This window comes from Coregonus lavaretus, assembly GCF_964263955.1.
Source record: "Coregonus lavaretus genome assembly, chromosome: 6".
In the NCBI taxonomy this organism is placed as follows: domain Eukaryota; kingdom Metazoa; phylum Chordata; class Actinopteri; order Salmoniformes; family Salmonidae; genus Coregonus; species Coregonus lavaretus.
Window position 1 is genome coordinate 37,533,779 of NC_139993.1, and position 60,948 is coordinate 37,594,726.

Sequence of the window (60,948 nt, forward strand, 5' to 3'; positions counted from 1 at the left end):
GTACAAACAATAGTACGCAAGTATAAACACCATGGGACCACGCAGCTGTCATACTGCTCAGGAAGGAGTCGCGTTCTGTCTCCAAGAGATGAACGTACGTTGGTGTGAAAAGTGCAAATCAATCCCAGAACAACAGCAAAGGACCTTGTGAAGATGCTGGAGGAAACAGGTACAAAAGTATCTATATCCACAGTAAAATGAGTCCTATATCGACATAACCTGAAAGGCCGCTCAGCAAGGAAGAAGCCACTGCTCCAAAACCACCATAAAAAAGCCAGACTACGGTTTGCAACTGCACATGGGGACATAGATCGTACTTATTGGAGAAATGTCCTCTGGTCTGATGAAACAAAAATATAACTGTTTGGCCATAATGACCATCGTTATGTTTGGAGGAAAAAGGGGGTCGCTTGCAAGCCGAAGAACACCATCCCAACCGTGAAGCACGGGGGTGGCAGCATCATGCTGTGGGGGTGCTTTGCTGCAGGAGGGACTGGTGCACTTCACAAAATAGATGGCATCATGAGGAAGGAAAATTATGTGGATATATTGAAGCAACATCTCAAGACATCAGTCAGGAAGTTAAAGATTTGTCGCAAATGGGTTCAATGTTTGCCTTTTCGACTGGGTTCAATGTTTGCCTTTTATTCAGTGTGTGATTTAGTTAACAGTAAGCAGATGCCTGGACTTTGTGGTGTTGAGTAAAGCTTAAACCATGTATTTAGATCGTAGGTAGGTAGTTTATTTGGGTGGTTGTTGTAGGTTTCCGTGGGCAATTATTGTAGGTAAGTATTGTTTACGTATTGTTTAAGTATTGTTACGGCGAAGCACGAGGCTAGCTAGCTAGCGGGTAGCTACTGGTAACGTTTATTGGTTATTATCTGTTTAGTGCAATGGTGGAGAGTGGTTTCCAATGTTAATGTGCTAGCTAATGTACTAGCTAGCTAGCCAACGTTTAATTTTTTTGCTGCGTTATGAAAGGAACTTGACACGGACATGAATGATCTGTTTTGTGTGTTAACACACTCTCGGTATGCTAGCTAGCTAGCGGGTAGCTACTGGTAACGTTTATTGGTAATTATCTGTTTAGTGCTACGGTGGAGAGTTGTTTCCAATGTTAATGTGCTAGCTAACCAACGCTTAATTTTTGCTGCGTTACGAAAGAAACTAGACACGGACATGAATTATCTGTTTAGTGTGTTAACACACTCTTGGTGGTTTGTTGTAACCAAGTATTGGTGCTAAACTGTGTGTTATTGGATGCTAGCATGCTAGTTAGCTATGGCGTCATAGCTAGGCATCGTGGGCTGTTGTGGTTAGTTACTGTGGGTTGGCATTGTTGTTCGGCGGTGCCGGGGGTAGCACGAAGCTAGCTAGCTAGCCGTTCTTCAAACAAGGTCAACACAGTGGCCATTGCTAGCTAGCCAACAGACACGGACACGAATTATCTGCTTAGTGTGTTAACACACTATTGGTGGTTTGTTGTGACCAAGTGTTGGCGCTAAACTGTGTGTTTTTGGATGCAAGTGTTGGTGCTAAACTGTGTTTTTTTGGATGCTAGCATGCTAGTTAGCTATGGTGTCATAGTTAGCTAGCTGAATAAAGTGGGTTGAGTCTATTCCTTTAAACATTGAACCGCTGTGGTTCACAACAATTCTGATTTCTAAAGGTGGAAGTTGGTAGAGTTTTTGTTCGGGTGGTTCAGTGAAACAATTATAGTTGTTAGAAGTAGAAGTTTTTGGTGAGGGAGGCCCTGCTCTCTACTGTCCCAGATGTTTAGTTCATTTCATTCCGATCTCCTCTGCATTATTGTAGCCATTTGCTACAGCCTGTCAACTATGCCTCTGCCTATCCCTGTTCTCTCCTCTCTGCACAGGCTACACAAACGCCCCACACCGCGTGGCTGCTGCCTCTCTAACCTGGTGGTCCCTGCACGCACCCCACACCTGGAGTTCCAGGTCTCAGGCAGCCTCTTGAACTGCCGTTCTGCTGCCAACAAAGCTGACTTCATCCCAGCCTATGCTAATCTCCAGTCCCTCGACTTCCTGGCGCTGACGGAAACATGGATTACCACTGAAAACACTGCTACTCCTACTGCTCTCTCCTCGTCTGACCATGTGTTCTCGCATACCCCGAGAGCATCTAGTCAGAGGGGTGGTGGCACAGGAATCCTCATCTCTCCCAAGTGGACATTCTCAATTTTTCCCCTAACCCATCTGTCTATCTCCTCATTTGAATTCCATGCTGTCACAGTCACTAGCCCATTTAAGCTTAATATCCTTGTCATCTATCGCCCTCCAGGTTCCCTTGGAGAGTTCATCAATGAGCTTGACGCCTTGATAAGTTCCTTTCCTGAGGATGGCTCACCCCTCACAGTTTTGGGGGATTTCAACCTCCCTATGTCGACATTTGACTCATTTCTCTCTGCCTCCTTCTTTCCACTTCTCTCCTCTTTTGACCTCACCCTCTCACCGTCCCCCCCTACTCACAAGGCAGGCAATACGCTTGACCTCATCTTTACTAGATGCTGCTCTTCTACTAATCTCACTGCAACTCCCCTCCATGTCTCCGACCACTACTTTGTTTCCTTTTCTCTCTCGCTCTCCTCCCACACTACTCACTCTGCCCCTACACAGATGGTAATGCGCCGCCGCAACCTTCGCTCTCTCTCTCCCACTACTCTCTCCTCTTCCATCCTATCATCTCTTCCCTCTGCTCAATCCTTCTCCCTCCAATCTCCTGATTCTGCCTCCTCAACCCTCCTCTCCTCCCTTTCTGCATCCTTTGACTCTCTGTGTCCCCTATCCTCCCGGCCGGCTCGGTCCTCCCCTCCAGCTCCGTGGCTTGATGACTCATTGCGAGCTCATAGAACAGAGCTCCGGGCAGCGGAGCGGAAATGGAAGAAAACTAAACTCCCTGCCGACCTGGCATCTTTTCACTCCCTCCTCTCTACATTTTCTTCATCTGTTTCTGCTGCTAAGGCCACTTTCTACCACTCTAAATTCCAAGCATCTGCCTCTAACCCTAGGAAGCTCTTTGCCACATTTTCCTCCCTCCTGAATCCTCCCCCCCCCGCCCCCCCCTCCTCTCTCTCTGTGGATGACTTCGTCAACCACTTTGAAAAGAAGGTTGACGACATTCGATCCTCGTTTGTTAAGTCTAATGACACTGCTGGTCCTACTCACACTGCCCTACCCTATGCTTTGACTTCTTTCTCCCCTCTCTCTCCAGATAAAATCCTGCGACTTGTGACTGCAGGCCGCCCAACAACCTGCCCGCTTGACCCCATCCCCTCCTCTCTTCTCCAGACCATCTCCGGTGACCTTCTCCCCTACCTCACCTCGCTGATCAACTCATCCTTGACCGCTGGCCATGTCCCTTCCGTCTTCAAGAGAGCGAGAGTTGCTCCCCTTCTCAAGAAACCAACACTCGATCCCACTGATGTCAACAACTACAGACCAGTATCCCTTCTTTCTTTTCTTTCCAAAACTATTGAGCGTGCCGTCTTTAGCCAACTCTCTTGCTATCTCTCTCAGAATGACCTTCTTGATCCAAACCAGTCAGGTTTCAGGACTGGTCATTCAACTGAGACTGCTCTTCTCTGTGTCACGGAGGCTCTCCGCACTGCTAAAGCTAACTCTCTCTCCTCTGCTCTTGTCCTTCTAGACCTGTCTGCTGCCTTTGATACTGTGAACCATCAGATCCTCCTCTCCACCCTCTCCGAGCTGGGCATCTCCGGCGCGGCTCACTCCTGGATTGCGTCCTACCTGACCGGTCGCTCCTACCAAGTGGCGTGGCGAGAAGCTGTCTCCGCACCACGTGCTCTCACCACTGGTGTCCCCCAGGGCTCAGTTCTAGGCCCTCTCCTTTTCTCCCTATACACCAAGTCACTTGGCTCTGTCATATCCTCACATGGCCTCTCCTATCATTGCTACGCTGACGATACACAACTAATCTTCTCCTTTCCCCCTTCTGATAACCAGGTGGCGAATCGCATCTCTGCATGTCTGGCAGACATATCAGTATGGATGACGGATCACCACCTCAAGCTGAACCCTGGCAAGACGGAGCTGCTCTTCCTCCCGGGGAAGGACTGCCCGTTCCATGATCTCGCCATCACGGTTGACAACTCCGCTGTGTCCTCCTCCCAGAGTGCGAAGAGCCTAGGCGTGACCCTGGACAACACCCTGTCGTTCTCCGCCAACATCAAGGCGGTGACCCGCTCCTGCAGGTTCATGCTCTACAACATTCGGAGAGTACGACCCTGCCTTACACAGGAAGCGGCACAGGTCCTAATCCAGGCACTTGTCATCTCCCGTCTGGACTACTGCAACTCGCTGTTGGCTGGCCTCCCTGCCTGTGCCATTAAACCCCTACAACTCATCCAGAATGCCGCAGCCCGTCTGGTGTTCAACCTTCCCAAGTTCTCTCACGTCACCCCCCTCCTCCGCACACTCCACTGGCTTCCAGTTGAAGCTCGCATCCGCTACAAGACCATGGTGCTTGCCTATGGAGCAGTGAGGGGAACGGCACCTCTGTACCTTCGGGCTCTGATCAGTCCCTACACCCAAACGAGGGCATTGCGTTCATCCACCTCTGGCCTGCTGGCTCCCCTTCCTCTGCGGAAGCATAGTTCCCGCTCAGCCCAGTCAAAACTGTTCGCTGCTCTGGCACCCCAATGGTGGAACAAGCTCCCTCACGACGCCAGGACAGCGGAGTCACTCACCACCTTCCGGAGACATTTGAAACCCCACCTCTTTAAGGAATACCTGGGATAGGATAAAGTAATCCTTCTACCCCCCCCCCCCCAAAAAAATTGTAAAGTGGTTATCCCACTGGCTATAGGGTGAACGCACCAATTGGTGAGTCGCTCTGGATAAGAGCGTCTGCTAAATGACGTAAATGTGCCCTTGAGCAAGGCACTTAACCCTAATTGCTCCTGTAAGTCGCTCTGGATAAGAGCGTCTGCTAAATGACTAAAATGTAAATGTAAATGTTCTAAATGGTCAATGACCCCAAACATACTTCCAAATTTGTGGCAAAATGGCTTAAGGACAATAAAGTCAAGTTATTGGAGTGGCCATCACAAAGCCCTGACCTCAATCCAATAGAACATTTGTGGGCAGAACTGAGAAAGCGTGTGCGAGCAAGGAGGCCTACAAACCTGACTCAGTTACACCAGCTCTGTCAGGAGGAATGGGCCAAAATTCACCCAACTTATTGTGGGAAGCTTGTAGAAGGCTACCCGAAATGTTTGACCCAAGTTAAACAATTTAAAGGCAATGCTACCAAATACTAATTGAGTGTATGTAAACTTCTGACCCACTGGGAATGTGATGAAATAAATAAAAGCTTAAATAAATCCTTCTCTCTACTATTATTCTGACATTTCACATTCTTAAAATAAAGTGGTGATCCTAACTGACCTAAGACAGGGAATGTTTACTAGGATTAAATGTCAGGAATTGTGAAAAACTGAGTTTAAATGTATTTGGCTAAGGTGTATGTAAACTTCCGACTTCAACTGTACATATTTCTTCTCCAAATGGAAACACACATTTCTGTTACCTACCCTTCCCCACATTCTATTTAAACATGTTCTCGATATCATCAAAGCAGAACGGAGGAAAGGCGATACAGTACATTCAAAAAGGAGGTGAAAGATATAGAAAGAGAAACAAAATATGAATGTGGGGTGGATGGATGGATGGTGGTGGGGTATGGAGAGGGGGAAGGGGGTGTTGAGAGAGGGAACCAGAGAGACATCTACATCATTTGGCCAAATGACACCATCTGGTGGATAGCTGGGACATCATGTTCACACTCACACAGCGAGAAGAGGAGGGGAGGGGTCGATGTGTAATGTTGGCTAGAGAAAAGGACTCATATGAGAAGATTGTGGTCAAAATATACCTGTATAGTGGCCTTTTTGTTTTGTATTGAATTGTTATAAGCATGTGCTGCCATTTTACATTGAATTCCCTTCAGTGTGGATGTTTCCCTGTGAGAGTAAATGTCAGACTGACATTGAGCGGGCAGTAGCAGCAGGAGCAGCAGTGTGAGGCTCTGTGGGTAGGACCAGCCAGTGATTCCCTCAGGACTGGAGCACTGTGACTGCATGTTCCATAGCTGTCAGCAGCCATTGACTCAGCACTACACACTCACTGACTCACACACACACTGCACACATACACAGTACTCAGGCGCAAATACAAATACACACTGTACACACGCCATGCACACGCACACGCACACACACACACACACACACTCTATGACTGCAGAATGACACCCCTTGCCACAGTAGTGACCTCCATCCTCACACATCAGACCCCAAAGCCCTCACACACACACACTCACACATGGAGACACACACCATACACAGGACACATTCTCCACCCCAGAATGAGACTAAACCTACCCAGACTATGACAATGAGGTATCATCTCGGTAGCTGTAGACATATGGTACTTTCAGGAGGCTTATGGGCTTTGTTGAAGACTCTGCACATAAAACTTTACAAATATAATTAAATCAAATCAAATTAAACACACTACGCTCTTTATTACATCCTGCTCAATCTCTCCGTTTCCAACTGCCTCCCAGCTGTACCTCTCCCCTCTCTGTGACCCTCACATGCCTCCCTCTCCCTCTCTCCCCATCCCTCTCATTCTCTCCCTCACACTCTCTCTCCCTCTCTCCCTCCCCACCCCTCTCTCTCTCTTCCTCCCTCCCTCCATCTCGCTCTCCCTCTCTCCCTCCCCACCCCTCTCTCTCTCTCTCTCTCTCTTCCTCCCTCCCTCCATCTCTCTCTCCCTCCCCAACCCTCTCTCTCTCTTCCTCCCTCCCTCCATCTCTCTCTCCCTCCCCACCCCTCTCTCTCTCTCTTCCTCCCTCCCTCCATCTCACTCTCCCTCTCTCCCTCCCCACCCCTCTCTCTCTCTCTCTTCCTCCCTCCCTCCATCTCTCTCTCTCTTTCTCTCTCTTTCCCCATCCTCTGCCCTGTTTCTGACCTCACAGTGTGGCGTCTCTGTGCTGCACCTGACTTCCTGGCCGTCTGTCTCACAAATCTCCAATAGAGCTTCTTATGGCTTCTACACATGCAGCAGAGGCTTGGACAGGAAATTAAACATGACTACACTACCTGTACACATGAGACCCTAACTGCTGCTGTGCAGTCCACTGTGGATAAACTGGAGCTATAGTAGTGCATGGCTCTAGTCGCACCTGTCTTCACTGTCCTAAATCACGCTGTTACCTAGGACCAGTTTAAAAACGTATCAAATAAATTATTCCTTCCTTCTTTCATTCCTTCCATCCTTCCTTGATTGGCCCTAACAGATCATTACTAATCAGTTATTACATAAAGGAAGGGAGTGAGGAAAGATGCACTTTAAACTATTGGAAGTAGGCCCTAGTGTTCAGTCTAGCTTGGATAAGATGGTTCCTTCTACTGGGGGAGATAATCAATCAATCAAATGTATTTATAAGCCCTTTTTACAATCAGCAGTTGTCACAAAGTGCATATACAGAAACCCAGCGTAAAACCCCAAAGATCAAGCAATGCAGATGTAGAAGCACGGTGGCTAGGATAAACTCCCTAGAAAGTCAGGAACCTAGAAAGAAACCTTGAGAGGAACCAGGCTTTGAGGGGTGGCCAGTCCTCTTCTGGCAGTGCCGGGTGGAGATTTTAAGAGTAAATGGCCATTAAGGTCAGATCGTTCTTCAAGATGTTCAAACATTCATAGATGACCAGCAGGTTCAAATTATAATCACAGTGGTTATAAAGGGTGCAACAGGTTAGCACCAGAGGACTAAATGTCAGTTGGCTTGTCATAGCCGAGCATTCAGAGGTCGAGACAGCAAGTGCGGTAGAGACAGAGATCGAGAGAGAGAGAGAGAGAGAGAGAGAGAGGGTCGAAACAGCAGGTCCGGGACAAGGTAGCACTTTCGGTGAACAGTTCAGGGTTCCATAGCCGCAGGCAGAACAGCAGACACTGGATCAGCAGCACGACCAGGTGGACTGGGGACGGCCAGGAGTTGTCAGGCCAGCTAGTCCTGAGGCATGGAGAGGAGAATTCACACCACCAAAGAGATCAACAGACCACTAACTTACTACCCTGAGACATGGCCGAGTATAGCCCACGAAGCTCTCTCCCACCGCACGAGCCCGAGGGGGAGCAAAACTGGACAGGAAGATCAAGTCAGTGACTCAACCCATTCAAGTCGAGTATAGCGAAAAAAGCATGACGTGATGCACCCCTCCTAGGGACGGCATGGGAGAACGCGAACAAGCCAGTGACTCAGCCCCCGTAATAGGGTCTGAGGCAGAGAATCCCAATGGAGAGAGGGGAGTCGGCCAGGCAGAGACAGCAAGGGTGGCTCGTCACTCCAGTGCCTTGCTGTTCACCTACACTCAATCAAGAGATGAGTCTTCAGTAAAGACTTAAAAGTTGAGACCGTGTCTCTCACATGGATCAACAGACCGTTCCATAAAAATGGAGCTCTACAGGAGAAATGCTTTTTCTCTGTATACAAATTAACAACAGACTTTCAGCATGCTTATAGAGAAGGGCACTCAACATGTACTGCACTGACACAAATGACTGATGATTGGTTGAAAGAAATTGATAATAAGAAGATTGTGGGAGCTGTACTGTTAGATTTCAGTACAGCCTTTGATATTATTGACCATAACCTGTTGTTGAAAAAACATATGTGTTATGGCTTTTCAACCTCTGCCATATCGTGGATTCAGAGCTATCTATCTAATAGAAAGAGTTTTCTTTAATGGAACCTTCTCTAATGTCAAACATGTAAAGAGTGGTGTACCGCAGGGCAGCTCTCTAGGCCCTCTACTCTTTTCTATTTTGACCAATGACCTGCCACTGGCATTAAACAAAGCATGTGTGTCCATGTATGATGATGATTCAACCATATACGCATCAGCAACCACAGCTAATGAAGTCACTCAAACCCTTAACAAAGAGTTGCAGTCTGTTTTGGAATGTGCTAGTAACCGAAAGGTCGCTGGTTCTAATCCCCGAGCCGACTAGGTGAAAAATCTGTCGATGTGCCCTTAAGCAAGGCACTTAACCCTAATTTCTCCTGTAAGTCTGCTAAATGACTAAAATGTAAATGAATGGGTGGCCAGTAATAAACTGGTCCTGAACATCTCTAAAACTAAGAGCATTGTATTTGGTACAAATCATTCCCTAAGTTCTAGACCTCAGCTGAATCTGGTAATGAATGGTGTGGCTGTTGAACAAGTTGAGACTAAATTACTTGCCGTTATCTTAGGATTGTAAACTGTCATGATTCAAAACATATAGATTCAATGGTTGCAAAGATGGGGAGAGGTCTGTCCGTAATAAAGAGATGCTCTGCTTTTTTGACACCACACTCCAAAAAGCAAGTTCTGCAGGCTCTAGTTTTGTCTTATCTTGATTATTGTCCAGTCGTGTGGTCGAGTGCTGCAAGGAAAGACCTAGTTAAGCTGGCCCAGAACAGCTGGCCCAGAACAGAGCGGCACGTCTTGCTCTTCATTGTAATCAGAGGGCTGATATAAATACTATGCATGCCAGTCTCTCTTGGCTAAGAGTTGAGGAGAGACTGACTGCATCACTTCTTTTTATAAGAAACATTAATGTGTTGAAAATCCCAAATTGTTTGCATAGTCAACTTACACACAGCTCTGACACACACACTTACCCCATCAGACATGCCATCAAGGGGTCTTTTCACAGTCCCCAAATCCAGAACAAATTCAAGAAAGCGTACAGTATTATATAGAGCCATTAATGCATGGAACTCCCTTCCATCTCATGTTGCTCAAATAAACAGAAAACCTGGTTTCAAAAAAACAGATAAAGCAACACCTCACGGCACAACGCCTCACACCTATTTGACCTAGATAGTTTGTGTGTATGTATTAATATGTAGGCTACGTGTGCCTTTAAATTTTTTTTGATGTAGTTCTGTCCTTGAGCTGTTCTTGTCTATTAATGTTCTGTATTATGTCATGTTTCATGTTTTGTGTGGACCCCAGGAAGAGTAGCTGCTGCTTTTGCAACAGCTAATGGGGATCCTAATAAAATAACAAAAAACACAAAATAACAGCTGTTTGCTTCAAAATTTTAAGAACAATAAGGAGGCCTGCGTCTTGTGACCGTAGTGTACGTGTAGGTACATTATGTACGGCAGGACCAAATCGGAGAGATAGGTAGGAGCAAGTCCATGTAATGCTTTGTAGGTTAACAGTAAAACCTTGAAATCAGCCATAGCTCTAACAGGAAGAGAGTAAAGAGGCTAGCACTGGAGTATTTTTGATAAAATGTTTTGGTTCTAGTCAAGATTCTAGCAATCATATTTAGCACTAGCTGAAGTTTATTTAGTGCCTTATCCGGGTAGCCGGAGAGTAGAGCATTGCAGTAGTCTAATCTTGAAGTGACAAAAGCATGGATGTTACAAAGATGGAAAAAAGCTGCTCATTAAATATTTTTTATATGTTTGTCAAAAGAGAGATCAGGGTCCAGAGTAATGCCGAGGTCCTTCACAGTTTTATTTGAGACGACTGTTCAACCCTCGAGATTTATTGTCAGATCCGACAGCAGAGCTCTTTATTTCTTGGGACCTAGAACTAGCATCTCTGTTTTGTCAGTTTTTTAGTTAAAAGTAAAACATTTGCCGTCATCCACTTCCAAGTAATATTCAGTGTAAACTTGTAAAGCCTTTGGGAGAAATGCATAATTTCTGCAAGATCATTTACAATATTTATCATTTTCTCTAAAATCATTATAACTTACAGGCTAGCCTCATGGCAGGATATGATAAATTACTTTTCTCAGCTCATTGTCAGATTATTCAGGATGTGGAGAACACTAGTTCTCATAGTGTTGCAATGAGATGATTGACACAGTAGGAAAGAGCGCTATGAGAAGTCTAGAGTAGTGTGTAAAGAGAGAGAGAGTATGCGTGCGTTAGTGTGTGTACACTGGCTTTCTAATCACACCCCATCAGAACCACAGAGGGTTTTATTGGGAAACACCAATCAGCAGACAGACTGACAGACAGGGTCACAGGCCTCAGTCTGAGTGAGCGAACCGCACTGGCATTGCGAACAGACCACGGTATGACCACACACCACTCGCCCAGAGACCACAGCTCAGAGGCAGGCCAGAGCACGGCCCTCTGGGAGTGGAGAGGAGAGAAGAGGGAGGGCAAACTGGGACAACACACATACTACTATACAGTACTAACAGACTGACTGAAAGGAGGGGATTCAACTAGAAAAGCCTGTCTGTAAGTGTTTACAACAATAATAACCCTATCATTATCATGTCATTGACACACTGTTGCTTACTATCTGGGACAAGGGAGCATTAGAGGTAGAGTGAGTGAGAGAAGAATGTGAGATAAAGAGATAGTGAGGAAAGGGCACTATTGTACTTGTAGCCTGATGTTTTCCCCTACCTCAGAGTCATGATAGATGGAGGTTGTAAAGGGATGAATAAGAGATGATGCAAGTGTGCGCACGCAAACACACACACACAATCATACATAGTAACATCCACACACAGAGGAGAGTGCTCGCTACATGAATTTGGCTTTCAGCAAGGGGGAGTCTACACTGCACCAGCAGTGTGTGTGAATGTTAGTCAGTGTGTAAGTTTTGCACCACTGTGTGTGTGTGTATGTGTGACTGTACTGTGAGTATGCTTCTGTGTGAGTGTGTGTGCAAGCATATATGCGTGTGCCTGTATGTGTGTGTGTCTATGAGAGCAGGTGGTGGAGAGGAGGGGTGTGTGTAAGGGCGGGGCAAGGTGGAATGCTAGCTAGCTGTGTGTGTTGTAGCTGTTACTGGGATTGGAAGTTACAGGCAGGAAGCCCCACAGACAGCTGGATAACAGCCCAATACCACACTGGGGGAGGGCTTTACACTGAACACCATTAGTACGGTCTCTACTTTCTCTCTCACATTCCCTCTCTCCTTCCCTCCTTTCTTATCTCACTAGCACTGGAGGGAGAGGAGGAGGATGATTCATAAAGAGAGGGGGAAGAGAGAGAGAAGGGAGAAGGAGAGGGATAGAGGGTGGAAGAGTGAGATGGGGAGGGAGGGATAAAAAAACAGGAGAGATTGGGAGGAGGGGGGAGACAGGGAAATGAGAGAGGAAGGTGTTGAGCAAGAGAACAGAGATACAGAGAGATGATGAGAGGGAATTATAGAGGAGGATATGAGAGAGAGAGGAGCTAGAGCAGGAAGGGCAGTGAAGGAAAGAAAGGATAGGCAGAGAAAAAAAAGGGGAGATGTTGTTTGTATCTCACATGACTCTATTAAACTTTTAATAGTCCCCATTTCTCCAACTAGGTTTCCTGCTACTGTATCACAAAAACAGCTGCTGCAAATCCCACAGCAGACCACCGATGAGACACATTGCCCTTTCACACACACACGGACGGACATATACACGCTGACGTAAAGGACAGAGTAGCGAGGGAGTGAGAGGAGGATATGCAGAGGAAGACCAGATTAGAAAAGACGCAGACAGACATGGGTTCCCATGGTGGGTCTATGAGAGCGTCTGCATCAGACTGAGCTGCTGTGTCAACATGGACTCCTCCAGCTGGGCTGGGCCATTCAATACATCACTCACACTGAGACTGGAGATGAAGACAGACACACAGAAATGAGATAGAAAAAAGAAGAGCGAGAGATTGGCAGGGAGAAAACAAGGGTTGAAGTGTGACTGTGTGTGTAGAAGACGAGAAAGACAGAGAAAGAAATGAAGATTAAGATAAATAGCGAGGCGTTTGCAGGAAAACTAAGAGGGTGAGGCTACCACAGACGTAAGAGAGACAACAAAAGAGAGGGAGTCAGTGAGGAATGACAAGAGGAGGGATGGAGGAGAGGGGGAGGATGGAGGAGAGGCAGAGATTGACAGGCTCCGTTCCCTGGGACACATGAATAAACCAGCACAGCATGTATCGCCTCTGAGAGAGAGGTATGAGAGACAGAGGGAAGGAGAGGGAGAGTAAGAGAGAGGAGACAGCGGGAAAGAGGTGAGAGAGAAAGGAGACAGAGAGGGAGAGATAGAGGAAGAAAGAGAGCGTCTCCATAATCAAGCAATAAAGTAGAGCAGGAGTGAGGGAGTGATGGGGGAAGCAGCGATGGCTTTGAATGAGTCAATCATGATTAATCAAGACGCTTCTCGCTCTCCATTCAGACGCTCCACTCTATCTCCTCTGCTCAGTAAATGCACACGGTTAATTAACCAACATTCGTTTCAAGTTTTATTAGTCGTATGTACGGGATACACATGGAATACACTGTCCAATGAAATGCTTACTTGCAGGTTCCTTCTTGACAATGCAACAATAAGAAATAATAAGATAGGAATATGAAGTAAATGGCTCAGTAGAATAGAATACATTTTTAGCATAAGTATAGTACAGGAAGCCACAATCTATAGTCCAATATTTACAGACGTTTTGGGCAAGTGTTTAAATTGTGCAGTATTTAGCAAGCATAAATCATTACAATATGCTAATGTTTTCTTGGGCCTACAGTGTGTGGTGGCTTTGGTGTAGCTAATAACCATTCGAGTGAAATCAATGATTTTCTCAGCTTTTCCATACAATGTGTTGTGTCGCAGAGAAAAAAAATCCCCACCACATCAATGTTTCTCCAAGGAGTCTGTATCCTGACACAGAAAATAGGGCACTTTCATATTTATTTAAATGCTGGGCTCAGATCCAGAGCAGTCCATGGGGTGAGACAGAGCAGAATGGGAAGGAGAGGAGGAAGAGGGCTGGAACCACACACACACACAAAATAACCAATAGGAAGAGGGTGTGTGTAACCGCCCGTTTGTGCGTAACACTGCATATCTGTGTGTGTAATGAGAATTAACTGTGAATGCGGTGACACAAGTTGTGTATTTGATTGATAGATGGAATAACTACACGAGGGTTGTGCGGAGGTGCCAACTGGGGCATGTCCCAATGTCTCCAATGTTATAACAATAAACAGAACATGTGTTGGAGAACAGCTAACACTAAATCAGGAACGCTATAGAGCAGACATCCCATTCTTCAAATATTCCATGCATCTGTGACAGAGGAGTACATTGAGGAATACCAAACCTCAGAGCAATTATTCAGGCCAGTGTAGAAATGACACAGGATGTTTTGAAATCAACACTTCCGCCTTGTGGAGTTACAATGAACTACAAGGACCTCAAAGCTCCACAGGCATTGACATTGTCCATATTATACTTTAGTTAGATGCTACTGTACATCACTAGGCTGAGTATTAGTCATGTGAATGTCATACTTCATATAGTAGTAATACTGAAAACATGCTTGAGCTCCACTGCATTTTCACCATGGCCTCTTGGGAGTAGTAGATACATAATGACAAACACGCACGGCTGATTTGATTGACTTTATTTGTAAGGCACCAGAAGTACTTCCTTACTGCAGAACATTTCAGTTATGTATAGTAAATGTTTGTTACTTTTTATATTTCACCTTGTTTAAATGAAGCTATGATTTCATGACATTTTTTATTTTTTTGCCAAAGTACACACTTTAGGTTTTACATTATACACAAAATAAGTATTTAAAAAAATGACCTTTACAAAGCTCAAAATGCTTACAATGCTTCACGCTTCGGGGAAAGGGCAAGCGATGGGTCAGGTATAGGTCAAAGTAGGAAGGTATAGGTCAAAGTACTGCAGTTCCTCTAGTGTCACATCAGTACTGTAGGACATAGCACAGGAACCATCCAGGACAGACAGAAGATGCAGCCATATACACGTAAAGCTTTATATGTATAACTGTATACATAAATTGGTCCTCCACTACTAAACAAATACATCGTTAATTTGTATCAGAATTTAACAGCTTTTTGCTCTCATTCTATTTTATAGCGATAATATTCAAACAAGTGCATTGATCACAGAGAATGTGGACCAAACTTTTTTTTTACATTTCTTCGCTAATAGAAAGGAATATAGAGTTCCCCAAGAGACATGCGTTTGTGTGCATCTAGCTACTCACACGCGTTGCATATCACTACTGTTTATGCGATAGGAGTAAGTTGTGCTCACAAGCAGTATTCGACTTAGAGCCACACGTCAATCCCAGATTCACCTCTGACTGACCAACGTTCAAATCTAATATTACAGAGGTTTATGAATGCATTCACATACGGATATGGAACCATCTCAGAGTTATCTAGGAAATTTACACAGATCTATATACCCTCACAGTGTAACCACCAAAAACAGAAAGGAGAATGTATATTAATATAAGGGAAATACAAAAACATACAGTACATCACATGCTGTATCACAGGCTGGGATCAAAACAATAGTCAGACAATAACACCAATTCCCTCCCAATGAATCTTACAGTAAAACCACCACAGTCACCATCACACACATCTTCTATAGCTCTAGGGCTGCCTTGACATTCAACCCAAGGTTCTAGACCTTAGTCCTAGCCTGAACCAGTACCTGGGTAATGATGAATATGACGAGATCGCCTCCGACGACCAGGATTCTTCAACTCAAAGTCCCATTAACCAGCTCTGCAAACGTTGTAAAAAATATGTTTGGTACTCACCAAAATAAGGAGTTTCGCGGAGCAACTATTGTCATTACTGATGATACACACAGTATGTACTTCCAAAAACAGCCTGGTCTCAGACTAGAAGTAACATAGTAAACGTAAATCCAGGACACTCAAATTAGTATGATGTTATGTTTGGTATGGTTACATAACACAGAATGTTACTTAAGGCAAAAGGAGGGAGGGTGGTGGTCGGGGTGGATGGGTGGGCGTATAAAGCGAACATCTAGCAACCCAAAAGGTTGCGCATTCGAATCTCATCACGGACAACTTAGCATTTTAGCAACTACTTTTTAGCTACTTTGCATGTTAGCTAACCCTTCTCCTATCCTTAAGCCTTTAACGTAACTCCCAACCTTAACCCTAACCCCTAGCCTAGCTAAAGTTAGCCACCTAGCCAACATTAGCAACAACAAATTGAATTCTTAACGTAAGTTTTGCAATTCATAACCTATCATATGAATTGCAATAAGTAACATATCATACGAAATGGATGAAGGACACCCACAAATGAATACATACCATACGAAACGTAACATATCATATTAAATGGAGTGCCATATTTAGGTGAGTACCGAACGTATTTTGAGCTGGTTAATCACCACATCACCAACAAAATAACATGGTCCAAGCACACCAAGACAGCCGTGAAGAGGGCACGACAAAAACCTATTCCCCCTAACGAGACTGAAAAGATTTGGCATGGGTCCTCAGATCCTCAAAAGGTTCTACAGCTGCACCATCGAGAGCATCCTGACTGGTTGCATCACTGCCTGGTATGGCAACTGCTCGGCCTCCGACCGCATGGCACTACAGAGGGTAGTGCGTACGGCCCAGTACATCACTGGGGCCAAGCTTCCTGCCATCCAGGACCTCTATACCAGGCGGTGTCAGAGGAAGGCCCTAAAAATTGTCAAAGACTCCAGCCACCCTAGTCATAGACTGTTCGCTCTGCTACCGCACGGCAAGCGGTACCGGAGCGCCAAGTCTAGGTCCAAGAGGCTTCTAAACAGCTTCTACCCCCAAGCCATAAGACTCCTGAACATCTAATCAAATGGCTACCCAGACTATTTGCATTGCCCTCCCCCCTCTTTTACGCTGCTGCTACTCTTGTTTATTATCTATGCATAGTCACTTTAATAACTCTACCTACATGTACATATTACCTCAATTACCTCGACTAACCGGTGCCCCCGCACATTGACTCGGTACCGGTACCCCCTGTATATAGCCTCGCTATTGTTATTTTTACTACTGCTCTTTAATTATTTGTTACTTTTATTTCATATTCTTTTATTGTGTTTTTTTGCGTGTTTTTTGGGGGTATTCTTTCTTAAAACCACATTGTTGGTTAAGGGCTTGTAAGTAAGCATTTCACTGTAAGGTCTACACCTGTTGATTTGATTTAATGGGACTTTGAATTGCAGGATCCTGGGCGTCAGAGGAGATCTCATCATATTCATATCATTTTTCTTCAAGCCCAGATACTGCTTCAGTTCTAGCCTACAGCGGCACTCACAGGTCCAGCTAATATCGCATCAAGCTGTCGTTTCTTGCTCTTTGTTTCTCCAATAGGTTGTGAGAAACATGTTTGGGTTTAAAAATATATAAAAAATAAACATAAATGCACATCAAACGGTGGCTATTTGTGCTTTATCTACTCAAAGAACTGATCAAAAACATTACATTAACTATTCATTGGCCATGGACAATAGATACAAATCTGTGAGTGCTGTATATGTATTGTATACAAGAGAAAGCTCAATCATGTATAATTGTTTCTTATACAGAGATTCATCTTTAAGTAAAAAGATAGTCTGGGCAGAGTGGACATTTTGCACATTATGTTCAATGCTGCTGCCTACCAATAAGGGTTGACAGAGATGTCAACCCGTTTCCTAAAATAGACCGGAGGACTCCTGTTCAAAGAGGTGACTCAGTGGACATCAGAGCTGCTTTCTAAAACCCTTACTGCCCTCTAGTATTGGAGGCAACTACTCTCCCCTACTGCATCACCGCCAAACATAATATTAGTGCACTTTACAGAAAGGAGAGAAAAGATTTGCAGGTCTTTTCTACCTTCCACAATGCTATCATCACTGCGATCTGGACATTCGGACAGTTATTATAGTACTGATAGCATGCCTTTCATGGAAGCTGCTGTGTGTGGATATGTCTAAAGTAGCTCAGTGGGTTAGACCGGGTTCTTTGTGGAATTTGTCATAGTGGGTGGATTTGTTTGGAGGACTGATAGCACAGACTTGAAGAGAAACAGCATGAAAGTAGCTCTAAGAAGGTGTTTTTAGTTTCCCATATACCATTTTTATTATACATATCTCTACTTATCAAGAGGTCTTTTTTCAATACGTCCTGTTTTCTTAAAACTACTAAAAGCAGCACTAGTTTGACTATGTAAGAGCACAGCTTTACATGGCATTAAGACAGGAATGCTTCTTTCCCACCTATAGCCATCAGGGACTGGAGTTACCTAGTTACACTATTCCCCAAGAAGACAGACGTCTTTCAACTACACTCCTTCACCTTGGGGACGAATACTAACCTGAAAATCGAAGTGCGCCCAATTCAAAGTGCGCCTAACTATCAATGCAGGATTTTCAAGTTAGGATGCAGACGTTCATAGACCTGTTTCGCTGTAGCTCACCTAAGAGTCTCTTTACGATGGAGAAACGAAGTTGTGTGAGTTACCACACACACCAACCGATCGAATCAAGTTGACACAACAGAGGCTAGAGAGCTGTGTGATGCGAGACTGTCTGTTGGATCTCTTCTGGTTTGTTATTCCAATTATACTATGTGACATTCAGGGTCCCAGATGGGCCCTGGTTAAAAAGAGAGGAAGGAGACGCTCAGCGAGGGTGGCGTGCAAACAAATATCCACTTACGAGAGAGAGAGAACACAAATGAGCAAAATCGAGGAGGGGAGAGGAGGGAGGAGCGATTAAAGGAGAAGTTTCCTTTTTATTTTACAACCAAATCTCTATTTTTGATGTAAATGGCATGTTATAGTAGGGTCCAGACAGCTTTGTGATTTCAAGTTTGAGAAACTTACCCCAAACAGCAAATCAATTCTTTGTCCTCATTGTATTTTTAGAAATGGCAAAGCCCACAGTATAGTGATGCAGGTCTTTAGATGTTGTACACATGAAATTGTGTCATTCCGAACTTTATCCGGAATGTTATATTCCCTTTTGCGTGACTCAAGTAGTTTGCCCTATCCAGCTGTTCCATTTCCCGTGTAGCTTGCTGCATGTAACTGCCAAAATAAAGGAAACCCCCAACAAAGCGTCTAATTGGGCGTTGGGCCACCACGGCCACTAGAACAGCTTCAATGCGCCTTGGCATAGATTCTACAAGTGTCTGGAACTTCCTGTATGGAAGCACCCCATGCTTTCAAAATACTTTGTATCCCTCATTTACTCAAGTGTTTCCTTTCTTTTGTCAGTTACATGTGAATGGATGGCGAGTCGCAACAAAATGGAATATAACGTTGCGGATAAAGTTAGGAATGACAATTTCATGTGTACAACATCTAAAGACCAGCATCACCATACTAAAATCTTTGTTTCTCGAAAAATGTGAAATCACAAAAAAGGTGTCTGAACCCTTCTATAACATGCTATTTACATCAAAAACAGAGATTTGGTTGTAAAAAAGGAAACTTCTGCTTTACAAGAGGGAGAGTAAAGAGTGAACATGTGGTCAGAATGGAAGGAAAAGGGACAGGTGGTGGTCCGTGACAAGAGTACACAATTAACAAAAAGAAGTCAAGCTCAAATCACAAACGAAAACAATATCTGAAGACATTGTAAAAAAAAATATCAACACTGTACACAAATCTGAAGCAGTTGGAATGACGGCAAAAGCATCAGATAGGAGGAGAGAGCGAGAGAGAAGGAATAGAGTATAATTCAAAACCAAGCATGGCAAATATAAGTAGGACGATTAGAGAGAAGGGTGCAGGGGAGAGGAGGGAGGCTGGCATGGATACATAGCAGGTATACAGGACCAACAGGACCACAGCCCTCCGATGCTGCTGATATGCGGTGGAGGGAGAAAGAGAGGGAGCCCTAGTCGGACTTGTCCCCGTCCTCCTCACGGTGGTTGTCGGCTCCCTCGCGGGACGCCTTCTCTTCCTTGGCCAGCTGGGCCTGCGAGGCAAGGATGGAGGAGAGGGAGAAGAGGCCTGAGGAGGAGGTGACGGCTGGCAGTGTTGACTGGCTCAGGCCCAGGGGCATGGGGGTCATGGGCAGGGCCAGACCCTGGAGCTGGGACAGCTGGTGAGCCTGGAGCTGCTGCTGCGGACAACACACACACAGCTCAAACACAGGGGAGGTACAGAAGGGTGCATATGGCTCTCACACGCACGCACACACACGAGTATATGATATACATATATGTACACACATATTATACATAAACCACAGGAGGCTGATGAGGGGAGGACGGCTCATAATAATGGCTGGAATGGCGTGAATGGAATGGTATCAAACACATGGAAACCACATGTTTGATACCATTCCAATGATTCCGTTCCAGCCATTACTAAGAGCCCATCCTCCCAATTAAGGTACCACCGGCCACCTGTGACATATACATATATACACACTGAGTGTACAACATTAGGAAAACTTGCTCTTTCCATGACCGACTGACCAAGTGAATCCAGGTGAACGCTATGATCCCTTATTGATGTCACCTGTTAAATCCACTTCAAATCAGTGTAGATGAAGGGGAGGAGACAGGTTAAATAATAATGTTTAAGCCTTGAGACAATTGGAGACATGGATTATGTATGTGTGCCATTCAGAGGGTGAATGAGCAAGAAAAAATATTAAAGTGCCTTTGAACGGAGTATGGTAGTAGGTGCCAGGCGCACCGGTTTTAATGTGTCAAGAACTGCAACGCTGCTGGGTTTCACGCTGAACAGTTTCCTGTGTGTATAAAGAATGCTCCACCACCCAAAGGACATTCAGCCAACTTGACACAAGCTTTCGACACCTTGTACAGTCCACTACCTGACGAATTGAGGCTGTTGAGGGCAAAAGGGGGTGCAACTCAATATTAGGAAGGTGTTCCTAATGTTTTGTACACTCAGTGTAATACACACACACACACACAAAGATCATTTATCATCATCTTCAATACCTAAAGCACTAGACCAAGCTATAGAAAAACCCAGAACAGCAGATGTATCATAATAGAGTGATAGATAGCGCTGTTAAATAGTGATAGAGCAGCAGTAACCCCACAGAGGAGGGGCTGGAGGGAGCAGCCTACCCGGATGATGGAGTTCATCTCTGGAGGGGTGACCTGCTTGGCCCTCTCGATGGCCCCCAGGACCTGCTGCTGGTGCTGGGGGACAAACACACACACACAGAGGGGGTTAGATGGATCAATACTACCAACACTGACCCTGTGCTCCTCACCCATTCAGTTATTCAGCCAGCTACCACTAACAGAACACAGGGCTCTGATGGAGAATCAATGATCTACTCCCATGTTTGAATGGGTCAGGGTCAACTCGTCATGGACACAAATGAGCACATCTTATCTGGATCACAGCAGAGCGCTCTGGACCCTTTCATTACAGGGCTCTCAATGATGAATGGAGGGAGGACAGAGAAAAATATAATACAGGAAGGGAGGGAGGGAGGAGAGAGAAGTCAAATGAGAATGATCTCATTCCAGGCTAAGGGTGCCACGTGGGGTTGGGTTAGGGGTTAGAGGGTGGTCTTACCTCCTGGGACAGATAAGGGAGGACTTGGGCACAGATCCCGTTTAATCTCTTCACAATCTCAGCCTGAGGAGATAAAACACATCAACCCTTTGCTTCATTTAACAACCCTCAGTCTCACATCAACACAGACCCAAAGCACCCAAAGGGCACTTCACAACAAGCACACACACATTCAGAATGTAGGATCTTAATTTGATCACTTTTTTTTTGCTGAGAATTTTCCTGCACTGCAGGAAATGCAGACGAGCTTCATGATTTACATAAATTCACTGAAAATCCACGGTTATATTAACAGTATTGCACTTTTCAAGTAGCCTACTTTTGGCCAGCTAATAGCCTAACCACCAATCAAGCAACATGCAGGATTATTTTGCTGTGACAATGTAGGTAAAATTAAGATCCCACATCTGTACACGCACACACATTACATCTTGTTCGGGCAGTGATTATCATAACCAATTCAGATATGCAAAGCAGTATTAACTGTGTTACTTTCTAATTCAACGTGATATCTGAGAAGAGACCTCATCACACTCATTACTATGCACCGCAGCTCCAGATGAACCATTACACTCTTATCACTATCATGCACACCGACATCTCTCGCTCTCTCCTCTAAACATTTATTTTGTGTCTCCTCTCTTCTTTCTATACGCACACAAGTTCAAATCGCACACACACACACACACAAATAAGAAGAGATGCCGAATGTTTTGTCAGGCGGGAGCACAATTCATCTAGGCTAACCGGAGAGAGGGCTCGCAACTGGCAGGGACAAAAAAAAAAAAAAACTGAGAGAAAGAAGAAATAACAATTTTAATATCTCCCTGGCACAATCCCTGACTAAACTGTCTGGAGCTCCTCAGCTGAAGAGAACAGAGAGAAGAACGCGAGGGAGGAGAGAGAAAGCGAGGGAGAGTGGGAGGAGGAAGAGAGCAGGCTGAACACAAAACCCAGATGTGAATTCTCCTCGACATTCAGTTCTACACATCCCCTTCAATTTCAACTCTCTAATGCTGCCGCAGTTCATCTGCACCCACTCACACACAAAGGCACACAAAGCACGCACGCACACACACACACAAACGGGCTAACAAAACTGTGGATACACACACACAGGCAAACATAAGTGGGGATACACACACGCAGCTCCCCTCTCTCTCGCCTCTGAATTTCGAAATATTTCATCCCCGTCAAATAAAGGAGTAGGGGTGATGAATTGTGCTCATGAGGCAGAGTGGGGGCTGTGTATGCGCTTGTGAGTGTGTGTGTGCGAGCGAGTTCGTGACTCAATTTTTCACTGTGTGTTCCGTGCTGCCGGTGTGGCTATCAGGGAGAAGCCGTCAATCTTTTAGGGTGGCCACCACCGCCAGACGAGGTTGCAGATAAGGCCGGGTCCACAGAGGCCCACCGCTCTCCCCCGCAGCCTGCCCATAAATTACCCCCCCAGCAACACCCACTGATCTATGGGCACTGGGCACCAGATGAGCCCCTTAAGACAGTAGTACGCTACTCTTCCACTGACCATGTAGGAATATACCTAGATTAGAGCTTTCACCTGTGCAGTACTGTACTGCTCCTTCCATTAGAACAATCCCTCATGCGAGTAAAACTGATCGGGTGAAATTATGAAGCAAGTGGACGGAGAAATACAGCTTTCCTCTATCCAATCAGGGCAGCAGGATCAAGGTACAGCCCGCCCTTCTCTTTATAGCCAGTTGAGTTATTTAGACCACCTAGAACCCTCAAACTCAACTCTGGACCTTGAAGCCAGTTCCACTGCATTTTTTCATTGTTCCCATCTAATCAGGGACTGATTTAGACCTGGGACACCAGGTGTGTGCAATTAACTATCAAGTAGAACAGAAAACCAGCAGGCTCCGGACCTCGTAGGGTCAGAGTTGAGTACCCCTGACCTAGAACCTTGCACATGACTGATTGACATGAGAAAGATGCGTGCTGGCACCTGAAAGTAACTTTTTTCCCCCGATCACGGATAATTACAAAAAAATACTTGGATCATAATCGTACTCCGGAAACTGCCCATATCCGTTACGATTCTTGTTTTGTCCGACTACTCGGCACACCCCTAATGAGAAGAACAGATTCCCATCTCAGATATCACTGCTGAAGAAGGGGTTCCTATTAACGTAGAGGGGGAGACTTACCTGCTTGTGCATTTCGATGTTCAGCCCATAGGACATCTCATAGTACTGTAAAGCAGAAGGAAGATGAGGCGTTATTATATACAGTATAATAAATGGAAGGAGGGAAATCACATCATGTCCTGTAGACAGATTGTCTATATGTATTTCTGACTGTACCACAGAGCAGTCTACAGCAGCCATCTCCTGGGTGTCATGTATCATGTCATTACACCAGCTAAAACCCTTCACACACACATCCTGGTATAGGTGTCCTTCTGTGTGTCACTGTGAGAAGACAAGGGATGGTGCGTGTGTGTTAATGAGCGGGCCAGTGGCTCTGCATTAGCCCTGTTAAATCACCCGCTCTGTCTGTGAGGGCATGGGCTCCAGCGCTCTAAAACAAACACACACACACACGAGAGAGAGGGAGAGCAAGCCTTCCGCCCCAAACGGCATGTCCCTAAAGCAATTACGGTGCTGGGGAAATGGAGGTGCTTGCGTTAGCAGGCGGCGAAGCGGGGGAACCCGATAGGCAATTAGGGGAGGGGGAGCCAGGCTGGGCTGGGGCTACACACACACTGACCCGCTGATGGATACGAGTGCAGCACAGATTAGATGAGATTAAGCCAGTCAACGGATCAATTAGAGACAGAATATCAGACAGCTACACAGGCCTGGCCAGAGACAATGAGATTAGCTAGAGGTGGAGAGTATGGGTCGGGGGGAGGAGGGGAGGAAGAGGGGGAGGATGACATAACGACACCAGAGACAAAAAGACCACAGATGAGATGAGGAGGAATCATAAGAGGGAGGAGAGAGTGAACAAGGACATGGAAATACACAGAGAAGAGGGGGAGGGAGGAGAAAGCGATAGATGGGAACAGGGCTACAGAGAGGAGGGGGTAGAATAGAGTAGAGACATGAGACAAAGGTAAAGGAGAGAAATCATATGTTCAATATCGCTGTATACTTTAGCAATACTGCTATATGTTGTAGTTGCAAGACTAAAATGGTGCCAAATTCAATTACGCGTTGCAAAACTATCCTATAATAAAAGGTGAAAATATGTTTTGTAGAGATTTCATATCATTTCAGTGTTTAACATCCCCCTGCCTGTACAGTAGGTGGTATGAATGTGATTCCATGTGACTGGACCAATGGGCCCTGGGGCAGACTTTGACAGAGCAGGGTCACTCACTCCACACGGTCACAGCACAGAAACACACACAGACTCTCACCATGATATAATGACGCTGCATCTCAGACTTCTCACTTGCCAGCTTGTCACACTCCAGCTTCAAACTGCGGAGAAAGGAGAGAAAAACAGAACATCTTTTTAGTCTACAGGAAGCATCTCTTCAGAGAGCCAGGAAATGACTTCATCCTTCCCTCAGCAGATCTAACATGGTGTCAATCCACCAAAGGATCCCAAATAAACCCCAATAAAAGGCCAATATATGCACCCAGAGTGCTTTAAAATGTCCTGCCTATAAATAGTGGCTGGTTGGTGGATGTGCAGCTCTGTGACGCGTCGCCGACAGCCATTAGCTGTAATCATGTCAGCGTGCTCGCTGCAGATGTCACAGGTGGTGAAAGGACAAAGGAGGCCAAGTCACACCACTTGTCACAAACTTGGCTACCATATTGGAATGGTTCCGGTGTTGACGTCCCCCCTGGAAAGTATTCTGATCAATACTGATACACGGAGGGAGAAAGAAAGGTTTATATCAGACAAGGGTCTATAATGGTGTATTTACATTAAGATAGTCTTTGGGCTCTGGATCTGTGCCGTCAGTGTCACTGTGAATGACGGCTCAATTAGGCAGAGCGTTAGCTGTGGCGAATTCTCATCATTGGTCCTAAATGGGAAACTGCTGCTCATAGCCACCACTGATTCTGTCACTTACACTGAAAAATTGTGGATGCAAATGGAATCATAAAAGTGGCGCTGTTAACCCAGCCCAAAGTGAAAAAGGTTAAAAGAATAAACCACCTCATTACAATTCAAGAGCAGTCCTCAGATTCCCTGACCAAACAAGTGCTCAGGGGGCGCATTTCATTCAGACAGCTCTCTCCATCCGGCCCTCCATCTCTACTCCTCTTTCGCCTGCAGTCTCCACTTAGCCGAATCGCTTTTCCCTTCTTAAAAAAAAAAAAAACTCCAGCAGCAGCCACACACACAGGGGTTGGTTGTCATGACGACCAGCCTCCCCTGCTGCCACCCTACCTGAGACCCTATTGGGATTGTCTTTGTGCGCCTGTGATTGGTGGAGGCGGCCCAGGGGTCCGGAGTGACGCTCTCAAACGACACTTTGATAGAGTTTTATTGCCGCTCCTTCCGCCTCTAAATCGCTCCTGCTGTCATCTTTATTTAGATTTATGTATTCCCTGAACTATTTATGCATGTGAAGGAGGGGGGAGCGACAGTTACAATGCTCGCTACTATGCTCAGGAGACCGACTGCAGAACATTTCCCTTTAAAAGTGCTGAATGCAGCGTTCTACAAAGCCTTGTCTACGACACTTCAGCTCAAATCAATAGGCGCCGCGTATGCATGCTCCGAATACGACGTAGAGAAAAGGTATTCTTTCAACTGCTTCTGTCTGTCTCTGAAGGGGGTTAAACGGTGGGGCGGTGGGTTGTCAGGGGAATTACACACCAAAGCCCAGGCACTGAGGTGTTCATGCTATAGGAACAGACTGATGATCAGACAGAGAAAATTTCACACAACGAACGAACATGGCCTTTTATCTCGCGCTCCTCTGATGAAGCTCAATGGAACAGGGAGGAAAGAAAACCTTAGCCAATACACTCTAGTTCCTATACCACAGGTAAAGAGAGGGGGAACCAGATTAAGTCAGAGCCCTGAAGCTGCTGCTTCAAAGGCTAAAAATCCATAAAGAATAAACCTTCCTTAGGAAACGAGATCCATGAACTCCATTTCAGTCATGAATTAAACAGCAATACACTGTACACTCCGGTACATCTCAACTAATTACCTCATACCATCTAGCAATTGGCAATCTTGTTGGGTTGTGGCTATAGTGGTACATCATAACACTGCTTTCTATTACATGAAAGAGAACTAAGTTGTAGACTAGGGTTCCAAATGGAAGTGACGCACACATCTATTGGTCTGCTCCTAAAACAAAATAGCCTATTTTCATGTATTTTCCTTCTCTGGTGCAGCAGAAGACTACTAGAACAAAACATGTATTTGTCTTGCTGTGATTTATTTGGCATTCTAATCATGTAGGTTATTCCTGTTTGATTTTGATAAAATAACCATGTGGTGCAGCAGTGTATTTTAGTGCTGCACACTACATAAACACTTACGGCAAATAACTGAATTTCAAACCCTGCAATGAGTTTCTAGTCCAAGGGAGGGTATTATCTTGATCCCCACAAATATCATAGGTGTTTGAAAATCACTCTTTTTAAAATGTTTTAACTTTTGATAATGTCATCAGGTAGAACGTTTTAATGTGCCATTTTTACATATGTTGACACTGGTATTGTGCCGGAGATAATGAAAATGAGGTTGAAAGTTGGAGGAGTTGCCTTTTAACTACAGATACTAGTTCCTATGATAAGCTGTGGTTGGAGGGCGTGAGTGTGATAAGTGTTAAAAAAAACGTACCTGTGGTATTGTGCTTGGAGGAACTGGAACTCATCCTTGATTCGGTCACACGAGTCGGAGGTCGTGAATTTCAGCTGCTGCGATGAAGCCTGCGAGAGGGATAGACAGAAACACCATCAAACAAGTCAGTGAAATCAAACAGATCTGGCCTGGCTCACACCAGTAGGAGTGAGTTTTGTATTACATTTACGTCATTTAGCAGACGCTCTTATCCAGAGCGTATTGTCATCAGAATAGAATTATATATATTTTTTGTTGCTCCATTCCACTGTTCCGACCAGCAACAGCAAAATACATGTTCTAAACCGGTTCGAAACAAAAAGTACCGGTTTATAGTGTTCCTTTTTTAAATTAAGCTTGACATTAAATGACTTCACCAATCAGTGCTGAAAGAACAGCTTGCTATGAAGGGGGCAAGCTACAGCCTAGTTGTTTATATGCGTGATGGACAGACATGTAGGGCGCGAGATGCGACTGACATTATGTGGATGGGGAGGAGAGCGAATTTGGCCTACAGAATTATACCTACAGAGGAGCGGCTTCTATGGAGGAACTTTGAAAGTCTGAACTTCCGACAGTTGGCTTAACATTGGACCAGGGCTAACATTAGCTAGCTAGCTAAAAAGGTTATGTGTGTAGAGCATAGGCATTTTTTGTGGGACTTGGAACATAAAATACATGTTATTAAGAGGTTCCCATGCTTATAAAATAACAGTATAGATCACTTTGGTTCCTGGTTCGGATTCTGTTCCTCAATATAGTTATTTTCCGGTTTTCGGATCCGTTTCCTGAACCGGTTCCAACACGATTGTCATTACAGTCACATTACTTTACAAACAGTAGTGGTGGTAGATGGACTCTGTGTCTTTGTGCCAAACTCACTTCAGCTTTAAACCCAAATAGGAACAAAACCTTATTTTTCAGCTGACCACATAATGGGTCGAGTGGGAAATCTCTTAATTAAATATGTGGAGCATTTAATTTAAAATAAATAACTGTAGGCCTATTATATAGTTTACTCAATAAAAATCTATACAAAATAAATTGTGATTTCCCCACTCCCGTTGACTCACTCCAGTTGTAGCCATTGCCAAGGCGCAATCTCTACTTTCCCTCCGATGCCAACGTACAGTATGTCAGTGAATGAAGCCAAAGACAGTACAGTATGATAGAAATCCCTGATCACACTTATACGCAGAACTGCGCATGTGCATGCCGTCAAATCAAAAACACTCCTTCGATATAGGGTTTTTGATGAAAATGAAAACGTGTCAGTTTGTCACTTTCACGAGGTTGGAGTACTAACATGTTTAACTACTTAAGAATCTAGGTTGTGCCTTTACATTTCAAGAAAATTAACAACTAACAAATCATTTTTCACTTCTCTCATTGACTTCTCAAACCCCAAACCCTAGCCTGGTCTGCTTCACAAGGGTTCCCGGAAGTCTCGCAACGTAAAAAATCCATATTACAGCCTGTGTTGTGATAATTACGTTGTTTGCTTTATAGCCCATTCATTCATACGCCAGCGTTATATAGAATAAGGCAGTGACAACAGTCACACAGTGGCGGAATAAATTCAACTACACATACGTTTGTTTCATCACAAAACCGGAGAGCAACATCTGTCCGGTGAAGTACAGAAAGCAAATATTGCATGTTACAAACAGTTATGACCTGCAACATGGTCAAGTTCGTTAATGTTTGACAGTTTAGTAAACAACTACTGATTTACAACCACAGAGTTACCGCAAGTCAGCACAAAGACAACAGGAGCACTGCCTCAGCTATTTCAGAACAATTTCAACTTAAACATTTAAAAGTCAAATCATCAAGGCTAAATATGCTTAGTTTAATACACTGAAAACAAACTTAAAAAGACACCAAAAACAATTTAGTCCAATCAATGTTGCTAAATATCATGTGGCTGTCCATGGTACTGATTTCTGTCTCTGTGTGATGTGCAGTGGTGGAAAAAGTACCCAATTGTCATACTTGAGTAAAAGTAAAAGACACCTTAATAGAAACTGACTCAACTAAAAGTGAAAGTCACCCAGTAAAATACTACTTGAGTAAAAGTCAAAGTATTTGATTTTAAATATACTTTAAGTATCAAAAGTAAAAGTACAAATAATTACAAATTCCTAATATTAAGCAAACCAGACGGCACAATGTTCTTGTTTTTTTAATTTACGGATAGCCAGGGGCACACTCAGACATAATTTACAAACAAAGCATTTGTGTTTAGTGAGTCCGCCAGATCAGAGGCATTAGGGATGACCAGTGATGTTCTCTTGATAAGTGTGTGAATTGGATCATTTTCTGTCCTGTTAAGCATTTAAAATGTACTTTTGGGTGTCAGGGAAAATGTATGGAGCAAAAATTATTTTCTTCAGGAATGTAGTGAAATAAAAGTAAAAGTTGTCAAAAATATAAATAGTAAAGTGAAGTACAGACACCCAAAATAACTACTTAAAATCAAATCAAATTGTATTTGTCACATACACGTGTTTAGCAGATGTTATTGCGGGTGTAGCGAAATGATTGTGCTTCTAGCTCCGACAGTGCAGTAATATCTAACAAGTAATATCTAACAATTTCACAACATATACCCAATACACACAAATCTAGTAAGGAATGTAATTTAAGAATATATACATATATGGACAAGCAATGACAGAGCGGCATGGACTAAGATACAGTAGAATATTATAGAATAGAATACAGTATATACACATATGAGATGAGTAGTGCAAGATATGTAAACATTATTGAAGTGACTAGTGTTCCATTTCTTAAAGTGGCCAGTGATTTCAATAGGCAGCAGCAGCCTCTAATGTGCTAGTGATGGCTATTTAACAGTCTGATGGCCTTGACATAGAAGCTGTTTTTCATTCTCTCGGTCCCAGCTTTGATGCACCTGTACTGACCTCGCCTTCTGGATGATAGCAGGGTGAACAGGCAGTGGCTCGGGTGTTTGATGTCCTTGATTATCTTTTTGGCCTTCCTGTGACATTGGGTGCTGTTGTAGGTGTCTTGGAGACTGCACCACCCGCTGGAGAGGCGGTGATACAGCCCGACAGGATGCTCTCAATTGTGCATCTGTAAAAGTTTGTGAGGGTTTTAGGTGCCAAGACAAATTTCTTCAGCCTCCTGAGGTTGAAGAGGCTCTGTTGTGCCTTCTTCACCACACTGTCTGCGTGGGTGGACCATTTCAGTTTGTCAGTGATGTGTATGCCAAGGAACTTGAAGCTTTCCACCTTCTCCACTGCGGTCCCGTCTATGTGGATAGGGGGGTGCACCCTCTGCCATTTCCTGAAGTCCACGATCATCTCCTTTATTTTGTTGATGTTGAGTGAGAGGTTATTTTCCTGGCACCACACTCCCAGAGCCCTCACCTCCTCCCTGTAGGCGGTCTCGTCATTGTTGGTAATCAAGGCTACTACTGTTGTGTCGTCTGCAAACTTGATGATTGAGTTGGAGGCGTGCTTGGCCACGCAGTCATTGGTGAATAGGGAGTACAGGAGGGGGCTGAGCACGCACCCTTGTGGGGCCCCAGTGTTGAGGATCAGCGAAGATGTTGTTTCCTACCTTCACCACCTGGGGGCGGCCCATCAGGAAGTCCAGGACCCAGTTGCACAGGGCGGGGTTCAGATCCAGGGCCTCGAGCTTAATGATGAGCTTGGAGGGTACTATGGTGTTGAATGCTGAGCTATAGTCAATGAACAGCATTCTTACATTGGTATTCCTCTTGTCCAGATGGGATAGGGCAGTGTGCAGTGTGATGGCGATTGCATCATCTGTGGATCTATTGGGGCGTTAAGCAAATTGAAGTGGGTCTAGGGTGACAGGTAAGGCAGAGGTGATATGATCCTTGACTAGTCTCTCAAAGCACTTCATGATGACAGAGGTGAGTGCTACGGGGCGATAGTCATTTAGTTCAGTTACCTTTGCTTTCTTGGGTACAGGAACAATGGTGGCCATCTTGAAGCATGTGAGAACAGCATATTGGGAAAGGGAAAGATTGAATATGTCCGTAAACACACCAGCCAGCTGGTGTGCGCATGCTCTGAGGATGCGGCTAGGGTTGCCGTCTGGGCCGGCAGCCTTGCGGGGGTTAACATGCTTGAATGTCTTACTCACGTCGGCCACGGAGAAGGAGAGGCCACAGTCCTTGGTAGTGGGCCTCGTCGGTGGCACTGTGTTATCCTCAAAGCGGGCGAAGGTGTTTAGCTTGTCTGGAAGCGAGACGTTGGTGTCGTGGCTGGTTTTCCTTTTGTAGTCCGTGATTGTCTGTAGACCCTGCCACATACGTCTCGTGTCTGAGCCGTTGAATTGCGACTCCACTTTGTCTCTATACTGATGTTTTGCCAGTGTAATTGCCTTGCGGAGTGAGTAGCTACACTGTTTGTATTCTGCCAAATTCCCAGTCACCTTGCCAAGTTTAAATGCGGTGGTTCGCGCTTTCATTTTTGCGCAAATGCTGCCATCTATCCACGGTTTCTGGTTAGGGTAGGCTTTAATAGTAACAGTTGGCACAACATCACCTATACACTTCCTGATAAACTCAGTCACCGTTTCAGTGTATTCGTCCAAATTATTTTCGCAAGCTACCCGGAACATATCCCAGTCCGTGTGATCAAAACAATCTTGAAGTGTGGATTCCGATTTGTCAGACCAGCGTTGAATAGTCCTTAGCACGGGTACTTCCTGTTTGAGTTTCTGCCTATAGGAAGGGAGGAGCAAAATGGAGTCGTGGTCAGATTTGCCGAAAGGAGGGCGGGGGAGGGCCGTATAACCATCCCGGAAGTTCGAATAGCAATGGTCGAGGATTTTAGCAGCGCGAGTACAACAGTCGATATGTTGATAGCACTTCGGCAGCCTAGTCCTCAAATTTGCTTTGTTAAAATCCCCGGCTACAATAAATGCAGCCTCAGGATATGTGGTTTCCAGTTTGCATAAAGTCCAGTGAAGTTCTTTGAGGGCTGTCGTAGTATCGGCTTGAGGGGGGGATACACACGGCCGTGACTATAACCAAAGAAAATTCTCTTGGGAGATAATACGGTCGGCATTTGATTGTGAGGTATTCTAGGTCGGGTGAACAGAAGGACTTGAGTTCCTGTATGTTACTACAATTACACCATGAGTCGTTATTCATGAAAACACACACCTCCGCCCTTCTGCTTCCTGGAGAGATATTTAATCCTGTCTACGCGATGAACTGAGAACACATTTGGCTGGACCGATTTCGACAGAATATCCCCAGAGAGCCACGTTTCCGTTAAACTAAGTATGTTACAGGCCTTGATGTCTCTCTGGAAAGAAATCCTTGCCCGGAGCTCGTCGAGCTTGTTAACCAGAGACTGAACATTAGCGAGTGGTATACTTGGAAGCGGTGGGTGGTGTGCGCGCCTTCTAAGTCGAACCAGCAGTAGTACTTTAAAAAGTATTTTTACTTAAATACCTTACAAAAAAGAAATTGGGACTCACCCTACTTGTAGACTAGTTGAACGCCAATGCCATCCTCCTCTCATGTTGGCAAAACGGTCTTTGGCTCTGTCATATAGTACGCTTTTAGTTTTTGTTGTCATAGGCTACCTAGCTAAAATGCTTGCTAGCCTAACTTCCTCACAAGGCAACAATGAACCAGCTAAGTTAGCTAGCTAGTTAACAGTTAACGTGACCCTAAAAGGGCTAGGCTACATCTAGGCTACATATTGAGCTTAAAATCGTCTGAGGACAGTGGTACAACATGCACTACATGACCAAAGGTATGTGGACACCTGCTCGAACATCTCATTGCAAAATCATGGGCATTAATATGGAGTTTGTCCCCCCTTTGCTGCTATAACAGCCTCCACTCTTCTGGGAAGGCTTTCCATTAGATGTTGGTGGAACATTGCTGCAGGGACTTGTTTCCATTCAGCCACAAGAGCTGGGGTTGAGGTCAGGGCTCTGTGCAGGCCAGTCAGGTTCTTCCACACAGATCTCGACAAACCATTTCTGTATGGACCTCGCTTTGTGCACAGGGGCATTGTCATGCTGAAACAGGAAAGGGCCTTCCCCAAACTGTTGCCACAAAGTTGGAAGCACAGAATAGTCTCAAATGTCATTGGAACTAAGGGGCCTAGCCCGAACCATGAAAAACAACCTCAGACAATTATTCCTTCTCCACCAAACTTCACAGTTGGCACTATGCATTCGGGCAGGTAGCGTTCTCCTGGCATCCGCCAAACCCAGATTAGTCTGTCGGACTGCCAGATGGTGAAGCGTGATTCATCACTCCAGAGAACGCATTTCCACTGCTCCAGAGTCCAATGGTGGCGAGCTTTAAACCACTCCAGCCGACGCTTGGCATTGCGCATGGTGATCTTAGGCTTGTGTGCGGCTGCTTGGCCATGGAAACCCATTTTATGAAGCACCCGACTAACAGTTATTGTGCTGACGTTGCTTCCAGAGGCAGTTTGGAACTCGGTAGTGAGTGTTGCAACCGAGGACAGAGTGCTACAGTACTCGTGTGGCCTACCACTTCGCGGTTGAGATGTTGCTCTTAGACATTTCCACTTCATAATAACAGCACTTACAGTTCACAGGGGCAGCTCTAGCAGGGCAGAAATTTGACGAACTGACTTGTTGGAAAGGTGGCATCCTATGACGGTGCCACGTTGAAAGTCACTGAGCTCTTCTGTAAGGCCATTCTACTGCCAATGTTTGTCTATGGAGATTGCATGGCATGTGCTCGATTTTATACACATGTCAGCAACGGGTGTGGCGGAAATAGCCGAATCCACTAATTTGAAGGGGTGTCCACATACTTTTGTATATATATATATATATATATATATATATATATATATATATATATATATATATATATATATATATATATATAGTGTATTAACTTATGGTTAGATCAGAATCACAGTCATAATAAATTGGCCTGTATAGAGAATTAAGTCAAAACCACAAGTCCAAATCCCCATCCATGGCTTAGGAAATGGCTGATTTAGCAAACTAGCTAGTGCAAGACATCAAAACAAGCAGACCAGAAATTAAAATGACATTTTGCTTAGGATGTGATTTGATTGGTATGGGGGGGGGGGGGGGGGGGGGCAAATGCTTGCTGGCATCAATCAATCAAATGCCAAGGCCGCAACGTCATACTCTTTTGGTCCAGACAGCATCAGATACATGGGCTACACATACTGAGAGAGGGGCGCTGTTTCCCTCGCTCGGATGATTTCTTCGGTGAGATTCAGCCACTTGCGAATGGACAGAAAATTATGAACACGAAGATAAAAACATTTTTTTTTATTCGTCAAATATTTGGCACCCAAGAATACATGCCACTGTTCGTTGCCAAAATCTCGTAATGTGGTTATCAGCTGTCTGTGCAGGACAGGCAACTGCCTTGTGAGTGCTGAGCAGCAGTTGCTATGGCATTCACATGCAGAGTGGGGGTTAGACAAGCAGCTGACGAAGGAAGTTATTTTGATTTCTGCTCGTACAAATTTGCAAGGGACGGAAATAATTTTTATTGGGACCGACAGGAAAGCTCCAGGGTTATAGAACTGTTGCGGGATCAGGACAGTACGGGAATTTCCTTTACAGGACGTGAATATGAAAATGTATGCACTCACTAACTGTAAGTCGCTCTGGATAAGAGCGTCTGCTAAATGACTAAAATGTAAATGGATTTTCACTCCTGTGTCAACCTCAACACTTAAAGAATTTTAGAGAAAGGCATAACTATAATTTTGCAGCAATAATAATAATAAAAGATTACCTGTTACAATCACACACCCATTCAACACAGTGCAGCATTCAAGTTTGTTTTCAATCACAAATGGGCTACTTCACTTAAAATCTCACTCCATTGGGATTTTGGACAACGCTTAGAACATTTCAAAATACAAAAATACAAATAATTTCCCCTCTGATTTCAATAATGGAACACAAGCACTAACAATGATGGATCTTAAAAGGTTCTGAGAAATGATTTGAAAAAACTGAAAATATAAATGTTTAATGGACGGCACTGTGATGACAGGAGGTAGCCTAATAATAGACACCTTTTCCTAAAAGCACACGGCTGGTTCCAGATCTGACAGACATATACATGAGGGTTTGCCAAACTTTTCATAACTTTAAGATTTCCTGACTTTTGATAGCCAGTATTCTAACAATCCTGAGACAAATCTAGGCTAAATGCTAAGCTACACATTCCCTTACTTACAAATCAAAACACTTGGAGACCAAGTGAAAACTGCTACATCTAAGCAGGCCTAATCCATTATCATTATAACTAAGCAAAATCTCTACACAAACCTAGCCGACAGGCTTCAAGTTCCAAGTGCTCTAACCTTTAACATTATCTATCCAGTCAACCGTGGCAAAGACACAGCAAACAGTGGCTATATTGCCTACACAAGACAAAGCCTGTGTCAACAAAAGGCACTTAGGGTCAAAACACTCTAGCTGGTTGTTCGCTGCTCTACCAGCCCCAGACCTGCAGCACTACAATGAAGTCAGCCTGGCCAGGTAGCCCCAGACAGAGTTGGAATTGGGTGGTGGTGGTGGGGGGGGGTAATCTAGTTTCCTCAGTGTTTAGCACAGTATGCAAACATTTAAAATACCAAAGGTTATTTGAGTCAATAGCCTCAGGTGGAGCATTCCAGTGCAGAGAGAGAGAAAGAACGAGAGAGAGATAAAGTAAGAGTGAGGGCCCCCAGTGTTTCTTCTCATAAGTTCCTCCCACACAGTAGTCTATCAGCCTCGCTCCGAACACAGCTCCACCCCGGAGTAGATAGAAGTTGCCCTTTAACCACAGATACAGGGTCAGATATATTTTTTTGTATCCCCTAATGGTTAAGGTTAGGGTTTGAGGTAGGGTAATCCGATCCTAGATCTGTGGTAAGGAGAAACTTTTGCCTCGAGCCAGAGAAGGAGACGCAAAGCGAGAGGCCCTTTCTTCCGTATTCTCCGGCAGGTGGCATTTTTCCAGTTTTTTTCCCCACCAAGCCAGGAGTTTTTGTATGGTCAAATGAGTCTGTGGAATTTGGTCAACAAAAAAATGTAATGGCTTACTTTCTACGTGAGGCTTATTGGATCGAATAGAAGTTTTGTAATGCTTAGGTTGTTACGAGTGTACTGATAAGTAGAGCACGTCACATCCTGGCAACTTTGGAAAAAAAACATTATATCGGAGTTGTGCCCGTTGTTCACACGCGTATCTGCCCTCTAATGGTCCCACCTGATCTCGCCTCCTCCCAACTGCCTTCCATCTTTGATGACATGTATTTTCATTGTTAGAGCGGCCACTTGAGTATCTGGTCAATATAATGGATAATCTGTGCTCGAGCGCCCCAACTATGCAGGCCTCTGACCTTTAACCTCACCCACATGCGACCTTTGAAGTACTCTAAGCTATATAAACATGCAGTATGGCTGAGCCTACTGTTGGCAGTGCAGCGCTGTAAAGTCACCAAAAAGAAAAAGGTCTGTGGGGCCTCCGAGCACACAACAGATGGATGCACATAATGTTAATGAAATACTGCCGTAATATGGTGAAACATGCCATCTGGTGTGACGAAAAAGGTGCCTGCTCTGTGCGAGTGTAAAATGTGTGCGCCCGCGCGTGCATATTCGCCCGAATGTGTGAAGTAAGCACGTCTCGATCCAGAGAGGACATAAGCCTACATAAAGATGCTCTGCTGCCTGTGAAGATAACACCTAGTCCTTGGAATTAATCATGCACACACACACACACACACACAGTGGCTTGCGAAAGTATTCACCCCCCTCTGGCATTTTTCCCGAAAGTATTCACCCCCCTCTGGCATTTTTCCTATTTTGTTGCCTTACAACCTGGAATTAAAAGGGATTTTTGGGGGTTTGTATCATTTGATTTACACAACATGCCTATCACTTTGAAGATGAAAAATATTTTTTTGTGTGAAACAAACAATAAATAAGACAAAAAAACTGAAAACTTGAGCATGCATAACTAGTCACCCCCCCAAAGTCAATACTTTGTAGAGCCACCTTTGGCAGCACTTACAGCTGCAAGTCTCTTGGGGTATGTCTCTATAAGCTTGGCACATCAAGCCACTGGGATTTTTGCCCATTCTTCAAGACAAAACTGTTCCAGCTCCTTCAAGTTGGATGGGTTCCGCTGGTGTACAGCAATCTTTAAGTCATACCACAGATTCTCAATTGGATTGAGGTCTGGGCTTTGACTAGGCCATTCCAAGACATTTAAAAGGTTTCCCCTTAAACCACTCAAGTCTTGCTTTAGCAGTATGCTTAGGGTCATTGTCCTGCTGGAAGGTGAACCTCCGTCCCAGTCTCAAATCTCTGGAAGACTGAAACAGGTTTCCCTCAAGAATTTCCCTGTATTTAGCGCCATCCATCATTCCTTGAATTCTGACCAGTTTCCCAGTCCCTGCCGATGAAAAACATCCCCACAGCATGATGCTGCCACCACCATGCTTCACTGTGGGGATGGTGTTCTCGGGGTGTTGGGTTTGCGGCAGACATAGCGTTTTCCTTGATGGCCAAAAAGCTCAATTTTAGTCTCATCTGACCAGAGTACCTTCTTCCATATGTTTGGGTAGTCTTCCACATGCCTTTTGACGAACACCAAACGTGTTTGCTTATTTTTTCTTTAAGCAATGGCTTTTTTCTGGCCACTCTTCCGTAAAGCCCAGCTCTGTGGAATGTACGGCTTAAAGTGGTCCTATGGACAGATACTCCAATCTCCGCTGTGGAGTATCTTTGGTCTCTTTGTTGCCTCTCTGATTAATGCCCTCCTTGTCTGGTCCGTGAGTTTTGGTGGGCGGCCCTCTTTTGGCAGGTTTGTTGTGGTGCCATATTCTTTCAATTTTTTTATAATGGATTTAAAATGGTGCTCCGTGGGATGTTCAAAGTTTCAGATATTTTTTTATAACCCAACCCTGATCTGTACTTCCCCACAACTTTGTCCCTGACCTGTTTGGAGAGCTCCTTGGTCTTCATGGTGCCGCTTGCTTGGTGGTGCCCCTTGCTTAGTGGTGTTGCAGACTCTGGGGCCTTTCAGAACAGGTGTATGTATACTGAGATCATGTGACAGATCATGTGACACTTAAATAAAGTCCACCTGTGTGCAATCTAACTAATTATGTGACTTCTGAAGGTAATTGGTTGCACCATATCTTATTTAGGGGCTTCATAGCAAAGGGGGTGAATACATATGCACGCACCACTTTTCCGTTATTTATTCTTTAGAAATCTTTTAAACAAGTTATTTTTTTCATTTCTCTTCACCAATTTGGACTATTTTGTGTATGTCCATTACATGAAATCCAAATAAAAATCCATTTAAATTACAGGTTGTAATGAAACAAAATAGGAAAAACGCCAAGGGGGATGAATACTTTTGCAAGGCACTGTACATACATACAACCCACTTTCACACTTACTCTGTCAGAAACACACACAGCTCCAAAATGTAGGACAATCCCTAATTTGATGCTGCCCCACTCCTTTGAGATGCAATTAAAGCATTAAAAAGCTTTATGCTCTGGTGGGGCAATAGAGACCGTTTATTGCCCCACCATCCCTTCCTCCCCAGCCCACAGATTTTAAAAAAAGAAAATCATTCAATCCGAGTTAAATCTACTCTGCACCATAATGTCTAGCTTAAACAAGGATTACAAACCCAATCCTATGTTTCTGCTCAGCAGATCAGACCACAATGGCAGGAGGAGAGAGAGATTACTCTGTGGGAGCGGCTATGCTTCACGCATGCACACACACAGGCGCGCACACACACACCGACAATAACACCGGGTATCATCAGAAAACATCCTCCTCAGTGTAAATCCTGCCTGAGGGGAACAGCAGTGTGGGGATTGCATTTCCTGGAGCTCCGGCTCCCTGTTTACATCGCCACTGGAGAGAGAGTGAGAGGGCGAGCGAGAGAGAGGAGGGGGGTGTTCTGAATCACCACATTCAGGGTGGAACTGAACCAGCAGGGAATCTCTGAGATGGGTAATTAGAGGGAAATGGAAATATGATACACAACGCAAATCTGTACTACAACACAAATCTGTACTAGAACGTCATATGGATTCATGAACATTAAACCTGCACACAAACCTACCTAAAACACAAAACAAACTACAATGAAACATAACAGTACCAGTTTACTACCTATGATGAACACATATAGGAACAAAACATAGCACACAGACCTACCTAACAAAGAACATACAACAGAACATAATATTCCATCCAAGAATAGCTCCCACAAACAATTCCATCTAAACACCTAAGCTTAGGCTGATTCCTCACGAAAATCAGGAAATAAAAAGACCATCATTTTGACGATTTTCACATTTAATCCATATAAAAATGGTCCTTTGGAGGAAGGATTGTTGACATTATCTAAAAGTATAATTGAGAAATAATTAAAAGTTGGCATATTTATGACATTTTGGCCTTAGCGGGCCTCCTTTAAAGGGATCCTTCGGGATTTTGTCAATGAGGTCCTTTATCTACTTCCCCAGCGTCAGATGAACTTGTGGATACCATTTTTATATGTCTCTGCGTGCAGTTTGAAGAAAGTTGCTAACTAACCTTAGCACAATGAACAGAAGTCTATGGTATCTGTTAGCATGCTACTAGATAACGATAGAGTTCCAGTCATTGCGCTAAAGCTAGTTAGTATTGGCTCACGAAACTACCTCCAACTCCACAAGTTCATCTGACTCCAGGGAAGTAGATAAAGGGCCTCTTCGTCAAAATCCCAAAGTATCCCTTTAAGACTCCATAATGTTTTATCTGTAGGTGCTACAAAAGCAAACATTGGTGTCATATGAAACTTTACAGCTTGCTTTAATATTAGTAGTATTATACCAATAATATTAGTAGTATAATACCAATTTTCTTTCATTTATGAATATTGAAAATATAAATCAATATTTTGTATAGATTGCTGAACAAGATTATAAACACAACATGCAACAATTTCAATGATTTTACTGAGTTACAGTTCATAAGGAAATCAGTCAATTGAAATAAATGTATTAGGCCCTAATCTATGGATTTCACATGACTGAATACCATTAATGGGCCATTAATTTAACTAGCAGAGATCCCACTCTGGAACTTTGATATGCCCGTAGAGTGAGTATATAAACTCAGCAAAAAAAGAAACGTCCCTTTTTCAGGACTCTGTCTTTCAAAGATAATTCGTAAAAATCCAAATAACTTATTCATCGTAAAGGGTTTAAACACTGTTTCCCATGCTTGTTCAATGAACCATAAACAATTAATGAACATGCACCTGTGGAACGGTCGTTAAGACAATAACAGCTTACAGACGGTAGGCAATTAAGGTCACAGTTATGAAATCTTAGGACACTAAAGAGGCCTTTCTACTGACTCTGAAAAACACCAAAAGAAAGATGCCCAGGGTCCCCTGCTCATCTGCGTGAACGTGCCTTAGGCATGCTACAAGGAGGCATGAGGACTGCAGATGTGACTGCAATGTCCGTACTGTGAGATGCCTAAGACAGCGCTACAGGGAGACAGGACGGACAGCTGATCGTCCTCGCAGTGGCAGACCACGTGTAACAACACCTGCACAGGATCGTTACATCCGAACATCACACCTGCGGGACAGGTACAGGATGGCAACAACAACTGCCCGAGTTACACCAGGAGCGCACAATCCCTCCATCAGTGCTCAGACTGTCCGCAATAGGCTGAGAGGGGCTGGACTGAGGGCTTGTAGGCCTGTTGTAAGGCAGGTCCTCACCAGACATCACCGGCAACAATGTCTCCTATGGGCACAAACCCACCGTCGCTGGACCAGACAGCACTGGCAAAAAGCGCTCTTCACTGACGAGTTGCGGTTTTGTCTCACCAGGGGTGATGGTCGGATTTGCGTTTATCGTCGAAGGAATGAGCGTTACACCGAGGCCTGTACTCTGGAGCGGGATCGATTTGGAGATGGAGGGTCCGTCATGGTCTGGGGCGGTGTGTCACAGCATCATCAGACTGAGCTTATTGTCAATGCAGGGAATCTCAACGCTGTGCGTTACAGGGAAGACATGTGGTACCCTTCCTGCAGGCTCATCCTGACTTGACCCTCAGGCATGACAATGCCACCACCCATACTGCTCATTCTGTGCGTGATTTCCTGCAAGACAGGAATGTCAGTGTTCTGCCATGGCCAGCGAAGAGCCCGGATCTCAATCCCATTGAGCACGTCTGAGACCTGTTGGATCGGAGGGTGAGGGCTAGGGCCATTCCCCTCAGAAATGTTCGGGAACTTGCAGGTGCCTTGGTGGAAGAGTGGGGTAGCATCTCACAGCAACAACTGGCAAATCTGATGCAGTCCATAAGGAGGAGATGCAATGCAGTTGGTGGCCACACCTTTGTTCAGGGCCACATTATTCCATTTATGTTAGTCACATGTCTGTGGAACTTGTTCAGTTTATGTCTCAGTTGTTGAATCTTATGTTCATACAAATATTTACACATGGTAAGTTTGCTGAAAATAAACGCAATTGAGAGTGAGAGGATGTTCCTTTTTTTGCTGAGTTTATATACAGTACCAGTCAAAGGTTTGGACACACCTACTCATTCAAGGGTTTTTCTTAAATGTTTCCTATTTTCTACATTGTAGAATAATAGTGAAGACATCAAAACTATGAAATAGTTTGGGTGAACGGATGATCTCCGCATGTGAAATTCCACCATAAAGCACAGAGGAGGAGGTGTTATGGTGTGGGGTGCTTTGCTGGTGACAAGGCACACTTAACCATCATGGCTAACACAGCATTCTGCAGCGATACGCCATCTCATCTGATTTGGGCTTAGTGGGACTATCATTTGATTTTCAACAGGACAATGACCCAACACACCTCCAGGCTGTGTAAGGGCTATTTGACCAAGAAGGAGCGCTGCATCACCCGACCTCAACCCAATTGAGATGGTTTGGGATGAGTTGGACCGCAGAGTGAAGGAAAAGCAGCCAACAAGTGCTCAGCATATGTGGGAACTCCTTCAAGACTGTTGGAAAAGCATTCCAGGTGAAGCTGGTTGCGAGAATGCCAAGAGTGTGCAAAGCTGTCATCAAGGCAAGGGGTGGCTACTTTGAAGAATCTAAAATATATTTTGATTTATTTAACACTTTTTTGGTTGCTAGATGATTCCATGTGTTATTCCATAGTTTTGATGTCTTCACTATTATTCTACAATGTAAAAAATAGTAAAAATAAAGAAAATCCCTTGAATGAGCAGGTGTCCAACCTCTTGACTGGTGTGTGTGTATTTATATATATATATATATATATATATATATATATATATATATATATATATATATATATATATATATATATATATATATATATATATATATATATAAATATATAAAACATTTTTATTTTTACTATTTTCTACATTGTAGAATAATAGTGAAGACATCAAAACTCTGGAATAACACATGTATCATGTAGTAACCAAAAAAGTGTTAAACAAATCAAAGTAGCCACCCTTTGCCTTGATGACAGATGACACACTCTTGGCATTCTCTCAACCAGCTTCATGAGGAATGCTTTTCCAACAGTCTTGAAGGAGTTCCCACATATGCTGAGCACTTGTTGGCTGCTTTTCCTTCACTCTGCGGTCCAACTCATCCCAAACCATCTCAATTGGGTTGAGGTCGGGAGATTGTGGAGGCCAGGTCATCTGATGCAGCACTCCATCACTCTCCTTCTTGGTCAAATAGCCCTTACACCGCCTGGAGGTGTGTTTTGGGTCATTGTCCTGTTGGAAAAACAAATTATAGTCGCAGAATGCTGTGGAAGCGATGCTGGTTAAGCGTGTCTTGAATTCTAAATAAATCACAGACAGTGTCACCAGCAAAGCACCCCCACACCACCTCCATGCTTCACGGTGGGAACCACACATGCGGAGATCATCCGTTCACCTATTCTGCGTCTCACAAAGACACGGCGGTTGGAACCAAAAATCTCACATTTGGACTCATCAGACCAAAGGACAGATTTCCACCGGTCTAATGCTCCATTGCTCGTGTTTCTTGGCCCAAGCAAGTCTCTTCTTATTATTGGTGTCCTTTAGTAGTGGTTTCTTTGCAGCAATTCGACCATGAAGGCCTAATTCACGCAGTCTCCTCTGAACAGTTGATGTTGAGATGTGTCTTACTTGAACTCTGTGAAGCATTTATTTGGGCTGCAATTTCTGAGGCTGGTAACTCTAATGAACTTATCCTCTGCAGCAGAGGTAACTCTGGGTCTTACTTCCCTGTGGCGGTCCTCATGAGAGCCAGTTTCATCATAGCGCTTGATGGTTTTTGCGACTGCACTTGAAGAAACTTTCAAAGTTCTTGAAATGGACCAAATATTAAGTTATGCTTTTCTGATGTATCAAATACTTATGTCATGCAATAAAATGCAAATGAATTACTTAAAAATCATACAATGTGATTTTCTGGATTTTTGTTTTAGATTCCATCTCTCACAGTTGAAGTGTACCTATGATAAAAATTACAGTTCTGGGCTGATCCCTCACCTTCCTCATGATCATTGATGCCCCACAAGGTGAGATCTTGCATGGAACCCCAGACAGAGGGTGATTGACCGTCATCTTGAACTTCTTCCATTTTCTAATAATTGCGCCAACAGTTCTTGCCTTCTCACCAAGCTGCTTGCCTATTGTCCTGTAGCTCATCCCAGCCTTGTGCAGGTCTACAATTTTATCCCTGATGTCCTTACACAGCTCTCTGGTCTTGGCCATTGTGGAGAGGTTGGAGTCTGTTTGATTGAGTGTGTGGACAGGTGTCTTTTATACAGGTAACGAGTTCAAACAGGTGCAGTTAATACAGGTAATGAGTGGAGAACAGGAGGGCTTTTTAAAGAAAAACTAACAGGGCTGTGAGAGCCGGAATTCTTACTCGTTGATAGGTGATCAAATACTTATGTCATGCAATAAAATGCAAATTAATTACTTAAAAATCATACAATGTGATTTTATGGATTTTTGTTGTAGATTCCGTCTCTCACAGTTGAAGTGTACCTATGATAAAAATTACATACCCCTACATGCTTTGTAAGTAGGAAAACCTGCAAAATCGGCAGTGTATCAAATACTTGTTCTCCCCACTGTATGTATATATATATATAAATATACAGCCAAATCATACCTTTTTTTGATATTCATAAATTAAATACCACTCATATTTCAGAGCAAGCGGTAAAGCTTCATATGACACCAATTTTGCTTTGTAGCACCTCCATAACATTATGAAGTCTTAAATGGTAAGGCTGTCCCATGTAGCTCAATTGGTAGAGCATGGCGCTTGCAACTCCAGGGTTGGGGGTTTGATTCCCATGGGGGACCAGTATAAAAAAATAAACAGTATGAAAATGTATGCACTCACTACTGTTAGTCACTCTGGATAAAAGCGCCTGCTAAATGACTAAAATGTAAAGGCCAAAATATAATAAATATGCAAACTTTAATTAAATATTTCCAAATTATGCTTTTAGATACAAATGTCAACAATCCTTCCTCCAAAGGACCATTCTATGGATGAAATGTTGGTTTTGTGAGGAATCACCCTGATATGGTTGTAGAGCGGAGAGACAGAGGTGTCTGACTGGCTCAGGGCCAGGCTAACCCATGCATGTTAGGGGCCGAGGAATTGGATTGTGTCTTCAGCATTGGACCGGGCATTAGATACAGCAACAGGGAGCCTAATCCTGTTTGGGCCAGGAATTTGATTTTGATTATTATCTCCATGGACCAGGCCGGGCTTACCCCCATTCCTGAGATACGGTTATCCCCCACCCTGAGCCCAGCTGATTCGACCTTGTTAAAACGCTTTAAAAGGGGATTATTCTACTTTTATCACTTCTAGTGAAGTGCACTCGCAAACATAGACTGCAAGGCCGGCCAAGCATGTCAGTCAAAACACACACACAATGCATGGACATGGCAGCACAAACACAAAAACACCATACACAAACTGACATGGGAGGGCACACACACATATTAGGGTTGAATAACGGGAACCCGGTTACCGAGATTTACCGCCCAAAACCACTCCCTTTTCCCGGGATAAATAACTGCGAGAAACCGGTAAATTATAATACATTATTTATATGAACACCATGGCGTGAAATGGAACTGTTAAATGATATGCGATGTCCAAATCTGGCTTCTCTACGGCCTCTGTATGATTAATCAACGCTCAGGGTGGGGACAGACCATCTCAGTATGGAGCAGCAGTTCACAATGCATGCAGATCTATAATCTCATCATGGTCACTTTTTCCCCCCCTTGTGACAGGTAGGCCTACACTTGCTGCATCATAGCCTATGCTACAGTAATATAAAGACTGAATGCGCGTATACATTTACCCATCTCCATCTGGCTTTCGGGGGGCATCTAGTTTTTTTAATTGTAAAGATGTTTAATTTTTTTATTGCAGGTACAGTTTTAAGACAGCCCATCACTCGAATATCGTTGCTTTGAATTCTCCCCCCCCCCCCCCCCCCCGGGATACATATGTTAACATTGCCAAAGCAAGTGAAGTAGATCATAAAAATATAAAAAAAAGTAACAGTAAACATTACACTCACAAAAGTTCCAAAAGAATAAAGACATTTTAAAATGTCATATTATGTGCAAATAGTTTAAGTACAAAAGGGAAAATAAATCAACATAACTATGGGCTGTATTTACAATGGTATTTGTTCTTCACTGGTTGCCCTTTTCTTGTGACAACAGGTCACAAATCTTGCTGCTGTGATGACACACTGTGGTATTTCACCCAATAGATATGGGAGTTTATCCAAATTGGATTTGTTTTCAAATTCTTTGTGGGTCTGTGTAATTTGAGGGAAGTATGTGTCTCTAATATGGTCATACATTTGGCAGGAAGTTAGGAAGTGCAGCTCAGTTTCCACCTCATTTTGTGGGCAGTGTGCACATAGCCTGTCTTCTCTTGAGCCAGTTCTGCCTACGGCGGCCTCTCTCAATAGCAAGGCTATGCTCACTGAGTCTGTACATAGTTATAGATTTCCTTAATTTTGGGTCAGTCACAGTGGTCAGGTATTCTGCCACTGTGTACTCTCTGTTTAGGGCCAAATAGCATTCTAGTTTGCTCTGTTTTTTTGTAAATTCTTTCCAATGTGTCAAGTAATTATCTTTTTGTTTTCTCATGATTTGGTTGGGTCTAATTGTGTTGCTGTCCTGGGGTCTGTTTGTGTTTGTGAACAGAGCCCCAGGACCAGCTTGCTTAGGGGAGTTTTCTCCAGGTTCATCTCTCTGTAGGTGATGGCTTTGTTATGGAAGGTTTGGGGATCGCTTCCTTTTAGGTGGTTGTAGAATTTAATGGCTCTTTTCTGGATTTTGATAATTAGCGGGTACCGGCTTAATTCTGCACCGTATGCATTATTTGGTGTTTTACGTTGTACACTGAGGATATTTTTGCAGAATTCTGCATGCAGTCTCAATTTGGTGTTTGTTCCATTTTGTGAATTCTTGGTTGGTGAGCAGACCCCAGACCTCACAACCATAAAGGGCAACTGATTCAAGTATTTTTTAGCCAGATCCTAATTGGTATGTCAAATTTTATGTTCCTTTTGATGGCATAGAAGGCCCTTCTTGCCTTGTCTCTCAGATCGTTCACAGCTTTGTGGAAGTTACCTTTGGTGCTGATGTTTAGGCCGAGGTATGTATAGTTTTTTGTGTGCTCTAGGGCAACGGTGTCTAGATGGAATTTGTATTTGTGGTCCTGGCAACTGGACCTTTTTTGGAACACCATTATTTTTGTCTTACTGAGATTTACTCTCAGGGCCCAGGTCTGACAGAATCTGTGTAGAATATCTAGGTGCTGCTGTAGGCCCTCCTTGGTTGGGGACAGAAGCACCAGATCATCAGCAAACAGTAGACATTTGACTTCAGATTCTAGTAGGGTGAGGCCGGGTGCTGCAGACTGTTCTAGTGCCCTCGCCAATTCGTTGAAATATATGTTGAAGAGGGTGGGGCTTAAGCTGCATCCTTGTCTCACCCCACGGCCCTGTGGAAAGAATGTGTTTTTTGCCAATTTTAACACACTTGTTGTTTGTGTACATGGATTTTATAATGTCGTATGTTTTTCCCCCAACACCACTTTACATCAATTTGTATAGCAGACCCTCATGCCAAGTTGAGTCAAAAGCCTTTTTGAAATCAACAAAGCATGAGAAGACTTTGCCTTTGTTTTGGTTTGTTTGTCAATTAGGGTGTGCAGGGTGAATACGTGGTCTGTCATACCGTAATTTGGTAGAAAGCCAATTTGACATTTGCTCAGTACATTGTTTTCACTGAGGAAATGTACGAGTCTGCTGTTAATGATAATGCAGAGGATTTTCCCAAGGTTGCTGTTGACGCATAGTTATTGGGGTCAAATTTGTCTCCACTTTTGTGGATTGGGGTGATCTGTCCTTGGTTCCAAATATTGGGGAAGATGCCAGAGCTAAGGATGATGTTAAAGAGTTTAAGTATAGCCAATTGGTCTGTATATTTTATCATTTCATTGAGGATACCATCAACACCACAGGCCTTTTTGGGTTGGAGGGTTTGTATTTTGTCCTGTAGTTCATTCAATGAAATTTGAGAATCCAGTGGGTTATGGTAGTCTTTAATAGTTGATTCTAAGATTTGTATTTGATCACGTATATGTTTTTGCTGTTTGTTCTTTGTTCTTGGTTATAGGGCCAAAAGGATTGGAGAAGTGGTTTATCCATACATCTCTGTTTTGGATAGATAACTCTTCGTGTTGTTGTTTGTTTAGTGTTTTCCAATTTTCCCAGAAGTGGTTAGAGTCTACGGATTCTTCAGTTACATTGAGCTGATTTCTGACATGCTGTTCCTTCTTTTTCCGTAGAGTATTTCTGTATTGTTTTAGTGATTCAACATAGTGAAGGCGTAGGCTCAGGTTCTGGGTCTCTATGTTTTTGGTTGGATAGGTTTCTCAATTTCTTAGGTTTTTGCATTCTTCATCAAACCATTTGTCATTGTTAATTTTCTTCGGTTTTCTGTTTGAAATTTTTAGATTTGATAGGGAAGCTGAGAGGTCAAATATACTGTTTAGGTTTTCTACGGCCAAGTTTACACCTTCACTATTACAGTGAAACATTTTGTCCAGGAAGTTGTCTAAAAGGGATTTAATTTGTTGTTGCCTAATTGTTTTTTGGTAGGTTTCCACACTACTTTCCTTCCATCTATAGCATATCTCAATATTATTCAGTTCCTTTGGCTTTGATGCCTCATGATTGAGTATTGCTTTGTTCAAGTGGACTGTGATTTTGCTGTGATCTGATAGGGGTGTCAGTGGGCTGACTGAACGCTCTGAGAGACTCTGGGTTGAGGTCAGTGATAAAGTAGTCTACAGTACTACTGCTAAGAGATGAGCTATAGGTGTACCTACCATAAGAGTCCCCTCAAAGCCTACCATTGACTATGTACATACCCAGTGTGCGACAGAGCTGCAGGAGTTGTGACCCGTTTTTGTTGGTTATGTTGTCGTAGTTGTGCCTATGGGGGCATATGGGAGAGGGAATGCTGTAACCTCCAGGTATGTGTTTGTCCCCCTGTGTGCTGAGGGTGTCATGTTCTTGTCCAGTTCTGGCATTTAGGTCAGCACAGACTAGTACATGTCCCTGGAAATTATTGATTTACCCCTCCAGGATTGAGAAGCTGTCTTCATAGTTAACACACAGGAGGACATTTTCTGTTGAGATAATTTCCTTTTGAATTTCTAGCCAAATGTAAAATGTTCCTGTTTAGATTAATCTAATAGAGTGAATTTGGTCTGCTCTATACCAAATTAGCATACCCCCTGAGTCCCTTCCCTGTTTCACACTTGGTAGTTTGGTGGATGGGACTACCAGCTCTCTGTAACCTAGAGGGCAACCAGTGGGGTGTGGGGGGGGGGGGGGGGGTCTTTCTCTCTCTCGGATCATTAAATGTCGTTAATGTAGGGCTCATAAAATGTATTTAACTAATGGCTCATCAGGCTCAGGTAGCATCAGGTTAGAATTTTCATGCTGATCAAATCCAGACATTTATATGCTTTATAATGACACTTCATGTTTTTGGCGGGAAATACCAGGTTACCCGGAAGAAAAGTATTTTATTCTCGGGATGGAACATTTGGAAAATACTGTGAAAATATTAAACCCTAACACAAACACAAGCCAGAGCAAGAGCACAGGGACTGCAACAAGCCAGGAAAGACTGCAAGGCAAGATGGGCAATTTGTCATGAGTGGGGAAAGCAGTGAGGGAAACAGGGTTGCAGGTAGGGAAATCATAGGAGATAAAAAATGGCCTGGTGAAGGAGGCTGTGAGATTAGAGTGTGGTTATGCCTGTGATTGATGCCTGTTTGTAAAAACCCAGGTTATTACTTACAAGGGTCCAAAAGGGAGGTACGATGATTACTCCCACGTTGAGAAAGAAAATAAGTGGACAGACCTGCATTCTAAAATGCTCCCTCCTCTGCACCCTGACTCCTATTTTCTGAACAATGACCGTAGCTGGCTGGCTAGTTAGACCCAGCTGACCCACAGCCTAGACCTGGGCACCTACAGCTCAGTCTGGGAGGGCTACCTGCCGTAGATCTCTGGGGTTTTCAATGAGCTCCAGGATGAGGTGTTTTGTTGCTCCATTCTTTCTCCTGCCCTGCCTGTCTGGAGGGAGTACAGCTAATTCTCTTGTCTGGCCTCTGCAGTGCCTGTGTTCTGGCAGGTCTGGGGCCTGTGCCGGGGTTGGCCAATCAAAAAGCACCCCCGCCGAGACGCTTTGTTCCAGCCCAGCCCTGCTCAGGGGTGCGGTTTCCCCCCGCACACACACAGCCACCGCTGGAATACTGATGCAGCTGCCGCTCCACTTCTAAAGCTTAGTACAAGCTCTACGCAGACGCAAGCTTCGGAGTGTTGCAATGCCGTTTTGTCATAAAAGGGGGCGGGTCCTTTGTAATAGACTCCGACATTCAACATACCTTTTTACTACCTGAAAATGTAGATGCGCCGTATCATTCCTTCCGCAGCCGTGGGGGCAGTGTTGTCGCTTGGTTCCTTGATCTGATCTATAGGCTATTCGTCAAAGTAGCCCATGTTGCATTGATAACCAAATATAATCTCAGCGACTGTTCAAACAGTAAACCAAACAAGAAGAATCCACCCAAAAAGGTATTTTGTTTAGAAGTAATAACTAATTATTACAGGCTATTGTGAAATGGTAGACCCTGCTATAGGCAACTAGCTAGCCATGTGCTTTTTTACTCCATGACCAAAACATGACGTTCTATTTTTAGCTGATATGGGAATGAATACACAAGCAGTATATCAAACTGGGATAATGTTTTAAGTTACACCGGCAAGTATAAGAATATTTGCCAGGGCATATTTCGGTATTATAAAATCTGATTATTTCACATGGAGATGTGGGAATCTAAAAAGGCTAGCTAGCTTGCTATGTTTTTAGCCAGGCCAACGCCAGCTAAACAGGCTGCCACTAGCTACTACTAGCAAGGGAAGGTGATTCTTTCTTGTTTTCACAAAATTAAAAGACAGAAACAAAACATTGCCATCGCCCCCTTGTGAATGGGAGTGGGACCGGCAAGGATATCATGTTATCAAAAGGTGTCCCCTACTCCAAAAAATCCCACTCCACCCATGTGCATGCATGTAGATCAACTGAGTTATGCTTGTAGTAACCTTAACCGCCCTCCATACCCCTTCCTCCCACATACAGACCATCTCTGACACACACCATCCTCATCATGCTCTGCTTCTTCTGCCTCTTGCCAACATCCTCCACTTTGTCCTTTTCTCTACGGGATATACAGACAACAAAAGGCCAACCCACACAAAGCATGCAATCATTTATGAACACAAAACAGAGGCTCATAAAATCCACCTGCACAAATATCACTCACACAGAGTGTGGTCAGAAAGGCACTGGGCGGAGGGCTATAACAGGTGTCTCTTCATGCAATCTTCAAGTCTCGGAATAACAAGTAACAGAACCAATCCTCTTGGCAGCACAATAGCAATGCTTTTCACACATTCAACAAGGCTGTGGTTCTTCCACTACTCAGAGGATTTAAGAAGTAATGAATTCTAACCAGGAGCTAATCAGAACACCAAAAATTTTACACATTTGCAGCAGTGGCAAAGTAACATTTTCAACACCATTGAAATAAATGTTTTTTGGGGGGCAGAACCAGTCTTTTGTGTTAGTCTTCCAAAATTGGCAGGTATGAACTCTGACAGGAAGGGGAGGTGTGTGTGTGTGTGTGTGCCTTTCCTGCTTAGAATGTGTGTATTTATGATGGGGACTTGGAGACTGTCCCAATCCCACAGTCATTTGAAAATCAGCCAGTGTGGCCCTCCAGAAAAATCAATATCACCTGTGACCCGTGGCTTGCCCTCAATAGCTGTGCCCCCCGCAGAGTGGGGGGAGGTGGGGCTCTGGGCCCTCTGTCATGCTAATGAGTGACTCTGCCCTTAACAACCCAGACATCTGCTGGCTGTGTGTGTGTCAAGCCCCACATTCAATTTGTTCCCCAGAAACAAAACGCAGATAAGTCCCTTGAGGCCAGTCAGGACGTTTGTGTGTATGCGTGCATAAACTGTGTTATTTGAAGAAGTGTCTGTACCCTTGTTAATGACGTTGTGTATGGGAGAGCATGAAAGACATGGGCAACATTGATTTCATTTAAATGTGTGTGCAATCATTACTGCAATGACGAGTGGATGTCAGCTTTGGCTAGAGACAGGTGAAGAGGGTGCCCTTGTGTTCACTGTGTGTGTGTGTGTGAGTGAGTGAGTGTGGTGCACTGTGTGTGTAACAGAGCGATTGAGCAGGGGTGGGAGGGAGTTTGTTTAATGGGCGAGACAGGGGACCATTGGGATTAAGTTCCCCCAGCTGGAGGCTTTAGAGAAAAGGCTGGGGGCTGTTCTGTTAATTCAAGTGGGCTTAATAATGCCTGTGCACCCTCTTCCCCCATCCCTCCCACCACTACATCAAATCTGGGAGGAAACGCATGATAAAGGGCGACAAGCAGGGAAGATGTGTGAGTGTGTGTGTGTGTTCATGCAAACCTGTGAGTCACAGCCAACATTGCTGTATAGCCAATAGGTTTGTGAGATTTTACTCCCATACTGCTACATTTAGCAGCAGTGGTGACATGCTGTTCTGTGGGTTCTACTTAGAGCAGAAACTGCTTTATAGATGCATAAGTTTAAACAGGCTCCACACAATATGGTAAATGCAATCATATGGGTCAGACCGCAGCCACTTCCAAATGAAGATTTCTTCACTTAAACCAATGGATTCTATTGACCCATTATAGTGATTGAGCTCTTTAGAAAAAAATTGCATATTCATTATTTAAACTGTGTTAATATTTTCCCTGGGTCATCTATCAACAGTCCATCATCATCTGCCATTTGTTTATCTGTGTTAGTCCCCCACAACCAAATGTATGCAAATACACCTGGGTCTAACCTGCCGTTGTCGCTGGTAACAGGGGTTTGAAAGATGAGTGATAGTGCTGTAACTGCTACACTCCTGCATGGATCCTACACCATTCAGTTTCTTAAACCCATTACAATTATAACACCTTAATTGCATGGGGGATGAAGGCAAAATATATTCAATTGAATTGATTTACCATGATAACACGGAATATACTAGGCTAATTACTAAAATATATGAAGGGTAAATACTCTGCTTTAAGCACTCCTAGCTAAATCACCTTTGAGGCATTTCTGAGCTGGGTGAGTTTGAGAGATCCATCTCCCCTGTCAGGCTGCAGTTGAAGTCTTCCATCATGATGGTTCTAATCTCCGACAGTCATATCTATAGCTGTCACATATTTCCAACCACAGGGCCTGTGGCAGCACAGCCAGCAGCACTGTTCAGTTTGATTTGACGAGGGCTTCAGCAGCACAGGGTGGAGGTGCAACGTTGACTACTTATACTCCAAGGGTGAACAAACTGCTGCAGCTCTCGCAAAGCGTCGCACTAAATCCATTGTCACCCGTTTTTTTTTATCCTGTGTGTTGGGTCTTAATACTCTAATCAGGTAGCATAAGGGCACTGAATTGGATTAGGGGGGGGGGAAACAAGCGACAAATGGCCAGGTTCTCACCTTGGTAAAGATGACTGAACTACAGTGCATCACATCAGAGATGACTGGCTAGCTACCGCACCAAGGCATCTTCTCCAGCCTAGGGTCATTGGAATTCCAGAAAAGGGTAATTGGAATTCCAGAAAAGTGGATGGAATCCCAGAATCAAATTTCTGGTTTTAGCAAAATCAACATTAAAGCAAATACACTGAACAAAAATATAAAACGCAACATGTAAAGTGTTGGTCCCATGTTTCATTAACTGAAATAAAATATCCCAGAAATGTTCCATGCGCACAAAAAGCTTATTGAGTTCAAATTTGGTGCACAAATTTGTTTACATCCCTGTTAATGAGCATTGCTCCTCTGCCAAGACAATCCTTCCACCTGACAGGTGTGGCATATCAAGAAGTTGATTAAACAGCATGATCATTACACAGGTGCACCTTGTGCTGGGGACAATAAAAGGCCACTAAAATGTGCAGTTTTGTCACAACACCACAGATGTGTCTCAAGTTGAGGGAGTCCATAGAAATGCATAGATTAGGGCCTAAATAATTTATTTAAATTGACTGATTTTCTTATCTGAACTGTAACTCTGTAAAACAAAAATGAAATTGTTGCATGTTGCGTTTATATTTTTGATCAGTATACATGTTATTTTATTTATTGGAAGTTCTGCTTAACACCAGTTTGTTAGGAGGGTAAAAGTCAGTGGTCGTAGCCGAATACCCAAACTTGCGTCCTAAAATAGTAAGCCGTTTGTGTATGCAAAAAAAGTTCAATAGTATGCGATATTTTGAAAATCAAGTATAATTTAAAATGCCCGGATGTCATACTCATTTCGGCTTTGACAACAGCTGTTCAATTAGATATAGGGATGCCCTGCCGAAATCAACAAATTGCAGGAAATAACGCAATCGTGCATGATGCATTATCAGTATGGGAAAAAATATTTTTTTATAGTAAATTAATTTTCGCAAATTGAGTATGGTTTAAATGCCAGGACGTTATACTCATTTCGGCCATCTGGTAGAATTCGATACACTTTCCCACAATGCATTGGAAGAAGTGGGCTGTGAATGTTAGGCCCAAGTTCTTCAAGTAGCCAAACAAAAAAAATGCTGAATGGGTGGTGTACAAATGTTGGCCAAATAGTTATTGTTCTCCTTAAAAAGATCGAGTATTGCATCGTAGGCTAAATCTTTGAAAGTATACGTATTTTTTTCTTCAAAGTGGATCTCTGTTCTCATTGAAAAGTGTTTCTTGTTCTCTTGGTCTTAGAGCTTTTAAACTAAACCATCTTTTGATTTTTGAATGTGTCGGTACCGGGTACTCAGGATGTGGCTGCGTTATTAATGTCATGTTAAATCAGGCCTTTTGATTTGAACATATAGATCGTTTTAGTTTTGTAGGCTACCTATTTCATTATTTAATTTATGGATCAAGCCTTAGCAGTCATTCTGATCTTGTTTCCAATGATCAGCGCTTTAGTTTATTATGTTGCTGTCTGGCGGTTCTGAATTTGCAATGCACCCGACTGTCCACGTTTCTGTGCAATAAATAGCCTTTTGATACATTTGAAAAATGTAAGGTGTGTATTAGGCTATTTGATTTAATTTATGTTACAGCACTTTGGTTTCACTAATAAATGTTGAAATAGAACCAAATGATCCGTTTCTGTCTTCAGTCTTTTTTAAATAGCAGATGGGCTATGGTATAGGTTGACTGTGATAGTCTGCCTACAACCAGCCTGAGTAGGCCTATAATTTCTATTCAGAGTTTAGAGCAATTAATCAAATTGGAAATGAGCCATTATCAGGCTGGTTAATGCATGCATGTCTGTTGAATTTGGAAAAATTCACACACCTCTACCCCGCCCCACCTACTCAGCCAGTCAGGAGGTGCTACTTCATGGAATACTGCATAATTCTGACTAAACGGTACGTGCTAAATAGTATGAGACGTTGAGTCCATAGTATACAGTACGCTAGTATGGGTATTTTCATACACAGCCAGTCTTTATAGATGATAAATAGGCCTGCAACCCAAAAGTATCTCCAATCACACAAGCTGTTCCACTCCTGATGGGGGTGAGAGACATCGGGGAAACGTAAAGAGGCAACCCACCAACTGTAATCAGGTTGAACTCTAATGCGGAGTTTAACGCAGTCGGTGGAAGGGTTCCGGGGAGTGGGAGCCAGTAAGATCTCACACAATTAGGAGCTCTTCACTTCTCCTCTGCACACTGATGAGGTGTGAAGTGGCAGGAGCGGTCCTCTCAGACAATGCCAGCCTCAGATCAGAGCTGCATGCCGCGGCTGCACTGACTGATGCAAAAAGGCACACCATTCATGTCACGAGACATCCAGGCTCTAGCCTGAGCAAACAACTCTTACCCCTTCTGTGTTAGAACTGGCGACGACAAATCGTTGCTATGGAGCAAGTGCACCGTGGCAACATAGTCTTGCAATTGTATTTACCTACATTCTATTCCCAAGCTTTCCTTTTCAGTTATATTTGAGCTCAGTTTAGCATGAGTGATGTGAACATTTCAAATGGACGTTTACTGCAGTGTTCATTTTTTACCTAAATGTATACACAAATGTGTCAGTTATGTGACCATGGGGAGAGAGCCCGCTTTTTCCATAGACCAAAGTTTCTGTTACCATGGAAACTTGGGAAATAAACTGGATGTTGGCCTATTCCAGTCATCGAAGGCAACCGACCACCAAAGAGTTATTTGTTTTCATGCTTGGAAATATGTGTTCCATTACCCACGTCAAGGCACTATATAGACCTGCTACATTTGGGTTGCAGGCCATGAATCACAAGCCAGTACCAGCTCTACCCTTCATTATTATTCTGGATACTCAGGTAGATGGATACCTCACTTATGAATTTTTATTGTCAAGAGCAGGGATGGGCAACTCCAGTCCTCAGGGACCTTATTGGTGTCACACTTATGCCCCAGCCCCAGCTAACACACCTGACTCCAATAATCAAGATCTTCAGTTTAGAATGCAATTACACTGAACAAAAATATAAAAACACAACATGTAAAGTGTTGGTCCCATGTTTAATGAGCTGAAATAAAAGATCCCAGAAATCTTCCATACGTGTGCACAAATTTGTTTACATCCCTGTTAGTGAACATTTCTCCTTTGCCAAGATAACCTATCCACCTGACAGGTGTGGCATATCAAGAAACTGATTTAACAGCATGATCATTACACAGGTGCACCTTGTGCTGGGGACAATAAAAGGCCACTCTAAAATGTGCAGTTGTGTCACAACGCCACAGATGTCTCAAGTTTTGACTGCAGGAATGTCCACCAGACCTGTTGCCAGATAATTTAATGTTGATTTCTCTACCATAAGCCGCCTCCAACGTTGTTTTAGAGAATTTGGCAGTATGTCCAATCGGCCTCACAACCGCAGACCACGTGTATGGCGTTGTGTAGGCGAGCGGTTTGCTTATGTCAACGTTGTGAACAGAGTGCCCCATGGTGGCGGTGGGGTTATGGTATAGGCAGGTATAAGCTACGGACAACGAACACAATTGTATTCGATCAATGGCAATTTAAAACGCACAGAGATACCGGGACAAGAGAGGAACTAAAAGCACAAGCATTTCACTACACTCGCAATAACATCTGCTAACCATGTGTATGTGACCAATACATTTGAGTTGAAGATCCTGAGGCCCATTGTAGTGCCATTCATCCGCTGCTATCACCTCATGTTTCAGCACGATAATGTACAGCCCCATGTCGCAAGAATCTGTACACAATTCCTGGAAACTGAAAATGTCCCAGTTCTTCTACGGCCTGCATACTCAAACATGTCACACATTGAGCATGTTTGGGATGCTCTGGATTGACATGTACAACAGCGTGTTCCAGTTCCCGCCAATATCCAGCAACTTTGCACAGCCATTAAAGAGGAGTGGGACAACATTCCACAGGCCACAATCAACAGCCTGACCAACTCCATGCGAAGGAGATGTGTTGCGCTGCATGAGGCAAATGGTGGTCACACCAGATACTGACTGGTTCTGATCCATGCCCCTAATTGTGTTTTTTTAAAGGTAGCTGTGACCAACAGATGCATATCTGTATTCACAGTAATGTGAAATACATAGATTAGGACCTAATACATTTATTTCAATTGACGGATTTCCTTATATGAACTGTACCTCAGTAAAGTCTTTGAAATTGTTGTATGTTGCGTTTACATTTTTGTTCAGTATAGTTTAAGTCAGCTGTGTTTGCTAGGGATGAGGAAAAAGTGTGATACCACTCTGGCCCCCAAGGACTGGAGTTTCCCATCCCTGGTCAAGAGGATCATGTTGACATCAGTCATTGTTGTTGTCAAAGGAAATAACATAAAATCTGGCAGTTCTGATTTCGGAAGTTTAATCAACATTGGACATGAACCAAGTCTCACTCAGAGGGTAAAATGAAGGGCTTATCCTTGAATGTTGCCATGGAAGGTACTTTTGGGCAAGTCAATAAGAACTTTTGGGGAAAGTTGATAACCAGCAGCCCCCTCCCAGCATCTCCAAAGCAAATCTGAGGTTGAATCCAAGGTCAAAATAAGAGTTGGGAATGTAGTTCCTGTACCATCCCTGCAAAGCCTCAACTTCTTCAATGTCATCTCTGCACTGCATACATGACTTTGTTGGGCTTGTGTCTAGAGGAAAATAGCCATCCTCTCTAGTTACATTACCCATCTGGCTTGCAATCCAAATGAATTTACAATGCAAATCATGTTGATTCTGTACTGAACAGAACAAATCTTGGAATTGTTTCACTGATGTTTGATGCAAAAACCTGGACGTGAGCATGATTATTAATTAGTGTAAAAGAACAAACTGTGAAATCGCATTCAACATAGGCATGCAAATGTATGAGCACAAGTAAATAGGCAAAATAAGAAACGCTGGTGGTTACGCATGAGTAACTATCTGGTTTGGTAATCAAATTACCCTGGGGGTGTCTGTTTAATTCAGAGCTTAAACTAAATTTGACAATCCTCTTTTCTTGGTGTAGTGACATGCTGAAAGCATAAAAACAGTCATGTCAAAAACATGTGATATAATACAAAGTAACACTGTCTGCTCATTGTAGCTACCTAGCGAGATACAATGTAACTAGCACGCGCACACAAACAAGTTCAGTGCAGAAAAGAATCCCAAAAAAACCCTGCAAGTGCGTCTGAATATTAAATGAAATCCACTTACTGAATGTCTGGATTGTGGAAACATCATGTCAATTCCTTGTTTATGGTTTTTCTTTCCAAATACGATGAATGAGGAAGATTCTAAATGCTGACAAAAATATTGGCTTACGTTGGTCCTCTCTTTGTCCGTTTTTGCAAGCTTGAATCTAGCCAAGAATCGCACGAGCTGACCAGATAGCTAGTTAGCTCGTCCCAAAATTCGTAATGCAGTTGGCGTTAGCTAGCTAATCAAGATATCTCGTTTGTCCAGGTGTATATCATTCGACAGAGGTAGCCTAACGTTACTAGTTGCCAGATTTAATTTCGCTTTCTCTTTGTTGATGAACTAGCTACAAACCTCAACCACTTGAATGGTCCTCGCTTATTTCTTCAAAGGCTGTCGCTCAAAATGATTCATCACTGTTGCTAGCTTTCAGCCTGTAGCTAGCTAGATAACGTTAGCTTACGTACTAGCTAGACAATATGCATATAGCTAACAATGCTATACTGATAGGTGTTGTCGTGGTTTATTTTGTTCAATCTTCTTTCGCCATGTATTTTAGCCCACGCAACAAAGCCAACACGCTATATGTCCGCTAACACCATAAAAGCTTCAGAGGAAAAAACAGCTTGGTTCACAAAAATAACAAAATGGACCTCCGGATTCGCTGAAGTTGAATCCCCCCGTTTCTTCACAACAACCCCAAAATACCAAGTAGTGCGAGTAAACAGTTGTCGCAATAAAACGATTTAAGCGTTAATCATTACAATAACAAATCGTATAGGAAACTTTAAAATGATACACTCGCTCAGCTTCAGTATCTCGCAGAGCCCTAGCCGAACAGTCAGAATGTCTGGCAGTAGCGGGGTTGAAGACGTTCCATTCCTGGGGCAAGGTGCGACGTTACAAAACGCCCAACGTAGAACTCGGACGCACAGAACAAATCATATTCTATGGGAGAATCTCAATTGCATACTCCTCGCGTCCTCTCTCCTCAAAACTCATCGAATGCGAATGCCAGAGGTCCCCACACCTCTGACCTTCTCCTCCAATGGGGTTTGAGGAGGCGAGAAGACGCGAGGAGTACGTAATTGAGATTTTCCCTATGTCAATTGGAAAAGTGTTGTAGGAAATATATTTCTATCTGAAACGTTCTACAACGTTGCACTTCTGAACATGCCCCAAACATCCCATTGGATGTCTAAAGAACTAGCGCCCCTCATGGAAGGGAACAAAGTGAGCACCAAAATTGCACTTAAAATTAGTAGAGTAGTTTAATGTCTGTTTTCTATCGTTTCTCACTGAGCAGTGGTATTAAGACGTCATACCCACATAAGAAAATGTTTTCTGGATGCCTATTTGTTCAAATCATAAAACCTCCTACTATAGGATATGTATCAAAAGCTATTTCAGAAATTGTTCATAATAAAAGACTCAAGACAAGCATAGAGTATAGGAACACATTTTATTCCAATTTAAAACAGATACTTTTTCTTTCAAGGAGAAGGCTATGAAAATCATTTTCATGTTTGAATGAGGTTCAGGCAACAGTGGTTGAAATGAAACATACAAAAGAGAAATATGGCTAAAATACTGTAAATCAATAACCATTGGGACCCTTTTCTGGAGGGCTTTCCATTAATACCATTTCCTCCCCTTCCAACCCCAACAAACACATGCAATTAAAATGACATTTCTTTAAAAACAGCAGTTCATCATTAATTTTAAATACAGAATAAAATTGTCCTTTTTCATTCATTTTCATTTATTTATCTTAATCACATACTTAGTGTTTATTTGTTTTAAAAATTTGACCATGAAATACATAGGTCCTTTTTATGATTTTTCACATTGGCACTTGTTAAGAGTCTGGCTCTACAAACAAAGGGGATTGGCACACAACTTATTGTACATCATTTACATTTGGTATACTTAAAAAATAAAACAAAATACATTACTTTCAATTTATACACCACTAGACAAAGTTTATTTAACCTCTTATTTAAAAAAATCTATCATATTAAGTGGTCCTAAATACAAGTGTTCAGGTAATGTCAGACTTACAAAAGAAACAAAAAGATGCAAAGATAGCTTTTAGTATGTCTATGCATCAATCACATCAGTATCGATCTCAAGCAAAAGCATTAACCATCAAAAGTGTACACACATCTCATAGTACCGACAAACGTGCTTGTAAGTTGCATGAATGCAGGCAGTCCCATTGCTGCAGCGCAGGTTCAGTGCATTGACCCGGGAGAAATAAAATATTATAGATCAAGTAAGGGGAGAGAACAGCTGACATTCTAAAAAACACTATATTAATTAATTCACTGATGAATCCAACTG

At 43.6% G+C, this 60,948-nt stretch overlaps 1 protein-coding gene across 2 annotated transcripts; it reads right to left on the reverse strand.

Annotated features, from left to right (window-relative positions):
* Positions 1-14,430: 14,430 nt before the first annotated feature.
* Positions 14,431-59,470, reverse strand: LOC311131347 (TLE family member 5-like). Of its 2 annotated transcripts, none has more exons than XM_084164293.1 (7): positions 58,624-59,470; positions 27,179-27,267; positions 24,777-24,840; positions 23,560-23,604; positions 21,392-21,454; positions 20,932-21,006; positions 14,431-19,946 (listed from the first exon to the last, which is right to left on the reverse strand). In XM_084164293.1, the coding sequence occupies exons 1-7, from the start codon at positions 58,648-58,650 to the stop codon at positions 19,722-19,724; spliced, it is 588 nt and encodes a 195-aa protein (XP_084020419.1). In that variant the 5' UTR covers positions 58,651-59,470; the 3' UTR covers positions 14,431-19,721. The 2 variants fall into 2 exon arrangements, with proteins under 2 accessions (XP_084020419.1, XP_084020418.1); XM_084164292.1 differs by having other exon boundaries at positions 14,431-19,949.
* Positions 59,471-60,948: the final 1,478 nt, after the last annotated feature.

Bases quoted from the DNA above. Each gene is read 5' to 3' on its own strand.
- LOC311131347 (XM_084164292.1), bottom strand. From the start codon at position 58,650: ATGATGTTTCCACAATCCAGACATTCA. The intron at 24,841-27,178 runs GTACGTTTTTTT...CTTTCTCCGCAG, and splicing joins CTCCAAGCACAATACCACAG to TTTGAAGCTGGAGTGTGACA. The intron at 19,950-20,931 runs GTAGGCTGCTCC...TGTTGTCCGCAG, and splicing joins AGATGAACTCCATCATCCGG to CAGCAGCTCCAGGCTCACCA.